The sequence below is a fragment of the Protomyctophum bolini genome (genome assembly GCF_963924005.1).
Source record: "Protomyctophum bolini genome assembly, chromosome: 3".
NCBI lineage: Eukaryota > Metazoa > Chordata > Actinopteri > Myctophiformes > Myctophidae > Protomyctophum > Protomyctophum bolini.
The window spans coordinates 17477135-17549223 of record NC_137864.1 but is presented as its reverse complement, the minus strand read 5'-3'; the positions used below and the strand labels follow the sequence as shown (position 1 = coordinate 17549223).

Sequence of the window (72089 nt, the reverse complement as noted above, 5' to 3'; positions counted from 1 at the left end):
TGTACATTTTTGCCCCCCCCCCCCCCCCCCCCCCCCCCCCCCCACATACACACAGACACCCCCTCACCCCTTGGCTTCCAGCACATCCCTCTTTTAAAAAACGGGAGATTATGCAAATGAGCTCACACCAGTGCATGCGCCCGGCGCGTATAGAGATGTGCATTCAGCGCAGTCTATAGTCGGTCTATGAGAGCGAGCGCGTATGAATGTTTCCACTCATGCTATAGTATGGAGGGAGACTAGAGCTGTGTGAAAGAGAGGGGGGATGGATGGATGGATATGGCCTAAATACTAACGAGGCATCATCCCAGGTGTTGCAGCCGTATCGCATCCAAACCAAGCCAAACTCCCATCAATCAGCAGCTAACACAATGCCCTTTTGTGGAGCGGTTCGTTGGTTCACCATCGCGAGAACACAACGTCCATGTTTCTTAAAACCACTTTTTAAAGCCACGTGTTTCTCAATATCTGGTGCGGGGCCTGTCAGGAGGTCCAAGTGGACCCTGGTTTAACCCATTTAGGCCCGACGTCAAAAAAAAAAAAAATGCCTTCTACATCCTGACAGTTTTGAATATTGAGGTGCTCAATATTTCATGGCAGGAACACCTCAGAAGCAAAGATTTGAGTTAAAAACATTCGCTCTGAAATAATATATATTCAAAGATTTGAGCCACATTTTCAACATTTTTCAAAAAATAAATTTCAATAGCTAAAGTATGACATAATGCTTAAAACACCAAAAGGGGTTCCCGTCCTGAATGGGCTCAAGGCACTGCTTCCCAGACAGTGGGACCACAGAACAATATGTATGGGTCACTGCAGACAGTGGGACCACAGAACAATATGTATGGGTCACTGCAGACAGTGGGACCACAGAACAATATGTATGGGTCACTGCAGACAGTGGGACCACAGAACAATATGTATGGGTCACTCCAGAACAATATGTATGGGTCACTGCAGACAGTGGGACCACAGAACAATATGTATGGGTCACTCCAGACAGTGGGACCACAGACCAATATGTATGGGTCACTGCAGACAGTGGGACCACAGAACAATATGTATGGGTCACTGCAGACAGTGGGACCACAGACCAATATGTATGGGTCACTGCAGACAGTGGGACCACAGACCAATATGTATGGGTCACTGCAGACAGTGGGACCACAGACCAATATGTATGGGTCACTCCAGACCAATATGTATGGGTCACTCCAGACCAATATGTATGGGTCACTCCAGACCAATATGTATGGGTCACTCCAGACCAATATGTATGGGTCACTCCAGACCAATATGTATGGGTCACTCCAGACCAATATGTATGGGTCACCACAGACCAATATGTATGGGTCACTCCAGACCAATATGTATGGGTCACTCCAGACCAATATGTATGGGTCACTCCAGTAAAAATCCCATTTCTTTTACCTACATGAATAAAAATAAGAAAAAAAAAATACATACAAACTAAGTAATTCTTAGTGTTAATATTGTGTTAAATGTATTGTGTTAATTTCCACCGGTTGGTATAAACTGGTTCTTTTTGGTTCTTCTTAGTCCATGAGCCAGAGCTTCAAAATTGGAACGTTAATTATTAATTGAGTGTGCAAAACTACCTACATTAAATTGTTTATAGGATCAATATAAGTAAATAAATATATGATAGCCCTTCCACAGTAGTAGCTTTTTCATATTTAAATTTTTGTGTGCATATTTTCATATATAATGCCTCATTTGCATATTTCTTGGTGATAACAATCTAATAAAAGGTATGGTTTGGCTCTCAAATCATAATTATAATCATCATCATAATCATAATTAATGTTCCAATTTTGGAGATCGATCTGGCTCATGGAATAAGAACCAAAAATAACTGAACTGAGTTATAGACAGATGAGGGTTCATTTGGACGTCCGCTGGACCTTGAGAAACGGTTAAAGTGGTTAATTGGCACAGCACATTTTGTGCTAAGTGGCATGGTTTCTTTGTGGGCAGTTCTGAAGAGGGCAGGTAGCCCAAACATATGGCCCGTTGCTTTGAGGAGCTACAGGCTTCACTTGTCCTTCCTGATGATCTATTCTTCTGTCCCTGCACCTGCTGCCCTGCCCATTCTGGAATGTGCACATGTGTTCTACTTGTTTTGGTTGCTTATACAGCAGTGCTTCTCAAAGCGGAGTCCGGGGACCCCCAGTGGTCCTTGCCCAGTCGGCAAAAACTGGAGTTCTCAACAGGCCAGAAAATTAAGGCCCTACCTGGGCCCTCATCAAACCCCATGTACACTCAAGAGTCTTGAGTGTCTTGAGTCAAGACACTGCCCCCGCTGCCACCCTTATGGAGCTGACCTGTTCTGACATTCCATATGTTGATCTGACCTCATCAAACCCTGCACACTCAAGACACACTCCATATATGGCCAGTACAGAATTCATTCCATGTTGATCTGACCCCCCCATGCCAAAGCACCAGCGCTCGCCCAGCAGTCTGCCGTCAGCTAGGTGGATGCGCTTCTCGCCCTCAGGTGTCTTACTGGTTATTATAATTATTATTATTATTATTCTTGAAAATGTTAGAGAAGCAACGGTTTGAGAAGCAGAAGGGCCCCAGAGTGTAAATTGTCCCGCCCTCCCGTCAACACACATGACTCCAATAACCAACTGCAGCGGCCAATGAGTCAGTACAGTACAGTACAGTACAGTACAGTACAGTACAGTACAGTACAGTACAGTACAGTACAGTACAGTACAGTACAGTACAGTACAGGGACCTCCTGGGGCCCCCCACACGGTAACTCTGTCATTTCTCAACCATTTCTCACACGGGGCGGCTCGCCGGAACCGGCCCGCCCCCCTGGGAGCGTTCCTGGGGGTCTGGATGTTCCGAGGACCCCCACACGGAGTTGCACCACTCACTTCACAGGGGTGTGATTTTTTTTAAATATCTATGACCCTCAAAAAACATGCAGTAATACTGGTCTCTATACTTCCTCCCCCTGTCCAACTGGGCTGCCTGATGGAGGGGAAAGGAACTGGTTGGAATAACGCGTTCCTTCCAATCCACGGCTATACGTTCTACCGGGGAAACTCCCCCTCGTCAGGTGATACGAAGCAGCCTGCTCACTCCCAAGGTTAATTAAATAAGGTTAGGAAGTGAAGACCGTACGGTGGACTCCATGTTGCTCCCTGGTAGGAAAGAAACATGCGCAATTGAGACCAAGGAAGATGTATGCGAAAGTGTTGGCTGCATATAGCCCATTGCGCATGTTTCTTTCCTTCCAGGGAGCAACATGGAGTCCACCGTACGGTCTTCGCTCACTCCACCTGCATTGAAGGAAGTATGAGCTCAGTTCGGGGCTCTCCTCAGGTTGGCAGAGTGAGAGAGTATAGTGCTCAGGATTACAGCCTTCAAGGCAAATTGGCACCGGGTTGAAAAATGTGTTACAAAATCGTGGGATAAAAATGTATTAAAAATGAATAAAAAAAACAGAGAGAGAGAGAGAGAGAGAGAGAGAGAGAGAGAGAGAGAGAGAGAGAGAGAGAGAGCGAGAGAGAGAAGCAGTGGCTTCCAGAAGGTCCTATATCTTCTGAACTCCACGGCTGGCCCGATTCAAAGACATCTCATCTCATCATGACTCATGTGCAGCAGCTGTGGTCTGGTCTGCTTGCTGCGGACCACATGCTGTCCACAGCAACGGCCAAGTGGTTCGACTCGTACTAGCCCACAACCAGATCCACATAGTTCTCACATGAAATCAAACAGCCATGCTTCATACATTAACACACTGCACACATTCCACCTGACCCATGAACCCACAGGAGGAGGAGGAGATATATAGACAACATGAAGCCTTCTCTCTATCTCTCTGATGTGTAATTGTTTGTTGAGAAGAAGCAGAAGAAGAAGAAGCAAAATAAAACATTCAATTTTGTTGTTTATGGGAAAGTTTGAGTGACAAAATCATGAGAGAGTTGCACGTCTCTCCAAGCCTCAAAGTGAATGATGGTTTCAGGTCACCAAGAAGCAGATTTATGAATATATATCTATATATATATAGTTGACCCTCATGTGTGTGCAGCGCTGGCACTGAAGACATTTTTCATATCGTATAAAATGAAACACACACACACACACACACACACACACACACACACACACACACACACACACACACACACACACACACACACACACACACACACACACACACACACACACACACACACACACACACACACACACACACACACACACACACACACGCGCGCGCGCGCGCGCGCGCGCACACACACACACACACACACACACACACACACACAACGTGAGGCTTTGCTTAGTTCCTACATGTATACAGCTCGTGGGTTCGGGGTCGGGCCAGGACACTAGGTTACCACGGGGTTAAATCCTCCCGCACATCATGAGAAAAACAGCAGAAACAGATTTAAGAGAGCAGCGCATGCCAAGAGTGCCATCTGTTTTGGTTACTACACCCCCCCCCCTCCCCCCTCCCCCATTTCTCCTCTCCCCATCCCTCCTCTGCATCTCTACTACCCCCTCTCTGTTGTTCGCATCCCCCCCCCTCACACGTTCGCTCTGAAAGAATATATATTCAAAGATTTACGCCACGTTTTTCACAATTAAAAAGAAATAGCAGATCTACAAGCTTGTAGGTCTGCTATTTCTTCAATAGCTAAAGTATAACATATATGCTGAGAACACCAACAGCTGTTCCCGTCCTGAATGGGTTAACACAATATTTGCCACACACGCGAAGTCTCGGATTCATGCTCGCAACCGCCTTTGCCAACACGAGATCTCTCTGGCTTGTTTAATGTAATTTAATCCAGAATTAATAGTATTTTATTTTACCCTTTTCTTTTTTTGCAGCCATCGTTGGCCTCCGGTAGCTCCCTGGTGTGTACTGTGTAGTCATCGAAACGCACACGATCTATAGCACTTTAGGGCTCAGATAGATATAAAGGACCATGTTTAGAGCTTGATAAAACATTAATTCGAGGTCGCGCTATGAAAAATAATAGTCTGGGCAGCAGATCATGGCCATGAGCGAGAACTGGAGCCCAGAATGGAGGGCAATCACTTCCTTGTCGGCCGGATGAGGGATCTTTGTTGTGTTTGTTTATGTCGCACATTTCACTGGCACTAGCCTCATGTTACCGCCTATCGTAGCGGCATGGAATCATTAAATAGATTTATAGTCATCGTCATTTGAATAGTTTCAGTCATATTTTAGTCACCTGAAATGTTTTAGTCTGGTTGTAGTCGACTATAAATATCATACGATTTTAGTCGACTAAATCCACAGTTGATTTTGTGGACTGAAATGTGTGTTTGGCGCGGGCCTTGAGGGCGTCGTATAGAGCCTGATTTTACACTTGGTTGGTCTTTTGAATTAAATTAAATTTAGTTTTATTAATTATAGTCATCCGAGATATTTTAGTGAAAATAGCAGATCTACAAGCCCTGTGGCGAGGAGAGATAACGATGTCTAATTTATGTTCTCACACGCAACGAAAACAGCTGATCCACATTCAGCACGTTGTCCGTTTTAGGTGCGCTTGTTGTTGGTGGGTTCGTAAACGCACCACCACGTCTGTTTAGGTGCACTTGTTGTTGGTAGGTATTCATAAACACACCACCACATCTGTTTAGGTGCGCTTGTTGTTGGTAGGTATTCGTAAACACACCACCACATCTGTTTAGGTGCGCTTGTTGTTGGTGGGTTCGTAAACGCACCACCAACGTCTGCGATGCGCGTCGAGAGCGTGTAAGATCAGCTATTTTCGGCACGCTCGCATCCGATCTACGAGCTCCCAATCAACAGACGCGGTGCATACTGTACGTAACGAGTAGGGTTAGATTGTCGATCGGCTATTTTCGATCGCGGCGGCTTTATAGGTCCTAAATCTGGCAACCGTCCCAGTGTAATGACACCTCTGTCTCGGTGGTTAACGTTCCCTTTTTGTCTTCACTTGCACGGACGCTCTCTCTTTTTACAGTTTGGTTCCCAGGAAGAGAAAAAGAAAGAGGGGAAAAGAAAACCTACGGAACATTTGCCAACATTTTTAAGAGCTGCAAAAGCGGGATTTTTTCTCCCCCCCTCTCTTCTAAAAGTCTTCCACCTCGCAGGTGTTTCTTTTTAAGGCGTTCTCGACAATGCCAAGCTTGACTTGGCTCATCTTGAATGCTAGGGGCCTCAAGGGGGTAGGGTGTGTGTGTGTGTGTGTGTGTGTTGGGGTGGGAGTGGGGGGGTGGGGGGTCGGGGAGTGCAAGGTTTGAAAAATCGTATTGATTAGTAGCCGTCGCCATTCTTTATCGTTCTTTACTACTCACTCTCTCTCTGTTTCTTTCTCTCCCTCAGTCAGTCCATCTCCTCCAGCAACGTTTCAAGAGAGAAAGCTTAAAGGACCAGCCAAAAATAAAGGAAAAGGAGAGAGAGAGAGAGAGAGAGAGAGAGAGAGAGAGACCTTAAGTAAAACTTAAGCCGTTTGCTCTGCTCTATAGCTTTCACAGGAAGTGACGGTGATTGATGTGGAACAGAACAAAGCTTGCTTTAATTGTGTTATTGTAACGATTCTAAGGCTAGTGCAGGTGTGTTCACAATGTGTGTGTGTGTGTGTGTGTGTGTGTGTGTGTGTGTGTGTGTGTGTGTACGCGCACGCACGCGTGTGGGTGGATAGCCTGAACTAAGAACATTTACTTAAGTACTGTACTTAAGTACAATTTGGAGGAATTTGTACTTTACTTGAGTAATTCCAATGTGCTTCTACTCCACTATACATCTCAGAGGCAAATATCGTATTTTTACTATTTTTATGTTTTTATGTATTTGCACATATACATTAACCACTTCAGGCCTATTCAAACTTTGGCTTTTTTTAAATAGCCGATCTACAAGCTCACAGCGTGTCGCATTGTGAGCTTGTACTTTTACTTTAAGTATATTTTGATGGTAATACTTTTGAACAGAGTATTTCTGCATTGAAGTATTGATACTTTTTAAGTAAAACAACTTGACAACTTTTTTCCACCACTGACAATCATGCAGGCAGTGTGTTAGCCTGAGGCTACGATGCTAATTATCAGTGTCTTATTTCCTTTAAAACCTGTCTGTATAGGCTAAACACCGGCTCCTTAGGTTACATCTGATTTATGGCGTGCGTTTTTGGGGAATAAATTATAGGAGATGATAAGATAATATGTAAACCATATCCCTGGAGGAAAATCAAGGTCAACTGTTCAGGGCGTTTATGTGGCGTGTGTCAGAACCAGGGGTCATCGCCATGTTTGGCTTGTGGTGGACATTTCTTTGCCAAAGAAAAGTTATGTTTCTTTGCCACGGACATACAAAATGAGCGGACAATAATATTACCAGAAACAGATAAAGACATAGCTCAGAGTGAACCATGACAGGTCTGTAACTCTGAGAGTGTACTCTGAGAGTGTACAAATGTTTGTTCCCTCTCAGAGTTAATGGGAGGCAAGGTGGTCATTGTTGATAGATAAATCACAGACAGGGTGATTAACCACCGACGCGGAGCCATTCATTATCCCGCATATTACACGGCTACTTAATACATACATTAATAAATTGACCCAAAGGTGACAGCAAAACAAATATTTCATTGCTTACGGTAATGAAAGTATTCCAAAGTTGGCTCCGCAGAGCGCAACGAGTTGCCTCGGAAACAAGGAAGTCAGTGTTGAACAAGTGGAAAACATTTTCCGGTACTGCATCGTCTATTTTTCGCTTCAAATGTTTTCATAAACATTCTTGAACAGCGGTCTGTTATAGAGCGGAGCAGTCATTCATTATCCAAAAATAACACACCGATGAATTTGGCGACTGACCAATCAGAATCAAGCATTCAACCAAACCGTGTAATAACAAGAAATGACACACTGCTGAATTCAGCGATTGACCAATCATGATCAAGCATTCAACCAAGCGGTGTAATAAAGCCAAAATAGGTGTCATGCACAAGCTGGAGACTTGACATTCAGTCATTGTGTTGTAGAACATTATAATGCTCTGCCCAGCTCCCAGCTCCACCACACTGGGAAAGTACTAAGTACTCAATTGTTTTACTTAGTAAAATTAACAATACTGCAATGTAGAACTACTCCGTTACAATGTAGAACTACTCCGTTACAATGTAGAACTACTCCGTTACAAGTGAAAGTCCTGCATTTGAAAAGGTACTTGAGTAAAAGTACAAAACTATGGTATAAAAATGTACTTAAAGTACCAAAAGCAGAAAGTAGGCCTACTCATTATGCAGAATGTCCCATTTCAAGTTTTCGAATACTAGGCAACAAAGTCTTATGCACACCTGATATGCTCTGAGACTTATGCTCTGAGTCTTATGCATACCTGATATGCTCTGAGACGAGTGCGTAGGCAGGGCTGATATGCTCTGAGACGGGTGCGTAGGCAGGGCTGATATGCTCTGAGACGGGTGCGTAGGCAGGGCTGATATGCTCTGAGACGGGTGCGTAGGCAGGGCTGATATGCTCTGAGACGGGTGCGTAGGCAGGGCTGATATGCTCTGAGACGGGTGCGTATAGGCAGGGCTTCTGGAAAACAATGCACAAATGCACAAAGCAGTGTTTTTTTCATCGACATACAGTACTTAAGTACAGTACTTAGGCCCCATTTAGACTGCAGTCACATCAAGTCAAATCAGATTCAAATCTGAATTTTTTTTCTCAAATGGCCTGACCATTCAAACTTTTTGCAAGTGACCAGATGCGATATGTGTTCAGACTGGCAGCCAAATCTAGCCTGAATCAGATCTGAGCCACATCCAGACTGGAATATGACTTGTTTAAATAAGTAAACGCAAACAAGTCACAAGGAATCTGATTTAGATCATGTTGTTGCATTCAGGGCTGAGACAGATCTCCTGAAATCACATTTGAATCAGAATGTGGCTCAAGTCACATTGGGAAAATGTGACTTGTATCTTGTATCATAATGTGACCCGTCTGCATTTAGACTTTTTAACCAAATCAGATTCCAATCCGGATGTGGCACAGATCTGGTTGAGGCTAGATTTGGCTGCCAGTGTACTAGTGGGGCCAGTTAGGCATACTGTATATTTCATGTTTAGAGGAAATGTATATGTTGCTTTAAATTATTATTGTTATATCACTTACTGTTACTGTGTTAACTTATTATTCATGTCATGTGTGAGTGGATAGGACACGAATGGAAACAAGGCCGCAAGGTCTTTCTTTGGTGAGATCCTTTTTTGGACAAAGATGCCTGACTGTACATACTTCCCACCACTGCTGTCCAGTTCATCTCTAACCACCACCTAGCCTAGCCTTCCTCACGTGCAGAAAATCAGGGAGAGAAATCAGTGACATCTCATTTTCGTGTGCATGCTCGTGTTCGCGTCTGACTACTATTCTATGGATAATTGATGCAATCCCAGCCAAACCTGGGGCTTCATTATAGCATGGTGACAGATTGCTGCTCCACAGAGCCACCATGTGGCGGCTCTGTGTACAGCAGCAGCTATAGAGCAGCACCAGGAGCATGATGTCTGTCTCTGCTTCTGCTGCTATAGAATCCTGAATTACACCCAATGATGTTTTTGTGGACAGGCGGACACAAGGAGGTTCTGATTGTGGAGGTGGGCTGTACATGTCTCTGATTTGTGCATGGACCATGCAGGCATTTCAAGAATAACATAGAATCAGCTTTCACATCACAGTTTCACAAGAAAAAAAAGTGGGTGAAATTATTTTTGGTGCATAGTTCCCATTGTGTTATTTTTTTCCCAAGAAAACAAATTGAGGGAAGAAGAGAGAGGGGGTTGGGGGTTTCGGGGTAGGTGATCAAGGCAGGAAAGAATAAAGTTTGGGCTCTTTTACCACAAAAAGTATAGGCCTACATGGGTTTCAGATTTAGAAGCTTGTTTCACAAACGGCACAACCGTAGGGCCTCTCTTAGCTTATTTACAGGCTGTAGACGTACAACCGAGGGATGTACATAAACTGAGTGACCACGAGAGGCCTAACGACATAGCTGGCATGTGACAAAGAGCAAAGCCAAACACTGCTCTGTTTGGGCTGTTCCAGGCAGTCACTGCCTGGAACAGCCCAAACGAATACTGGAGAACTCGGGTCGCCGACTCTTCTTCATCTTTGCCGAGATTTCTTCCCCTTTCGCCGACTCTTCGTCACTTTCCGGTCCGAGTTCTGTCTGAGAACTCGGACGGAAAGTGACGAAGAGTCGCCGAAACGGGAAGAAATCTCGGCACTGGAGCGCGCATCTAGCTACTGCATGATGATCATGCACGCTGATCAGACAGCAGATCAATAAAAGCATGCAAAAGCATTCAGCTTTCACAAGTGTGCCCATATAGAGAAGGAAAATAATTAAGAATTCGGTGGCATTTCTCTCAGTCCCTGTCGCAGGGTAAACAAAACGTCATATAGCACATGGCTAATTGTACCGTGCCAGGGAGGAGGAGGAGGCGGAGCGGCTGTAACTTTCTCCAGGCCAATAATGGATTTAATCATTCCAAATAGGTCTCCATTCATTGCTACGGTCGACATGCTCGTCTCACTGTCACTCGCTTTTAGTTTTGACTAACGCAGGAGTTGGATAGTTGAGATTGTAGAGCTTGTAGATCTGTCTGTTTTTGCAGCTCCGGTGTCAGGGTAACAATAAGAAAAAATTATAGGCAGAGATGAAGTGAAGTTGAACAGCCAAGCAGCAGCAAGCTACGCTACGCTAAGCTAACATCACCACCACCATGGCTGGTGTTGTGTTAGCTTAGCAGCTAAGCCTTAGCTTCTTGCAATGCTATAGCGTTCTCACTGCGGTCTCACGGTGCAGGCACTGTGGGCTGCTGCTTGGAGAGGAGAGGCTACAGGCGGCTCAGCGGCTGCTATGACCAAATTGATTGTGTGCAACATGACAACTGTTTTAAAGTATTGTACAGTGACAACTATTGAAACTTTATTGTAAACAAACACTGCGGTCCACCCAGCTCCACCCCCCTGGCTACAGCAGGCAGCCAGCAGTGAGCCTGAGCACCGCGTCGAGCGTTGTTTCTTTCCTGAAAATGATCATTATCATCGCTCCCGTTGACTTTCATTCCCGTCCCGTCCCGATCACTTGATTAATAATTTTTTTTGGTTGTGTTGCTTTAGCATCGTTAGCACAGTAGCTAGCAGTAGCTAACATTCAGAAACTTGCAGCTGCAGCTGCTGAAAGTGCCCCGAAACGTGGAGAATATTCGGCAGAATCTGAAGAAGAGTCGTCGCGCGGCGAATCTTCTTAAGAGTCTGCCGAATATTCTCCACGGTTTGCCGACTTGTCTTGAGAAGTCGGCAAAAAGGGTAAATCCGCCGAGTGTTCTTGTTACCTCCATGAGTATCCCTTATAGTGTACATTTGTTCCCTGCTAAATTAATTGTCATTTCTGGATTAAAATAAAGAAATGAGAATTAAAGTGTGAGTGTGTGTACGTGCGTGCGGTGGGGTGTTGTACAAATTTTGCACATGAAATCAAAAGTTCACCTGAGAAAAGCGCCAGACAGACAGACAGACAGACAGACAGACTCAATCATGCACCTGCTGTAGGGACAGAGACACAGACAGGATGAGCTGGGAGGAGAGAGAGAGAGAGAGAGAGAGAGAAAGAGAGAGATAGGGATGAAAAGATAGAGCAAGGAAAAAGCTACCATCTGTTTTTCCTCCTTTTCTTTTTTTCCAGGAACGAGGACGATAGAAACTGTGTGAGTGGCAGCGACAGAGACCAGCAGGGGACACCACACACACACACACACACACAGACACACACACACACACACACACACAAACACACACACACACACACAGAGGTATGGGATGAGCAAACTGAACGAGTGCATAGGGAAAAAGATTTGGAAGATGTCGTTGGGATGGCGAGGAGGTGGAAGAAAGACACGGGAGAGCACAGAGAGAGAGAGAGAGAGAGAGAGAGAGAGAGAGAGAGAGAGAGAGAGAGAGACATGTCACACACAGAGAAAGGACACAGGAGGAGGGAGCAGCAGTTTTGTTGCCGTGTCTTCTTATTATAAGTGACTTTGGGCTCCTTTTTCTCTAAAGTTGCTTGTAAATATTGGCAGCGACGGCGCCAGACAATTGTGACTGACTGGGGAGGACTGTCAGATTTGTGTTGTTAAAATGTTTCAAAAACATTCATACATTAGTCACTTTTTCCAAGATGTTTGTTAATTTTTTTTGTAATCTTTTTTGAAAATAGCAGATCTACAAGCTCAGATCGTCTATTTTCAAATAGCCTATAGTAGTCGCTTATTTTGGGCTTGTTTTGCTGATTTCTCTCACACAATGTGGCGACACTGGGGAGCGTAGTGAGGGGGGGGGGGGGGTGTTGGGGGGTCTGGCAGTAGTGTGAACACACTGGGCACGCTCACATCAGAAGGGGACATGACTCAACATGCAGGCTCAGTCCAGCTGGGTCAACGCTTTGCACTGCCATGTTCTCTTGGCTTGGCGCAGGCAACACACACACACACACACACACACACACACACACACACACACACACACACACACACACACAGTGGAAAGAGTATAATCACATGTTTTCTTGGGTAAAAGTATAGGCCTACTGCAATGTAGAATATATTATTGAAGTGAAAGTCTGGAATAAAAAAATGCAGTACAAAAGGATAGTTTCCATGCACATGCATCGCATTGTGTATTATTTTTAAATGGCCGAAATGTATGTTCTGTAATAAGAATAAAAATCTACAAAGTAACTATAGTAACTAAAGATTTCAAATAAATGTATAGTGGATTAAAAGTACAATTTCTCTCTCTCTCTCTCTCTCTCTCACACAAAATGCCATGGTTCTGGCGCTGGCTGGCCGGCCGGCCGAGCGTTGGGCGCTGGACTAATGGAAACGCCAAACTCGTTACTCTAACGCTGGGTGACAAGGGCACCTTGGGCTGCAGATGTTCCTGTCCATGACAGATGGAGCCTGGCACTGCCAGGGGACGGTGGGCCGCGCCCGCGCCAGCTCCATGCCACCTGCACCCCTTCCTCTGTCTGTCTGTACCCCCCTTCCCCGGCGCACACACACACACACACACACACACACACACACACACACACACACACCCCCCACTTGGTCCATCTCCCTTGTACCCTCCCCTCATCTTCCTCCCTCCCTCCCTGTCTGTCTGTCTGTCTCTCTGTCTGTCTGTCTCTCTGTCATTGTGACTGTCTGTCTTGCTCCATCTCTTTTTCTCTCGCTCTTCTCTCCGACTTGAAAGACTTGAAGAGTGTGCAAGAAAAAAGAATAGCGATATATCAAAATTGAATTGTAGTAGTATAGTTCTGAATCTTTTTGTCATGTCAGAAAGACTGAATGACGTACGTTATCTGGCTGCATTGAAGTGTTATGATTTTTAACATGTCATGGTTTATATAGTTAATACATTTTTTTAAATGTTCTAGTATATAAAAAGCATAGTAACTTGGGGGGGGGGGGGGGGGGAGACAAAATCGCAATAAATCGTAATATGTAATTGTCACAATATAATTAAGAACAGCAATATAAATATAAATCCACCCCACAATAGGACTAGGTGGTTCAGATGGCTGGGGTTTTTTGCACACACAACCTATCTATCTATCTATCTATAATGACAAAACAGGTTGAGTGAATGAAGTCAGTATTGGTATCCTGTGTCATTAAACTGTAAACTCCTGTGTTTATGTGACTCAAAGAGGGTACCAATGGATCCCACGCTGGGCCAGACCTGCGCTGTAGACTAGAGTCCATTTCTGGGTTTTGGCGGAAGTACCACTCAAGGAAATGACATTGACACGTTACAAATCCGTTTACATTCGCCGCGTATGAAACAAGTGTTGTGATGGGTGGAAAAATATCGTATCCGGGGGAAGTACATCTGACGGATGTTCCGGCCCGATTTAGCCGACCGAGGCTAAATGGAACCAAAAGGACCTGTGTGTTCAATGGTCACTTTCCATTAGTCGGGACGAGGAAATCAGCCCAAAAGTCATTTGTTGACTTGTCGTGAGAGATACTCATCATATAGCGCTCTGAGAAGTGTGGTGATGAATTGAGTCAGCACACTGAATGTAATAACATAACGCACTGTAATTTCCCTCCTTTAATAGAAGCTAGGTTCCAGGATGGGTCTATATTGGATGCTAGAGAGATGAGTAATGATATCATTTATCTTCATGGAGTGGCTGACAGCCTTCTGGAGGTGATGCACTGGCACGGCCAACGCAGCCAGTCCACCAGGATCATTTGCTTCACGGTGCTGTCGGGCGCCAGATTACCAAAGTTTACTCAGCTTTTGGTTCCAGACTTCCAGTAAGGCAAGGCAAGGCAAGGCAAGGCAAGGCAAGGCAAGGCAAGGCAAGGCAAAGCAAGGCAAGGCAAGGCAAGGCAACTAAATTCATACAGCACTTTTCATACACAGTCCTACTATTTGTCACATACTGTAGCCTACATTGCTGAATGTGAAATTTGTTCTCCGCGTTTGAACCATCTCTTGGAGCGGTGAGCCGCAGCCGTGCCGCACTCAGGGATCATTTGTAGTTGATCTGACCCTCCCAATCCAACCCTTGATTTCTGAGTGCTATTAAAGCAGGGAGGCATTGCGGGTCCCATTTTTACAGTCTATGGTTTGGTATGACCCGGCCAGGGATCGAACACCGACCTCCCAGTTTCAGGGCGGATACTCTAACCACAAGGTCACTGAGCTGGTAACCAAGGCATGCAACTCAAAGTTCTTTACAGAATAAAAACAAATAGGTCTACAATCAGAGTGCAACAGTAAGTTGGTAAATGGTGCATTTATCCAAAGCACTCTACATAGAATGTGCATTACATTCACCCATTCATACACCGATGGTGGAGGAAACCATAGATGCAAGGCACCAACCTGCAGAATCTTGCTAAAGGACACCCTTGGACACTAACTCTGGGGGATCTAACTGGGAACATTGCGGTTCTCATCCGGCCGCTCTACCGGTCACTGAGCCACTGCCAACAGTGCACTTCTTTAACACATTTAGACCTGAGCCTGACTCTCCAAAAAGCCTTCTACACAGTCATTCTCAAACCTTTTCTTTGCTACTTTCTCTCTCCATTCACTCTGATTGAATGGTGAAACACGTCTAAAAATCTAACACAATAAACACATATACAAATTATATAGTCTAAAACTGGAACAAATTAAGTCTCCTGGTGAGTCATGACAAGAACATTTCATTCTGTGGCAAGAATTATTTGAAAACCGCAAAAAAAGGTACATTTATTAAATAACATAGCCCATGATTTTATTTTATTTTTTCCATAGAATCAAATGTTTTGTGGTCATGATTCACCAGGAGCCTGAATGGCTTGGTTCCAGGCTTAAAATAATTAATATAAATATTATCAGAAATCTCTATGTGAAAAATGAATGGGCTTTCGATCTGTCCACCACATTGGTTCCCAACATGGGGTCCGGGGACGCCAAGGGGTCCTTGAGGGAGTGTCAGGGGGTCCCCAGCTAAATGATAGTTTGTAACCAAATGGACCCTTATGGGTCTGTAACTCTGAGTGTACACATTTGGTTCCATTTGCACACTCTCAGAGTTAAATTAACTTTGATTTTACAATATACATTGGGGTACCAGAGATAGAAATGCCATTAAATAGGGGACCATAGCCTAATTCAGGTCAAACCGGGCCATTAATAAAAATGGTTGAGAATCACTGCTAGAGCTGCAAAAATCTTCTCTTATGGGGGTCATTGGCATATCTTTTCAAATGGGGGTTTGCGGGGCTAATGAGTAGGCTATCATTTATTGGGGGTCCTTGACATGAAAAAGTTTGGGAACCACTGCCCTAAAAGCCTAGCCTAGGTCCCCTCCTTTTCCCCCTCTACACTAGCCCTGAAACGATTCATGACTCTCGTATGAATACGAGAGTCATGAATCATGGCTACCTCTACACCAAATATCTTGGCTGAAAATAGCCAATCTACAAGATCACAATGCACAAGGATTGTAGATTGGCTATTTTCACTGAATGTGGTGAGATTAAAGCTTGTTAAAAATGTTGACATTTGTTAGAACTTTGTGTTGATGAGCTAATAGCTTACCTGTGCATGCTGTTGTTGATACTCTTCATGTGTTGCAGGAAAGACGTAAGAGCTCAAAACGTAAACAAAACAAAATCCTCACCAACCCTCACAGCTCTAGCCTGGGTAAACCGAATGAAATGTTGTCCAGCAGGGGGAGTGGGTTTACCCAGGCTATCACAGCTCACCAAACGTTCCACATCCATGTAAGGTTACCTAAAATGAGACCACTTCCTTTCAAAGTGGACCCTTCAAAATAAAATACAAAAAAAAAACTTTACTCTAAAGGAAATGTACATTAAAATTTACAATTTACAATTTAGGCATTTAGCAGACGCTCTTAATCCAGAGCGACTTACATTAAGCAAGAACAAAAGCATGGGAATACATCACATAAAGACATTTATCAAGAAACATGCGTAGCTAAGAAAGTAACAGTGGAATATCTATAATGAAACTATACATATAAGCTATACATCTATACTACTATGCTACACATATGTACTATGACGTGCTATGACTACTAGAATTGCTATCTAAGGGGGTGGGGTAAGTGCTATGGGCCTATAGATATATAGATAAGCCTATAGAAAGATTAACATGACACATTCAATAATTAAATTATGATAGGCTGTACAAAAATTAGATAATTATAATAAATAATAATAAAGATAATTACTGTAGGCCTATCGATTCCAAAATAATATCCAAAGTAAACGTGAAAAATAATAAAAGAATTGAACAAAAACAAAAAAGACTGTCTCCAACAATATTTTGTTTTAATTTTAGTTTTGTTCTCTGGGAGTGAGGACTGTATACAGCAATTGATTTTTCTCTCCAGGCATTCACACACACACACACACACACACACACACACACACACACACACACACACACACACACACACACACACACAATATCCTATCCATCCCAGTTGGGGCATAAGGCCGCATATCATATACACTGCCACTGAATCCTGTCTCGTGCTTTGGGCTAGCAGCTGCGCTCAAGGACTATAAATGAGGACAGGAAGCGGAGACGGTGGACTCCATGTTGCTCCCTGGAAGGAAAGAAACATGTTTGCACATGCACATGTTTCTTTCCTTCCAGGGAGCAACATGGAGTCCACCGTACGGTCTTGGGCCTCTTGGCTTCCTAATTACCTTATTTAATTAACCTTGGCTGCGCTTCGTCCTAGGAAAGACCTGCACCTCCTTCAGCTCCATCATCACTGTCCTTCGCCAGGTGTTCAGGTGTCTTTTATCTTCTTTTATATACCATGTAAAAGGCCTATTCTGCCCTACAAAGCCAAACGGACATATATTTTATGTAAAAGGCCGCAGCCTATTCTGCCCTACAAAGCCAAACGGACATATATTTTATATCTTCTTTTATATACCATGTAAAAGGCCCCGGCCTATTCTGCCCTACAAAGCCAAACGGCCATATATTTTTGGACACGCAGAGTAATTTGTGTATCCCAATTAAAGGTCAAATCAACCTTCGAGATTTTGGGGGATAAACAATAAAAAAAGAGCATATTTACGGCCTGGGCCGTGGCTCAGCGGTCCAGGTACCTTGGCCGGTAGCCCAAGCCTGGCAGTGTGCCGCAGGTTCGACTCCCGATCCCTACGGCCTTCACTGCATGTCACCCCCCATCTCTCTCCCCCATTTCCTGTCAGCCTACTGTCTGTCCCTTTATAAAAAATAAATAAAATAAAGGCGAAAGCCACACAAAAAAAAAAAAATAGCATATTTACAATTAGTGTAATATCGCTTATTTGCCGATGTCTCATTTGGCTGACCAGTTGAAACATTTCTAAACCCAATATCGGCAACTAAATCTATAAATAAACCCCCCGTATACTTATAGGCTACATACTGCACTTTGGCATTTTAGGGCAGTATCGGTAGGGTAGAAAACATGGCAGATCCATGAATAATCTCCAAACCAAATAACCAAAACATTTAGAGAGAGAGAGAGAGAGAGAGAGAGAGAGAGAGAGAGAGAGAGAGAGAGACAGAGAGAGAGACAGAGACAGAGACAGAGACAGACAGGTTGGGAGGGGGGGGGGGGGGAACCATGCAGGGAGCTTGTATCAAAGCCCGGACGGTTTTCTCACAGACAACGTGATAGGTTTGGTTTCTGGAAACGCGGACGGGTCGCCATGCCAGCTACAGATCCTAACACATCGTCTGCCTGCCTGGGATTTCAAGTGCAAACCAGGGTTTCATATGTTCTCATTTCCATGTGTGTCCATAAATCTGATGCAGAGGACCAGCTAGCCAAGGCTTGGCCCAGTGTGCTATCTCCCTTTCTGCCTGTGCTGCATTGGTAAAACTAACTATACGGCTTTTTACTTTACAGAAATCAGAAATAATTGGCATTGAAATAATGCTTACACAACGAATGTAAAAGTACTGTCTGTGTGTGTGTGTGTGTGTGTGTGTGTGTGTGTGTGTGTGTGTGTGTGTGTGTGTGTGTGCGTGCGTGCGTGTGTGCGTGCGTGCGTCATGCGTGGGCACGCTCGAGTGTGTAGATTCTGTCTTTCAATTGTATAGGCTGAATACATGTTTTATTGATAATCAAAACCTGGAAATTAACTAAATTGTACTGAAGTAAAAAGTTCAATATTTGCACCCTGATATGTAGTGGAGTAGAAGTGTAAAGTATGACAAAATGCAAATACTCAAGTAAAGTAAAAGTACCTTAAAATTGTACTTATAAGTATACACTACACTTCAGTAAATGCACTCCTGGATGGATGGGAGGAGGATGGGTGGGAGCTGGGCTCGGCGCTGGTGGGTGTGTGGAATGTGAAGATTTGAAGTATTGAGTGTGAGGAATGCGTGTTTTGACATCGAAACTCGCTTTAAGTACTGTGAGAAGAAGGCGAAAAAATGTGCAAACATCATAATCGATGTTTCATGGGAGCCTGTATGTCTGTACAGTAAGTCGTATAAAAAAACCTGACTTTATACATCGTTGTACGTTATGGTGTCGCTCACACGGAAATAGTCGATCTGCGAGCTCAGTGGTTCTCCAACTGTGCATGGGTCAAGATTCCCAAGGGGAGTCCTCCACTCCCCACATGATTTGAAGGTCGGGGAGGGGGGTAGGATCAGTTAAAGTGAGAATTTAAGGACTTTAAGACCTTTTTGATAACTCCAAAAAGAAAAGAAAATAGATTACATGAAAAAAAGACCATTACGGCTTTCAATGAACTATAGGCTACTATAAAAACTGGTCATACATTAGCCAAATTGTTAAATTTTATAAGAAAGAAGCACATAGATTATCTACAAGCTCACAACACCTATAAAATAAGGTGCTGTGAGCTTGTAGATATTCTATTTTCACAATATTTATTGGAATAAACTCTCAGTACACCTTAGACAGGCAGCCTCTGTAGCCTCTTGCTTTTAGTTGAGCTTTTAAAATCCTTGTTGTTATTCATGTCCTCACTGTATTGCCCTATTCACTGCTACTATTTTAATGTTTTATGCCTTTGATTTCCTTTTTTTCTCTATTGCTTTGTAAAAGTAAAATAACGTTATATTATTACAAGTGCTTGCCGGACCCCAGTTCAAATATGATTATTTCGGGGGGGTTGTGGTCTGAAAAGGTTGTGAACCACCATACAAGCTACTAGGTCAGCTATGTTTTCATAAAGTACGCATTAACATTCCAATGTAGACACTGCGGTTGAAGATATTTACAATACTTCAGAACCATTACCTTCTCTGCTAGCCCCCCACCCCCCCATCTCCAAATTTGCCCTCTCCTCGTCCAAGAAACATGCGTGGCTTGTCACTTTCCAACTCCCTCCAGAGTAGAGGAAGGGCCCCTAACAAAACAAAACAATTATGGGTCCCCTAGCTCGTTAGGTCCTGGCGTGCATTCCTTCCGCTCCCTCCGCTGCTGGTAGCGGTCGTACTGGCCCGTCTTTTCGTGACAATGAGTCCAGCTGTGAGGGTTTCTTAAGTGTTTCTGGAGTGGAGCGTTTAGCTTTGCCTTCAGGCCACATGTTATGTTAGAGCAGAGAGAAGCAGAGGCACAGGGTGGCAGTGGCGTGCCGGGCAAACCGTGCGTGCACTCGTGCACACGCATGCACATAGACGCACACACACACACACACACGCACGATCTCTGTGAGTCACAATGCATAGCTTGTAGATCAGCTGTTTTCAGTGTGCGACACTGGCACACATGACTAATTGCGACCCAGGTCGCATTTATTATGAAAACGGTCACTTCCCGTCAGTCAGTCACCTATTATCTCCATAGATGGTCTTGTGACATGACCTGACATCATCAGAGATCCCTAATGTCAAAGTAAATGCGACCTGCTGTCGCAATTAAGCCCATATATGGAGATCCCTGATGTCATCAATATTTGCCAGCAACTCTACATCTGACCTCAAACCCTTAGATCTTGATGGATATACTGTATGTCAGAAGTTAACCTGTTCTGACATTCCATATGTTGATCCTTCCCCATCCATCCCTCCTCTTCGATGTCTCCCTTTTGACTGATACCTGTCCATTCAAACTCTAGACGGGCCTGCCCCAAAGTTATTAGTGCAACCGCACCCAGCGAAAAGTAGAGTTCTCAACAGGCCCGAAAATGTAGGCCCGGCCCTACCTTGGGGCCCTCATCAAACCCTGTACACTCAAGACATGCTCCTTATCTGGCGAGTACAGATACAGTTGATCTGACCACCCATGCCAAAGCGCCAGCGCTCACCTTCTGCCGTCAACAAGGCGGATGCGTGTACACAACCTAGGTCGCTTCTCGCCCTTAGGTGTCTTACTGGTAATAAAGCAGCATGAATCAAACCTCTTAATGTCTAATCTGAACTTTTTCCTAATTGTGAACCTGAACCTCTATACCTCTCCAAATCTTTAACCATAAAAACACAACGTTTTACAAAGTCTGTTTCTAAAGATTTACTACAGCTTATACTTACTTTGGCCATTAGTACACACACACACACACACACACACACACACACACACACACACACACACACACACACACACACACACACACACACACACACACACACACACACACACACACACACACAGAAGCACATGTGATTACATGTGACATGTATGTGTCACGGTTTGGGTACAGATGAAAGAGTGTGTGTGTGTGTGTGTGTGTGTGTGTGTGTGTGTGTGTGTGGGGGGGGGGGGCGGGGGGGGTGGGAGGGTCTGGCAGTGGGCGGGAGACCTGGTTCCACCATGCCAGGTCTTAATTACTCTAATTGGAGTCATTAGCTAAGTGAGCATGAGAGACATCACCTGTATCTCATGAGCACCTGCTCGAGATACATCCATTCTATCAGCATCACACTCTGCTGGGAGAGGGTTTGGTTTACTGACAGACAGCCCCACGCCACGGCTAACCACATCCTGACACACATACTAATCTATTTGACATACTGTGTGCAATATAACTCACACATGCGTGCATGCACGCACGCATGGCACGCACACACAATATGGGCCTTATGTTGCTTTGATATATATATAAAAAATAAACCATGATAGCAAAGCAACGACAGATTAAGTCATTCAGTCAGACGTCCCAGACCAAAACACAATTAAAAGCACTTATTGGTGAGTCAAATGGAAGCAACGCTTAATGGAACCAACCCCAATGATCAGTGGAAGTTCACAGAGCACTCCATCCAACATTAGTAGCCTGGAATCCTTTTCCTGGAGGTTCAACACAGTCACTCTTAGCACTGAACCCAATGATGTAGACTGTAAGAACAAAATGGCTACTCAATTATTCCCCAGTCTTTCAAGCCAGTGGTTCGCAACCTTGTCTGGGTCAGACTCCCCACCTGCACAGGTGGCATTTTCAAGATCAATCAATCGATTGTGCTCTGGCTTGGATCAATGCAACTGTTTAAGTTCATGCTTGTTTTATATATATTAATTATTAACGTTATATCATTAGTGTTTTGCACATTTTTTGAGGGCCCACTGAGTCCCACCAGGCCACAAGTTGGGAATCACTTCTAGATAATAAATTCGACAATAATTCCTTCCAATAAATTAAATAGATGATGAATGCATGGTAAAAGTTAAATAAAACCTCTCTAAACCTTGATTAAAAAAATAGTATCGCTTGAACACCTTCCCCTTCCAACCCCCCCTCCCCTTCGAGACCTTAGGTGTCTCCCCAGGACCCAAACTAGTGAAAATAGCAGGTCTACAAGCTCACATAGTGCGGCACGAAGTGTAAAAAACTGGTCCACGACCCAACCTTGGGTCCCGATCCAGTGTTTGGGAACCAGTGCTATAGTCTAGACCTCAACTTAAGACATGGTATCGCTTTGAACACCTTCCCTCTCTCTCCTCCTCACCACCAATGACACCCCCCACCCAACAGTTAAAAGGCCTACACACACACACACACACACACACACACACACACACACACACACACACACACACACACACACAGAGTGAAAGAGAGCAGGCATCTCATTGTGTGCGTCTTAAAGCTGCTAACTAGGCCACTTAGTAGCCCATGACGCTGAGCTGCTCCCCCCCGAGGCACACGGACTTGGCAGCGGTCCCTGACTGTCCCTCATCTCCCCTCCCCCTCCCCCTCCTCCTCCTCGCCATGGGAACGGGGGCATCCTTAACGACACAGGAGGAGTGCTCCACCGCATCCCACAATGCCACGAGGGGCTGACATCTGTCATCTCGCTTAAGTGGCGCGCTCTCTTGTAGTGTGCCGCCATGTTTGTTCAGTCAGTCGCCATGCATGATGCACCATGGGGTGGATAAAGTACTCACATTGTTGTACTTAAGTAAAAGTATACCAACACTGCAATGATAGGCTACAGAAGTACTCTGTTACAAGTGAAAGGCCGGAATTCAAAAATGTTCTTGAGTAAAATAAGTGCAAATGTATTGGTGTCAAAATGTAACAAAAGTATCAAAATGAGAAAGTACAAGTGCAGTATGTTCCATTTCAAGTTTTAAAATGTATATGAGAACATGAAAATAGCAGATCTACAAGCTTGTAGATCTGCTATTTTCAAATGGCCGAAATGTAAATAGGGCTGAAGTGGGTAATGTACGTATTGTAATAATAATCAAAATCTAAGTTTTCAAATAAATGTAGTGGAGTAAAAGTACAATATTTGAAAAGGGTATATTTTAAGACAAAGAAGACGTCCCTCACACAGTCAGACACTTCATCAGGACAAGGAGAAGACGTCCCTCACACAGTCAGACACTTCATCAGGACAGAAGACGTCCCTCACACAGTCAGACACTTCATCAGGACAGAAGACGTCCCTCACACAGTCAGACACTTCATCAGGACAGAAGACGTCCCTCACACAGTCAGACAGACACACACAGTCAGACACTTCATCAGGACAGAAGACGTCCCTCACACAGTCAGACAGACACACACAGTCAGACACTTCATCAGGACAGAAGACGTCCCTCACACAGTCAGACACTTCATCAGGACAGAAGACGTCCCTCACACAGTCAGACACTTCATCAGGACAGAAGACGTCCCTCACACAGTCAGACACTTCATCAGGACAGAAGACGTCCCTCACACAGTCAGACACTTCATCAGGACAGAAGACGTCCCTCACACAGTCAGACAGACACACACAGTCAGACACTTCATCAGGACAGAAGACGTCCCTCACACAGTCAGACACACACAGTCAGACACTTCATCAGGACAGAAGACGTCCCTCACACAGTCAGACACTTCATCAGGACAGACAATTGTCTGTCCTGATGAAGTGACGAATTGTACGTAAGTACAGTACTTGAGTAAACGTACTTAGTTGCTCTACAGTACTGTCCGTCAGTACAAACCATATCATATCCTCCTCCTCTCCGTATCAAACCATGCTGCCTCATATCCTCCTCCTCTCCGTATCAAACCATGCTGCCTCATATCCTCCTCCTCTCCGTATCAGCATTCTTCAGACCAAAGACCATGAAACAGTATGGATGTTTGGGATGAATGGCAAAGACAGATAGTCACTTCATTCTCCTCCCCATTACCAGAACACACATGCACACACACACACACACACACACACACACACACACACACACACGCACACACACACACACACACACGCGCGCGCGCGCACGTCGCACACGCATGTCGCACACACACACACACACACACACACACACACACACACACACACACACACACACACACACACACACACGTTATAAGCTTTAAATCGTAGGTTTAAAATAGGGATGATGCGGTCGATGTGGATGAATGGCAAAGACAGATAGTCACTTAATTCTCCTCGCCATTACCAGAACACACACACACACACACACACACACGCACACGGACACTGAATTGTACTTAAGCACAGTAAATGTAGGCCTAGTTAACTGTCCGGCACTGCCTTGCAGAGAATGATGGCTGCATGTGCGTACAAGGCGGCAGGCCTCTGTTGGCCTCCCAACCTCGCCATCAGCTGCATATTCACAAAAACAAGTGCCTCATTATAGACTGTCCCCCCTAGCTCTGCACCGTTAAGACCTGGTCAAATATTTGTCCCATCAATCCGGGATAGAGATATAGCCGTCAACACTGAGGATGCTAATCACATGCTAATGGGATCGGGGGCTACTCAATGCAACCCCCGCTGCGCAACCAACACTTTCGCTTAAAAAAAAAAAGGGCCCCGTGAATGCAAATGGTATGTCTAAGCAACCATCTTGACAGTGTGCCAAAGCAACGTAAAGAGCCTTCTTCTTTATGCTCCTCTGGGAATGTATGTAGGGATGAGTTCACTTTACTAAGACCCAGGTGCCAGGAAATAAATGAAGAATAGCTTTTATAGGCCCTAACTGACAAAAAAGGAGAAAGCAAAGAAGGAAAAAAAAAGCACATACATTCACACGTAACCATTATTCAGTGGAGTATGTCTGCAGTGAATGATGCTCAAATTCCCACAACTCTCTCTGAAAAGAGACCGAGCATGAGAAAATAGGTGGTTCCTATACATAATTTACATAATGCTAAAACAATTAAGTTAGCTTTTTACTGCTAAAGCACCCGTAGTCAATAGCTCATTTAGTGCGGTGCTTTTATGTAAGTATAGGACGGTTACAATGCACAGTGATATTTCCACTGCGTGGCACACCATTGTACTACGAAGCATATAACTGAGCATTAGTGGTGGAGCGGTTCTCTGATGAAGGCCTTATTTATTTCACACACACAGATAGATAGGATATAGCCAAGCTGTGCTCATAACAACAATGTCATACTATAGGGCAGCATTATCAGAGAGTTGTCACAACAAACCTTTAGACAGGCATTAGCTTATGAAGATGTTTTCTTCTTGCCACCTTGTCTGATGGTGTGTGTAGCCTTGACCGTGACGTCTCTCCACCATTCTGTATCTACAGTCTACACAGCACTTGTTTTCCTTGCCCTGTAACCTAGTACTTTACAATGATATCTGTAGTGTAGACACTAGACAGTGGTGGAAAAAGTGCTCAAACGCTTACTCAGTTCTTACTTAAGTGAAAGTATCAATACTGCAATATAGAAATACTGAGGATAAGTAACAAAAGTATTGGCATCATAATGTACTTAAAGTACCAAAAGTAAAAGTACAAGCTCACAATGGATCGCATCGCGACGTGTTTTCAAATGACCATTTTCAAATGGTCAGAAATCTATATAGGGCTGAAGTGGGTAATGCATGTTTTGTAATGATAATCAAAATCTACAAAGTAACAAAAGTTTTCAAATAATTGTTTTTTTGCCTCTGAGATGTAGTGGAGTAGAAGTAAAAGTATTGTAAATACTAAAGTAGAAATACCTTAAAATGGTACTTAAGTACAGTCCTTAAGTAAATGTACTTGACTGTACTTACTTTACACAACTGAATATAATAAGCATGCATTCTATATACATCTACGTCTATTAACTGTTTCTTAGACAGTTTGTCTTTGGACCACTAGTCGCCATCCAATCCTATCCTTACGACTGTGACCAAAACATCAGATCTACAAGCTCACATCGTGTCACATCCACGGCACGTTGTGAGTTTGTAGCTCTTTTCAGTGTTCGACACGGTCATACGACAGACAGAGCATTAGTGGTGGAGCAGTTGAAGGCCTTGTTTATAGACGGATAGACAGATAGGATGAAGCTGTACTCATAACAACAACTAGACTAAAGGATGAATGACCTTTATCAGTCAGTGGAGAAGGTACTGTATAAGGCCTTCGCTAACAGTGAATAAAGAAACCATTTTATTCCACAAAGAGAGGCTGAACACTAACTAACTTTTTGCCCATCTATCTTTAGCACCAATGTTTTCACTAAAATCCTAGTATTTTGATTCTTCACACGGTAATCGGAATGCTCGCCCTCAATTTGTTCCTCTGACCATACGGCGAGAGACTCGCTGGTTACACAGTTCTTTTTTACTGAGAATGAAGTTAGGAAAAAGTTTAGGTAAAAATAATACTATAGCAAGGGGGGCTGAGCTGTGGGGGGGCACACATGCGTTTCTTTCTAGCACCCATTTTAACCGTTTTAGGTGTCCCATTTGTGCCTGTATTATGGAGATCTTTGTATGTGTCTGCTTGTGTCTGAAGAGTGTGCGAGACATGGCCAAAGTATTTTCGGGTGTCCCCATGCAGACCAAAGAGTTGAGCTGCGCTACAAGACTGGCCCTGACTGTATAGTGACCTTTGAACCATGAGAAGAATCCCATGATGTTGGGTGCGTTCGGAAATGCGCACAGGGAGCGCACTCGCCTATTAGTTTGCATTGCACAGTGCGCTCAGTGCGCTATTTCCGAAGTGAGGCTAAATGTCATCAAATGGTGGTCCGTGGCTCAAAGGCCAAATGAAAAAATGGGCCTTCATATGAAAAAGGTTGAAAACCACTGAATTAGAGTGCTAAGAAAAGTATGTGATAAAACTATAGGTAAGAAGAATTAGGCTACACATCAAATCTGGGATTTACTGTATGTTATACTGTGGCATCCATTTACAAGTAAACAGTATACCGCTCAGGTGCCCGCTGGCCTAGTGGTCCAGTAAACAGCATACCACTCAGGTGCCCGCTAGCCTAGTGGTCCAGTAAACAGTAAACAGCATACCACTCAGGTGCCCGCTGGCCTAGTGGTCCAGTAAACAGCATACCACTCGGGTGCCCGCTAGCCTAGTGGTCCAGTAAACAGTAAACAGCATACCACTCAGGTGCCCGCTAGCCTAGTGGTCCAGTAAACAGTAAACAGTATAGGCAACCACTCAGGTGCCCGCTAGCCTAGTGGTCCAGTAAACAGTATACCACTCAGGTGCCCGCTAGCCTAGTGGTCCAGTAAACAGTAAACGGCATAGCGCCCAGGTGCCCACTGGCGCATGCCACATATAGGCCTGACAGTGTGTTGCATGTTCGAGTCCCGTTCATGACGACCGTTGCTGTATGTCTCTCCCTCTCTCTCCATCTTTCCTGAAAATCTTTCCTAAAAATCAGTATACCGCTAATTAGGATTTGTCTCAACAGCAGTGGTGGAATTTTTACACTCACACAAGTAAAAGTCCGGAATTCAAAATGTACTTGAGTAAAAGACAAACATACAATTTCTTTTGCATCAAAATGGAGTTAATGTACCAAAAGTAAAAAGTATTCAATTTGTGTCTCATTTCAAATTACAAAAGGTCATTGATTTACATGCTGAGTCATTAACCTATATGCTATATTTGAATTACAATCCTGAATAATTCTTTGCCATTTTTTAATTGCAATCCTGAAAAGTAACACTTTTATTAAATTTCAAATGCATTTAGTTATAGTTGTTAACTTTATGAACTAAATACAAATATGTTGGACATAAAAAAGACAATAACATTTTAATACTAGAAATCAATAATATATCAATGTTAAGGATATTAACCTTGCAGGGCCGCAATACGGGATGGTGGGGGGCCGCATGTGGCCCCCGGGCCGCCAGTTGCCCATATGCATGGTTTAATCATTTGCATTGGTAGACATTTCATGGAGCTTCAGGGTGTTGTTTGCTGTCTGCAGTAGCGGATGTTCTTATCCGGATAAACATGCCAAGTTCAAGGTTAAAGAGCAACGAACACTTTGTCAACAACCATCGCCGGAATACTACATGGTTGAACAATTCTAGCAGCGGTCCTCAACCAGTGGTCCAGGGATCACCGGTGCTCCTTGAGGAGGTTCCAGGTGGTCCCCAGGGATCACCGGTGCTCCTTGAGGAGGTTCCAGGTGGTCCCCAGGGATCAGCGGTGGTCCTTGAGGAGGTTCCAGGTGGTCCCCAGGGATCACCGCTGGTCCTTGAGGAGGTTCCAGGTGGTCCCCAGGGATCACCGGTGGTCCTTGAGGAGGTTCCAGGTGGTCCCCAGGGATCACCGCTGGTCCTTGAGGAGGGTCCAGGTGGTCCCCAGGGATCAGCGGTGGTCCTTGAGGAGGTTCCAGGTGGTCCCCAGGGATCAGCGGTGGTCCTTGAGGAGGTTCCAGGTGGTCCCCAGGGATCAGCGGTGGTCCTTGAGGAGGGTCCAGGTGGTCCCCAGGGATCAGCGGTGGTCCTTGAGGAGGTTCCAGGTGGTCCCCAGGGATCACCGGTGGTCCTTGAGGAGGTTCCAGGTGGTCCCCAGGGGTCACCGGTGGTCCTGGAGGAGGTTCCAGGTGGTCCCCAGGGATCAGCGGTGGTCCTGGAGGAGGTTCCAGGTGGTCCAGGGATCACCGGTGGTCCTTGAGGAGGTCCAGGTGGTCCCCAGGGATCACCGGTGGTCCTTGAGGAGGTTCCAGGTGGTCCCCAGGGATCACCGCTGGTCCTTGAGGAGGTTCCAGGTGGTCCCCAGTGGTCCTTGAGGAGGTTCCAGGTGGTCCCCAGGGATCAGCGGTGGTCCTTGAGGAGGTTCCAGGTGGTCCCCAGCTCTCAAGACTTTTGTTTGTTGCGTTTAGTTTTTTAGTTAAACTGCATACATCTGCATTACTTAATTTACAATTCTAGCCCTTACCCGTTGTGAGATATTTGCCCCCCTCTTGTGGCCGTGGGGGGGTACTGCGCCCGGTGTGTTTTTAATTCGCTAATAAATCTTGCATCCTTTGGTATTCTTCTCCTGATAAACTACACGGTTTGCACACATCTCACCATGCACAACGGCGACAGGTAGCCTGTCCACACATGGACCGCTACTTTGCATTCATATTCATGTCATATTGACAGTACAATACCCATTTTTGCATTTTTTAATCCACTAATAAATTCATTATAAATCATTAATGTGTCAAATTGGAAAAAGGGCTCCATTAAGACCTCCATATAATTATGGTCCATGCCTGTGTGAAAAGTGGGAGTGATTGGGCCAGCCAATGTTGAGATAAAGCGCTGTCAGGGACATTCAGACAGACAGACATTCAGACATTCGCTGAATTTTAGTATGATGATGATGTCTACACAATTAGAGAATGTAAAATAATTGTTATTTTGATCAACATTTGCCTGTTTTCTCTCCTACTATGCGGTACCACATCAATACAGCATGGAATCTGGGATTTACTGTATGTTATACTGTGGCATCCATTTACAAGTAAACAACATACCGCTCAAGTGCCCGCTGGCCTAGTGGTCCAGTAAACAGCGTGACAGCGTGTCGCGTGTTCGAGTCCCGTTCATGACGACCTTTGCTGCATGTTCTCCCTCGCACTCCATCTTTCCAGTTCGTCACTGTAACTATCAAAGCTCACAATGCCCCACATTGTGAGCTTGTAGATCGACTATTTTCAAGTGGCCAAAACATATATAGGGCTGAAGTGGTTAGTGTACGTTTTGTAATAATAATCCAAATCTAAAGTAACTAACCCACGTTTGTAGCCTAGTGGAGTAAAAGTACAATATTTGGATCTGAGATGTAGAAGAAGTAAAGTAAAAATATTGGAAATTGGAATGACTCAAGCAAAATAAAAATAACTCAAATTTAGCTATTGAAAAATAGCAGATCTACAAGCTCAGCTTGTAGGTCTGCTATTTTTGAAAAATCGTAAAAATGTGGCGCAAATCTTTGAATATATATTCTTTCAAAGTGAATGTTTTTAAATCAGGTCTAAATGGGTTAAAGATACTCTCCACCACTGTAGGCTACACATCAAATCTGGGATGTACTTTATGTTAACATACTGTGTCGACGATGTACAAGTACACAGCATACGTCTAACTAGGGTTTGTCTCTCAACAGTCACCAGGAAGTGCAGAAACAAAGCTACTGTTGGTCTGGCAGTAGTCTCTCCAGTCAGGTCAAAGTCAAGGAAAAGAGGGCGCTGTTTTTCCTTTATTTTTTGACGACAGGTTCTCAGATTGGTCTGGCAGATGGCCTACGTGCAAAAGCGAGGAGGAACCGTGTTGTTGACAGCATTCCATCTTGTTATCTCGTTCCTTATTCCCAAACAATTCAAATGGCCTTTATAAGAACCTTTGCAGACACCCAAAGCTCAGTCATGCAGCTGCTCTAATCGAACAAGGTAAGGTCATTGATTAATTACATGCCGAGTCCTTAACCACAGTCCTCTCTAACATATTTGTTGAGCAAAGTGATTTTAAGGCAACTTTACCTGTACCGTTCTTGTGGTGACTTTGACAGCACATTTTGATTTTGTTTTAGTCACATTTTAGTCAACTTAAATGTTTTAGTGTTAGTCGACTAAATATACAGTCGATTTTGTCGACTAAAATGTATTTTGGCGGGCCTTGATGGCGTCGTAATGGCTTATTGTACACTTGGTTGCATGCTGAAAATAAGCTCACATTAAGCTCACAAAGTGAGCTTGTAGATCTGCTATTTTCAGCATGCAACCATGCATGAAATTACTTTTAGTTCTACTGGATCTTTTCTCCACTAGAGACCGTAACAACCATAACATTTTAGTCTCGTTTTTATTTATTATTAGTTTCTTTTCCTTTTTTTTGTCAGTAAAAAAAGGCAGTCGGACATTTTTCGTCATACATTTAGTCGACGTGATCGACACTGCTACTGTTCAGAGAGCCTAAATTGAACCGTCACAGACAGAACTTTAGTTTTTCCATCTAAAGGTTGGACACAACATGCTAATGGTATGAACTGTTGTCATTCTTTCCCTCTCCTCAGTCAGTCGCAGTCATGTTCTTCTGGAGTGTCCTGTTTGGCGTTTTCCTGGCCGTGCACCATGTCTCAGGTACTGTACTGTCAGCAACACCAGTATATCTCTGCTGTCGGGGAGAAACCACCTAACTCCAAAAAGTTAATTTTTCAGGAATTGAAAAATAAAAAATAAATCAGGAAAAGGAAGAAAACTGTATATTTTGAAGACAAAGCAATACTGCCTCATCAAAGCTGGTGCAGCCCGTGACTTATCGTCAATTACTTGCATGAGAGGAAGAAAGGTGGTGGAGTTAGTTGCTTTAGCAGACAGTTTGAGGGTCCAATGCTTTTTACTACTTTCCATTGGTTCAGTATTGTTTTAACCAACCTAAGGACGTAAAGGGTGTTCAATAGCACTGATGTAAAAAAGAAAATCTAAAACCTCAAAAATGGAGTTAGGTGGATTCCTCCCGACAGCAATGATTATATACATGTCTCAGGTATACTGTCAGCTACATTAGTACTGTATATCTACTCATTTGTAAATAATAATAATAATAATACAAGCATAAAATTACTTGTCTTTTAGTTCTACTGGATCTCTTTTAGTAGGCTACCTCTCAGACATTACATTTCTTGGATGAAATTGTCAATATAATTAGTCTTAAGCCCAAACCACACCAAAAGGGTCGGGTCAGGACAAACTGTTTTTTTTAAGGTAAAACACACCAATGCAACTAATTGAGTTGCATTGGTGTGGTTGACCTTAAAAACCGTTTTGTCCCGACCCGGTGTAGTTTACTTTGGACTTTAGTTTTAGTCATCATTACTTAGTTTTTAAATCCGTTTTTATTTAGTTTTTGTCTGTGGAAAAAAAAAGAAAAAAAAGTAGTTGACGATCATTTTGCGTCATAGTTTTGATAAAATCACTGGGTGTGGGAAAACGAGGCAGCACTGCAGTCACAATGTTTTTCTCTCTGTGCAGGATTCAAAAGCTGTGCAGAACTGAAAGGTTTCACGGGCATCGATGAAGGTGAGGTGATTCATTCAGGACAGCAGCTTCACTGCTGTCTTTATAACTTTATACTTGTGTTTTTGTTCCTAGTTGTGTCGATTTTCCAGTGGTGAAAAAAGTACTCAAATGTTTTACTTAAGTAAAAGTATCAATACTGAAGTACCCTGTTAGGCCTCACTCACACCATTCGATCTACATCTAGCATACAACATTGATGCATGCTAGATGTAAGCAAGATGTAAGTGTCATGGCCGCCTCAATGCATTTCCAATGGAAGTCACATGGTTTGATACAACATTTTGGACTACAAGCTGTTGTATGGCTTTCGGCTGTGTTTCGACTGCCCTCCTCCCCCTCATACAACACAAATGTTGTGTCAAACCATGTGACTCCCATTTGAAAGGCATTGCGAGCTTGCATCAGCTATACATCTGAAGGGATATTTCACTTAAAAAGTTTGGTCATTTCATCGTCTACTCAGGCTTATGTGAACACCCCGGAAAGTTTTTTAAGTTTCTTGCTTCAGTATTTGGATATTTGATGTTCATTTTAGCTGCCCAGCCCCCTTCCTATCGATTTCAACCATGATAGTTTCATCGAAAACACAGTCATTTTTTCTGGTGTCCTAATACGTGACAGGGCCTTGGTTTTTCTACTGGTTTAATTTATGAGTAATACTGTTTTTGGAAAAGAATAAGGAGCAGGAGGAGGCAGTAATTGAAAAAAAAAAACATTCAAATAAAAATAGAGTTTACAATGGGTTTGTATAGGAATATCAAATATCTAAATACTGAATCAAGCAACTTTAAAACTGTCTGTGGTATTCACATAAGCCTGAGTAGACGATGAAATGACCAAACATTTGAAAAGTGGGGCACAGTGGCACAGTTGGTAGTGCTGTCGCCTCACAGCTAGAAGGTCCTGGGTTCGATTCCCGCTGGGGACACTGTGGGCACTGGCGGCGTGTTCCCTCCTCCGCGTCATCAGTGCCCATACCCGAGGCGGGGGTTGGCGATAGGGCCTTTCTGTGTGGAGTTTGCATGTTCTCCCCGTATCCCCTAGGGTAGATACCCTCACAAAAACATGCCGTAATCCTGGTCTCTAAAACTACCTCTCCCTGGCCAGCCGGGGCGCCTGATGGAGGGGAAAGGAACTGGTCGGAATAACGTGTCCCTTCCACGCGCTACGTCCGGCTGGGGAAATTCCCCTCTGTCAGGTGAAAAGAAGCAGCTTGGACTCCTCATGCATAGAAGGAGGCATGAGGTCAGTCCGCTGCCCCCCCAGGTTGGCAGAGGAAGTGTAGCGCCCAGGATTACATTAGATAATTGGCACTGGGTGATAAGAAAAACTGGGTTACAAAATCGTGGGATAAAGATTTAGAGAAAAAAAAAAAAAAACATTTGAAAAGTGAAATATAAATAATATAAAGTACTGTAACTGTATACATAAGTAAATGTACTTGATTTTCATTCATGTTTCTGCCTCTTGGAACTCTTCAGACGGCATCTATCACCTCGTCTCCAGCGAAGGCTACGAATACCAGGCTTTCTGTGACATGACGACTGATGGCGGCGGCTGGACGATGGTGGCGAGCATTCACGAGAACAACATCAAAGGCAGATGCACGGTGGACGACGTGTGGTCCTCGCAGCAGGGCAAACTGCAGGTCAACGGCGACGGCACCTGGCGCAACAGGGTCATATTTGGAACGGTAGAGGGCGCCACCTCTGGGGATTACAAGGTAGGTTGCTGCTCTTTGACTGGTCTTCAAAGGTGTTAGTATTTATCAGAGTAATCTAGTAAGAGAGTGGCAACAAGCGTTGACTCCCATTGTAACAATGGAATGCGGAAGTGCTCATTCTAACTCAATGGGATAGTTCCAATGTTTGGAACTATAGCCCATAGCACCAAGTAAAAGTATGGAATTCAAAATGTACTTGAGTGAAAGTCTCTATCTTGTAAACAGAAAACACATTTTCAAGTCAGGATAGCAATTTGTGCTTAAACAAGTGAAATTGGAAGTAATGAGTCTGACACAAAGAAATGAGCAGACAAATTTGGAACACTATAAATTTTAAGCTGTTCAAACCGCAAAAAACTTTTTTAACATTTAAGCTTTTAATAAAAGATTATCACATTATCTGACAAAAGAAAAGAAAAAAGGAGATAAGACTACCAGCTCATGTACTTGTAGTCTATCCAGAGCACATGCAGCTTGAGTACTCGCAAGCACTTGGTGCACTTTCATTCATATGTTGGCATTTCATGGAAAATTGTTGGAAAGTGTTTAAATAAATGTAAATATTGTTATAATAACATTATTATTATAATTATTATTGTTATATGTTTGTCTTTGACAGAACCCCGGCTACTTTGATATCGATATATACGATATAGCGCTGTGGCATGTTCCCAACATCGTCCGTGTGAATGACTGGAAGCACGACGCTCTCTTACGATACCGCACCACCGATGGCTATTTTGGCGGAGGAATGAACCTGTACAAACTGTTTAAGGTAAGATCAGTTGAAGTGACTGCTGTCGGCGGGATTCATAATCACGCGTCTTGGATGCATCCATTGATTAGAGAGAACACTAACGAGCATAGTTTTGACAATTTTATGGCCTAATCAATCAACTCAGTGCACTCAATCAACAGTGTTGTTTTCGTCGACTAAAACCATGACGAAAAATGTTCGTCGACTACTGTACCTTTTTTCACTGACGAAAACTACATGGAAACTAAATGAAATCTAAGCTATGATGACTCAAACTAAGACTAAATATGTTGACAATCTTGTCAACAGATTAGAGTAAAATGTTAGGAAGGAACTAGTGGACAAGAGATCCAGTACAAGTCATTTTACAATTGGTTGCATGCTTAAAATAGCCGATCTACAAGCTCACAATGCTGCGACACGTTGTAGATCGGCTATTTTCAGCAAGTGTAAAAACAGTCATTACGACGGCATCAAGGCCCGCCAAAATACATTTTAGTCGACTAAAATGTATTTTGGCTAAAATCTTATGACATTTAGTTGACTAAAACTAGACTAAAATTAAGACCTATATATGACAAATATGACAAAAATTGCTGCCAAAAACAACACTGGTGCACAACCAAGTTCAAAGGGATCTATGAAGAGCTCCGGCTGATGGTTTGACCGAGCACTAAGCCTTGTTTTATACTTCATTGTTCGAACAGCTTTATTTGTTGTTGTTAAAAGGAGTAATCCACACCAAAACACATGTACCCTGAATCAGCCTATAATCCTGTCCCAACATACTGTACATGTTGGCCTTGAATGGTTTCATAGATGCCCCCTGTTCTTCATTGTCCTCACCCCTCCCTGTTCTTCATTGTCCTCACCCCTCCCTGTGGCTCCCCCTGTTCTTCATTGTCCTCACCCCTCCCTGTGGCTCCCCCTGTTCTTCATTGTCCTCACCCCTCCCTGTGGCTCCCCCTGTTCTTCATTGTCCTCACCCCTCCCTGTGGCTCCCCCTGTTCTTCATTGTCCTCACCCCTCCCTGTGGCTGCCCCCTGTTCTTCATTGTCCTCACCCCTCCCTGTGGCTCCCCCTGTTCTTCATTGTCCTCACCCCTCCCTGTGGCTCCCCCTGTTCTTCATTGTCCTCACCCCTCCCTGTGGCTCCCCCTGTTCTTCATTGTCCTCACCCCTCCCTGTGGCTGCCCCCTGTTCTTCATTGTCCTCACCCCTCCCTGTGGCTCCCCCTGTTCTTCATTGTCCTCACCCCTCCCTGTGGCTCCCCCTGTTCTTCATTGTCCTCACCCCTCCCTGTGGCTCCCCCTGTTCTTCATTGTCCTCACCCCTCCCTGTGGCTCCCCCTGTTCTTCATTGTCCTCACCCCTCCCTGTGGCTGCCCCCTGTTCTTCATTGTCCTCACCCCTCCCTGTGGCTCCCCCTGTTCTTCATTGTCCTCACCCCTCCCTGTGGCTCCCCCTGTTCTTCATTGTCCTCACCCCTCCCTGTGGCTCCCACAGTAAAATGCAGCTAGAATGGAAGAAAGCTAGTTTTAGTATAGCTTTTTCCCCCCCACAAATCGTTTATAAATGGTGTACTCACACATGCACTGTGTGCCTGAAAATGAAGGCCTGGCCCTGGGTTCTGTATGAAATTTTAAGAACAGGGGGCACCTATGAAACAATTCAAGGCCAACATGTATGTTGGGACAGGATTACAGGCTGATTCAGGGTACATGTGTTTTGGTGTGGATTTCTCATTTAGTTTATTCTCATGTCATTGTCAGTGTATATGTCGTGTTCATGTGAATAGAGAGAGTACATCAAAATATACAAATGCTAAAACAGACTTATTCTATCTTTTAAAAAAATCACATTTCCTAGCAAAATCCTATGGAAAGAAATCCGAACGACCTAACAGGATGCAGGAGGGGAACGCAGTTACCTGTTCAATATGACGAGGGGGACAATGAACGCGTAAGAAGGTTACATGGATCCCTTGTACAAGGTAAGACTTCATTAAAGGCCTCATATCATGTTGTAGTCTGTAGGAGACTGATGAGTGATGGCATGCACCTGATGCATGCAGGCTAAGGCCTTGTACACACATCAGACGAACATGGTCTGTTCCGTCCGTGTGTCATGGCCGCCTCAATGCTTTTCCAATGGAAGTCACGTGGTTTGACCAAACACTTGTGTTTGATGGGGGGGGGGCAATCAAACACAAGTGTTTGGTCAAACCACGTGACTTCCATTGGGAAAGCATTGAGGCGGCCACGAAACAGGCGGCCACGACAGGCCTAACTCAGACCAAAGAACATTTTCGATGCCTGTCTGGTCAATAGAGTACCAAAGTCCTGACGTCACTCGCTCATCCCCGGGTTTGCGGAAGTAAAGTAAAGTAAATATTTGACACGATTTCTTTTTACGTCTGGGAATTCAGTAACCTGACGCTGCCAGATGAGGGCGGTATTGCGGAAACATATTCCCCAACACAACACTCATCTGGGATCTCTGACAGAGTTGAGCCCTGAGTCAGATCTGCTTCGCACCGAACCAATCAGCGTGAGCTAAAGGCGGGATGCGGATGTGACGGTATATAGACACGTCGATATGATTGGTTGTGTTTGCACGCCCACACGGTGATAGACAGACGCTCCCATCCAATCATCTACCATGTATCTTGAAAAAAAGGAACAGCCCCGTCATCGAATTTGCTTCCGCGATCCCAGATCCAAATAAGCTGTGAAACAAATTTGTGTAGCAAGCTTTTTGGATCTGGCAGCGTCAGGTTAGGAATTCAGAAGGTAGGATGAAAATTACATCAGACATCGGCGCTCTATAGGGCATATAGTGGCGGCCATTTTGTGGTTCCACAAATCCATTCCTTTCCTCTCCCGCTCTCATGCAAGTAATTGACAATATATAACAACACCAACTTTGATGAGGCAGTATTTTCAAAATATAAGGTTTTCTTAATTTCGTGAGAACATTATATTTTTGCATTTCCTGAAAAATGAACATTTTGGAGTTAGGTGGTTTCTCCCTGACAAGTGACAGCAGAGATATCTAATATATTACATCTGTACTACAATATTACTACTATAATGCCACCATCCAGAAGAAACCTTGTATACCGGTATCCATATTTCATCTCTTTAATAAATGAATCTTATTCTTCATCATTATGACCATGTACAGGTAGCACAAAAGTAATGAAAATAGCTGATTTCTAAGCTCACGTTGCATTGCAATGTGACCCGTGAAAATGTTTGCCAAAAATTCTTAATACGAGCTTTGAGCTTGTGACTAAAATGTAGTCAAAAAAATAAAAATAAAAATACAGTTTTACACAGTTTGCCACAACGATAATATGTTTTAAAAATGGTCTTCTTCTCCTTCAGCCGAGATTGATACTGGCTATGTGACCCTAAGACCTTGGAATAGGAATGGCGTTCCCTTTGCCATATGCCCTGGAGTTAAAATCAAAGATTCGTCTTCTGCATGCTCTTTTCAACATGTGAGTACTCTCCCTCTTTACCAGTGGTGGAAAGTAACTAAGTACATTTACTCAAGTACTCTACTAGAGTATAATTTTGAGGTATATTGAGGTACTTTACTTGAGTGTTTCCAATTTCCACTACATCTCGGAGCCAAAATTTGTACTTGTAGATCGGCTATTTTCAATAGATTTTCTACACATTTTGAACTTGTGAAATGGGACATTCTGCAATATGAATACTTTTAGTACATTTTGATGCCGATACTTTTGTACTTCTACTCAAGTACATTTTCAATTCCGTACTTTTACTTGTAACGAAGTAGTTCTAAATTGCAGTATTGGTAATTTTCCACCACTACTCTTTACTATGACAAAAAAACAACATACATGGCTGCCATAAGCAAATCAACATTCAACTCCACCGAGATGCACTATATATATATACTGTAGTAATCACATTCGCTTAACGCCATGATGGTTGGTTTTCCATGATGTCCAAATTTGTTGTGCCATTTCTTACAAACTGGTTGCTCTGCATTTTGTACATATCGATACCTCCACATTTTCAATTATTATTTATGCTTTGTGCCTTGCGTATAGCAGAATTAACTTTGGTTATTAGGTCCCCATCCAGCATTGCTTGGAACATATCATTTAGTGTCATTATTAATAATCACATAGTTCATTCTTCCATTCCATTCTTAAAGATGGAAAATATACCATTTTAAATGTACCTGCTTTATCGCAATGTTTACGAACATTACGAATGTTCGAATAATTGTGTGTGTGTGTGCGTGTGCGCTCGTGCGTGCACATATGTGCTTGTAATTTCATTTCATAGTATTGCATTGGCGGAGGAGGATTCCAGGGCTCTGACTATGCGAGAGTGTGTGGTGACTTCAATAACTTTGACGGGAAAGGCGAAGGGACGCCGGCAGGTTGGGTTGCATCCAGTACACTCACCGAGTCCTCCATCATAATCTTCTATCGCTGAGCGCCCCCTAGTGGTCATGTTCCTCACAGTGTAAAGCGACACTATGGCTTTACAAATATATATATATATACACATGGTAATTCATCTTTGAGGTCGGCTGATCATCTATAGACACCACTGGTTCCCAAACGTTTTAGCTCAAGAACAAAACAACAAAATTAGACGTTTGCCCGGGACCCCGACTAGTGAAAATAGTAGATCTACAAGCTCACATCCCGTCGCTTCGCGGCGCCTTGTGAGCTAGTAGATCGGCTACTTTCACTAGTCCTTAAGCATTTGTTTTCTCATTTATGAAATTTCTTAGCTTAGCTTAGTGATTAGACTCACGTTTTTCCTGCCTAGGGCCTTAAGTCTTAGTTGATCTGGGCCTCTTGATGTGTATTGTTGCTGTAACTGGCTTGTCTGTTGGTCTTTCATTTGTGCAATGTTGTCTTGTCTTCTTTCCATTTTGCACCTTTCCCTCTCTCTCTCTAACCCCCCCCCCCCCCCCCTGGCCTCTGCACTCACTATGTGAATAAGTAAGAGCATGTACATGTATAGCATCGGTGGCTCTTTAACACTCACTCCCCATATGAAAGAATAGCTTTCCAGTGGTGGAAAAGCTTGTTCACCAGTCTGTTCTGCTTTTAAACCAAGAGGATATGTTCTATTGTTCTTGTTCCTGTCTGCTTCTGTGATTTGTGTCCTGTAATGTATTGTGCATGTCTTGTGACTTGTCTGTATCTTTACTTGAATGGTGACATCATGGACGCTAAACAAATTTCAATGAAAGCTGACAATAAAGTTGTATCGTATCGTAAAAAGTACTCACATTTTTTATTTACGTAAAAGTATCAATATAATTCTAAATTGATTTGAGTAAAATTGCAAAATAATTGGTATGAAAGTGTACTTAAAAGTACCAAAAGTTTTCAAATGAAAATCTTTTGAAAATAGCCGATCTTTGAAAATAGCCGATCTTGTAGAGCGGCTATTTTCAAATGGCCGAAACATGTCTGAAACGTATAGGGCTGAAGTGGTTAATGTATATATGTTGTGTAGTCAAAATCTAAAAAGCAGCTATAGTAACTAAAAAGGTGTCAAATAATTGTAATGGAGTAAAAGTATAATATTTGCCTCTGAGATGTAGTGGAATGGAAGTAAAGGTACTGAAAATTGATAATACTAGTAAAGTAAAAATGCCTCAAAATTGAGTGCATATACTTAGCTACTTTCCAGCACTGTAAATAAGAACATGTCCATATGTGGCTATTCCAGAGTACATGACACCTTTACGATGTGGCAGTCTATTTATTTATCCATGTATGTCGAGAGTTCAGTGTGGAGCATAAATATGGTTTCATGGCAAGCAGCTAGGCCATTAGAGTTTCACTTCAAATGGCCCAATGGTAGTGCTAAAAGAAACAAGGTGCCCAACATATTACATGTTGTGTTTGTAACATATACGAGTCCCCATATTGAGTATTCATAGTTATTGTTCTTTCCTCTCTACTCTTATGATTATTTTTGTATCTGCAATTCATGGGAGCTTGTAGGCTACAGAGAATAATGTCTCACAATGTCTTTAACCTGTGGTTTGACAATGAAGGAGTTGGAGCTGAAAGGGCAGGCAGCAGATTATTTTACATGTTTTCTTGTTTACAGTAGGCTACCTCACTGCAGTGTTTCTACGGTATGTTACAGTTTTACTGCTGTTCACTGCAGTTTCTAACTGAATCACTTATCAATAATGTCACACCTCAGCTTTCATCATCCACTATCTAGTATCTACAGAGTCATGGCAGGTTCATTACAAATAAACGCTCGACTATTGTGAAATTAAACAATAAAAGCGACAAATCAGTGGTATAATAAGTTGTAGCCTTAGTATTGTATTTTAATTTACAAGAAGAATAATTTAGTGTTTCATAGAGTTGTTGTCTGCCTATACAATTTACTGTACAACTCAGTTTGTTCTGATCCAGAGCCACGTACAAAGGTCAGAGTAGCCATGAACCTTATAGTCAACCAACAGCAGGATAAGTGGTTAGTGCTAAAGCAACCTATGTGCTACTACAAGGTAACAAGATTTACAAGTACATCTGGGAATGATCTATTCTATATAATATACGTACTATAGCACCAGCGAAGCAAGGAATGGTCTTTCAACACCCCCCCCCCCCCCTAGACACACACAGTCTACTGTAAACTACAGCAATATAATATTGCCTTATTTGGTCATCGTTTGTTTGTTCCATTTTGTGTCTGCATGTGTTGCTGTGGTCTATGCTTGGAGTGTTTTCTTATTTTATTTTAAGGTTTTGAAATAATTGAAAACAAAATATAGTAAACAAAAAGCAGACCCGTCTGCAGTGAGTGGTACTGTACTGTACTGTACTGTACTGTACTAGCCCTCCTCCCTGGTCTGTGTGTTAGGCTGTGCAACAGTGATACTTGGTGGTGAACAAACGCTATAATGCTTTATATTGTGTGCTCGGACACAGGGACACACACACACAGCTGTCTATAGGAGTGGTTGCAGCACTCAAAAAAATGAAGGGACCCATACAAACGGGTCCACTGCCCACAAATGGGTGTTTGGGTTTATGGGAGTCAGGTGACCCATCGACGGACGCATGTAAGGAGTCAGGTGACCCATCAACAGGCACATGTAAGGAGTCAGGTGACCAATCAATAGGCACATGTAAGGAGTCAGGTGACCCATCAACAGGCAGATGTAAGGAGTCAGGTGACCCATCAACAGGCACATGTAAGGAGTCAGGTGACCCATCAACAGGCAGATGTAAGGAGTCAGGTGACCCATCAACAGGCAGATGTAAGGAGTCAGGTGACCCATCAACAGGCAGATGTAAGGAGTCAGGTGACCCATCAACAGGCAGATGTAAGGAGTCAGGTGACCCATCAACAGGCACATGTAAGGAGTCAGGTGACCCATCAACAGGCAGATGTAAGGAGTCAGGTGACCCATCAACAGGCACATGTAAGGAGTCAGGTGACCAATCAATAGGCAGATGTAAGGAGTCAGGTGACCCATCAATAGGCACATGTAAGGAGTCAGGTGACCAATCAATAGGCAGATGTAAGGAGTCAGGTGACCAATCAATAGGCAGATGTAAGGAGTCAGGTGACCCATCAACAGGCACATGTAAGGAGTCAGGTGACCAATCAACAGGCACATGTAAGGGGTCAGGTGACCAATCAATAGACACATGTAAGGAGTCAGGTGACCCATCGATGGCACATGTAAGGAGTCAGGTGACCCATCAATAGGCACATGTAAGTGCTTGGCTCACCAGACTCCGGCCTTGTGATTCTGACCAGCCCATCACTTTATTTTGTTTACGACTTGTTAGGTCTGTTTTGCTTCATTTATACTCCTACCCTATCCAAGAATAAAAACAATCTAACCCGTTTATCTGGATTTAAAATAAAATCTAATGCATTTTGAGACCTGACTTTGTCCTGTTATGTTATAGCCTTTGGTTGTTCGAGCCAGGTTTCGTGGCCGTAACACGCACACACGACTTTACAATACAATGTTAATATAACCTGTTGAAATGAATGCCAAGAAATTCATAGCTTTGCAATATTTATTCTCATATTTCAACAGATACAATACAAATAATTTACAAGGTAAAATGACACCGCAATGATGAAAAAGTCAAATAAAAGCAAATAGATATGTTTTTAAAGACAACCAGAATATAGGGCTGAACGGCCGATCAGCCCAAGCGCTACAATCATGTTCACCATGTATTTGTTATAGTTGGTGCTGTGCACTCTGCCATTCACTTGACTTAGAATGATTTTTAGTACCCTACAGCACCCACGAGGGGGCAGCATCGTACAATCAAATGAAATGGGTTTTCCGTTCTACATTGGGTGAACTGATATTCAATGCAACAGATTACACACAATTCAGCCATTTACAAACCATACAGTCAGGGGAACCAAATGGATATGGAACGTTATGACATTTCTGCAAATCTTCAGAATGTCTACGGAACAGCCAGAACCAATATAAACGGTGAACACTGAAGATTGCTTTGAAACACATAACAAAACATTACATAATAAGGCTGAGTGCATTCCAAATATTAGACTTTTTGGCAATTTGAGCTGACTTTGGCGAGTGTGTGTGACGTCTGTGTTTAACTACATAGTGCTATATACACAGGCCAGGGTGCCTAGGGATCTATACATGGCCCCATCTTTTTTTTCTGCTTTACACCAAAGCCAATTTACAATCCAAGGTCGACTCGTAGACGAGCTATTTTCACGAAATGTTCGCCGATGTTTGCTGAATGTTCGTCCATTACATTACATGCCCATTACAAGGATGCGCCGCCAGGGTTCATATGGTTAATTAAGCCACTATGTGATGTTTAATCACTTAAACCCCAGCATCCATATTGTGGGGAAAGCTTTTAATATAGCTTAAAATAGCCGATTAGCAAGTCCATCGGCTAGTTTCAGCGAAAGCTTTCCCCCCACAATGACTCAAAGCCTAGCATAGAGCCCTGAGGGACTCGTGCTCAACCATATGGGGTTTAAGTGGTTAAAGGGATATTTCACTTTCACATAGTTTTTTGGGGTATTTTTATAGTCTACTCTGGCTTTTGTGAACAACCCATCCCAGACATTTTTTAGTTGCTCTAATACTGATTCAGTATTTAGATATTCAAATATGAAAAACGTTTATCTAAAAAAACATGACCCCCTCATGTACTAGGGCCCAATACCAAGGGTGTGTGTTTTCGATGAATCTACCGCGGTCATAATGGAGTATGAAGTTACAATGGGTTTGTGTAGGAAGGGGGTGGGTCTGATAAAATGAATATCTCACATCTAAATCCTGAATGTATAGCAACAAAAGAAACCGGCCGGGGTGTTCACAAAAGCCTGAGTAGATGATAAATTGATCCAAACCTTTTTGTTTTTCAAAGTGAAATATCCCATTAAGCCCTTTCAGCGATCAACAGGCACAGCCACCCTGGCTCATCGTAGGGAGCGCGTCCTTTAGGCTGCCTCCCTTGTGATTGGCTGAGGCCGAGGAGGGACTGGCCTCGCCGTTGACGCTGTCGTTCATCCTCTCACAGATGACGTCCACGAGCCTGTCGAACACCTGCTTCACGTTGATGTTGTCCTTCGCACTGGCCTCGAAGAACTGGAAGCCTACGCGAGGAGAAAGACACAGAGAACAGAGACAGAAGAACTGAACAGAGACAGAAGAACTGGAAGCCTACGTGAGGAGAAAGACACAGAGAACAGAGACAGAAGAACTGAACAGAGACAGAAGAACTGGAAGCCTGCGTGAGGAGAAAGACACAGAGAACAGAGACAGAAGAACTGAACAGAGACAGAAGAACTGGAAGCCTGCGTGAGGAGAAAGACACAGAGAACAGAGACAGAAGAACTGAACAGAGACAGAAGAACTGGAAGCCTGCGTGAGGAGAAAGACACAGAGACGGAAGAACTGAACAGAGACAGAAGAACTGGAAGCCTGCGTGAGGAGAAAGACACAGAGACGGAAGAACTGAACAGAGACAGAAGAACTGGAAGCCTGCGTGAGGAGAAAGACACAGAGACAGAAGAACTGAACAGAGACAGAAGAACTGGAAGCCTGCGTGAGGAGAAAGACACAGAGACAGAAGAACTGAACAGAGACAGAAGAACTGGAAGCCTGCGTGAGGAGAAAGACACAGAGAACAGAGGAACAGAAACAGAAAGAATCCATGTATTGTAGCACTAAATAACCCATTAAAGCTTGATGTTGCAATAATAATAATATTTTTTATATAGCAGAGTTACAAAGTGCTGAACAACAGTTAAAATGACATCATAGCATCATAGCAGCGTAAAATATACAAATAATTATGGAAATAATGTACTGAACAAGGACTTTCGTCCAAGGAATAAACACACACTTTAGCAAACTAAGAAATTGCCCTACAACAAACGCATGCCCACAACTGTGGGCATGTACAAGACTTACCGCATTTTTCTCACACAAATTCAAAACATTTGGGACATCAATGCAAAACATGTAGGCCATATAAGTTCATTAACCCATTCAGGGTAACCCATTGTGTTTTAAGCATGATGTTATACTTTAGCTATTGAAAAATAGCAGATCTACAAGCTCATAGCGCAGCACAGTGCCGTGCTACGAGCGTGTAGATCTGCTATTTTAGAAAAATAGGGCGCAGATCTTGTGTGGGTTATGAATGATGGTTTTAGGTTGCCAAGCAACACATACAACAGGAAATTAGCCGGAAGTGACATTTTCGCGTGCCGTCCGTCCACCTTCACGTTATCAGATCCAGAAACATGCATTTATCTGGGATCGTTTTCCCAGACCGCGCAGGTCCCTCCCTGGTAAAACCAGCTTCATTCAACGGCCCGCAGCCAAAGAATCGATGATCGCAGCCACAAAATCTCTTTTCACGGTGAAATAAAAGACGATCGATCGTCTGTCACAGCACACAACGTGTTCCTACATTCGATTCACGTCTCGGGGTCCCGGTGGACCTTCAAAATAAGGGTTTCACTGGAATATAACACTGGTGGTTTTTGGAAGAATTAATGAATACTGAACGTGTTAAATGCCATTTATTGTTTTTGTATACTGTACATAACAAATTATTGCAAAAAAGAAAAGTGTGTACCCTCCCTCGTCGTTCTGAAAGGGGGCGGGACTGTGACGCTTTGTTGGAATATGTCATGGCCCACCCAACATGCCGCTATATATAGTATATGGAGTGGAATACGTCATGGCCCACCCAACATGCCGCTATATATAGTATATGGAGTGGAATATGTCATGGCCCACCCAACATGTCCCTAAATATATAGTATATGGAGTGGAATACGTCATGGCCCACCCAACATGTCCCTATATATAGTATATGGAGTGGAATACGTCATGGCCCACCCAACATGTCCCTAAATATATAGTATATGGAGTGGAATACGTCATGGCCCACCCAACATGTCCCTAAATATATAGTATATGGAGTGGAATACGTCATGGCCCACCCAACATGCCACTATATATAGTATATGGAGTGGAATACGTCATGGCCCACCCAACATGCCACTATATATAGTATATGGAGTGGAATACGTCATGGCCCACCCAACATGCCACTATATAGTATATGGAGTGGAATACGTCATGGCCCACCCAACATGCCGCTATATATAGTATATGGAGTGGAATACGTCATGGCCCACCCAACATGCCGCTATATATAGTATATGGAGTGGAATACGTCATGGCCCACCCAACATGCCGCTATATATAGTATATGGAGTGGAATACGTCATGGCCCACCCAACATGCCACTATATATAGTATATATATGGAGTGGAATACGTCATGGCCCACCCAACATGTCACTATATATAGTATATGGAGTGGAATACGTCATGGCCCACCCAACATGCCGCTATATATAGTATATGGAGTGGAATACGTCATGGCCCACCCAACATGCCCCTATATATAGTATATATATGGAGTGGAATACGTCATGGCCCACCCAACATGCCACTATATATAGTATATATATGGAGTGGAATACGTCATGGCCCACCCAACATGCCACTATATATAGTATATATATGGAGTGGAATACGTCATGGCCCACCCAACATGCCACTATATATAGTATATGGAGTGGAATACGTCATGGCCCACCCAACATGCCACTATATATAGTATATGGAGTGGAATACGTCATGGGCCACCCAACATGTCCCTAAATATATAGTATATGGAGTGGAATACGTCATGGCCCACCCAACATGCCCCTAAATATATATAGTATATGGAGTGGAATACGTCATGGCCCACCCAACATGCCGCTATATATAGTATATGGAGTGGAATACGTCATGGCCCACCCAACATGCCGCTATATATAGTATATGGAGTGGAATACGTCATGGCCCACCCAACATGCCACTATATATAGTATATGGAGTGGAATACGTCATGGCCCACCCAACATGTCCCTAAATATATAGTATATGGAGTGGAATACGTCATGGCCCACCCAACATGTCCCTAAATATATAGTATATGGAGTGGAATACGTCATGGCCCACCCAACATGCCACTATATATAGTATATGGAGTGGAATACGTCATGGCCCACCCAACATGCCACTATATATAGTATATATATGGAGTGGAATACGTCATGGCCCACCCAACATGCCGCTATATATAGTATATGGAGTGGAATACGTCATGGCCCACCCAACATGCCACTATATATAGTATATGGAGTGGAATACGTCATGGCCCACCCAACATGCCGCTATATATAGTATATGGAGTGGAATACGTCATGGGCCCACCCAACATGCCCCTATATATAGTATATGGAGTGGAATACGTCATGGCCCACCCAACATGCCACTATATATATATAGTATATGGAGTGGAATACGTCATGGCCCACCCAACATGTCACTATATATAGTATATGGAGTGGAATACGTCATGGCCCACCCAACATGCCACTATATATAGTATATGGAGTGGAATACGTCATGGCCCACCCAACATGCCCCTATATATAGTATATATATGGAGTGGAATACGTCATGGCCCACCCAACATGCCGCTATATATAGTATATGGAGTGGAATACGTCATGGCCCACCCAACATGCCCCTAAATATATAGTATATGGAGTGGAATACGTCATGGCCCACCCAACATGCCCCTAAATATATAGTATATGGAGTGGAATACGTCATGGGCCCACCCAACATGCCCCTAAATATATAGTATATGGAATGGAATACGTCATGGCCCACCCAACATGCCACTATATATATAGTATATGGAAATGCAAGATTGCCAGACTACATGAGGTTGTGTGTAACTGTGCAGTGTATGAAAATATATGATTTATGAAAGGTCTACTGCAGTGGTTCTCAAACAGTGGTTCATGGGGTCCCCAGCTAAATGGAGAGTTGGTATCCACATGGACCCTTAAAGATCTCTAACTATTGATAGTGCAAAAATAGTGCAAAAATGAAACCAAATGGGTCCATTTGGTTTCATTTTACACTCTCAAGAGTTAAATAACATCTGCATTACGCCCCTGTTACGTGTTGTCTCGATGCCATATGTAATCCATCTGAAGAAAGCGAAGACTATACAGAGAGTTTGTCCAACTCTGTCTATATAAGGCTCTGTACCAACCTAGCTCTGAGGCCAGTCTACAGTGATATGTACCAACCTAGCTCTGAGGCCAGTCTACAGTGATAACATGTACTAACCTAGCTCTGAGGCCAGTCTACAGTGATAACATGCACCAACCTAGCTCTGAGGCCAGTCTACAGTGATAACATGTACCAATCAGCTCTGAGGCCAGTCTACAGTGATAACATGTACCAACCTAGCTCTGAGGCCAGTCTACAGTGATATTATGTACCAACCTAGCTCTGAGGCCAGTCTACAGTGATATTATGTACCAACCTAGCTCTGAGGCCAGTCTACAGTCATATGTACCAACCTAGCTCTGAGGCCAGTCTACAGTGATATGTACCAACCTAGCTCTGAGGCCAGTCTACAGTGATATGTACCAACCTAGCTCTGAGGCCAGTCTACAGTGATATGTACCAACCTAGCTCTGAGGCCAGTCTACAGTGATATGTACCAACCTAGCTCTGAGGCCAGTCTACAGTGATATGTACCAACCTAGCTCTGAGGCCAGTCTACAGTGATATGTACCAACCAGCTCTGAGGCCAGTCTACAGTGATATGTACCAACCTAGCTCTGAGGCCAGTCTACAGTGATAACATGTACCAACCTAGCTCTGAGGCCAGTCTACAGTGATATGTACCAACCTAGCTCTGAGGCCAGTCTACAGTGATATGTACCAACCTAGCTCTGAGGCCAGTCTACAGTGATATGTACCAACCAGCTCTGAGGCCAGTCTACAGTGATAACATGTACCAACCTAGCTCTGATGCCAGTCTACAGTGATATGTACCAACCTAGCTGAGGCCAGTCTACAGTGATATGTACCAACCTAGCTCTGAGGCCAGTCTACGTGCGTCCTCAGTGGGGACCTGTCTGTCCTCCTCCAGGTCCAGCTTGTTCCCCACCAGCACCACCTGAGCGTTGTCCCACGAGTAGGTCTTGATCTGCGTCGCCCTGAGAAATCAAATGTAGAACGGAATTAATAGAACGACAACAGCAACTTCAACTAGTGTGTTCTGCTCGCTGGAGCGAGCCCACAAATAGTCAATAAAGTCTTTCATTCCATGGTAATTTTTTAACCACTTCAACCTGGCATTCCTATTTTGGAGCTCATCATAGGAAGAATAACTTAGTTATATTTGTATAGCACCTTTTAAGAAACCTGAGTGCTTGTCAGGAAGGGGGTTGGTTTTTGGGGAATGAAAAATTACCTCAAGTATACAGATATACAATTACAATTAGTGTAATATCACTTATATGCTGATGTCTCATTTGGCTGACCAGTTGAAACAATTTGAAACCCATTTTATCAGTGATTTTTTCCCCTGCCCGTAGTTACTGCACTTTGGCTTTGTAGGGCTAGAAGGCATTTTGGAGAAGCAGGCCTTTAATGTGCTCAAATATTCTTTGGTGTGAGAGGCTAGATCTCATCAAGGTCTGTGGCTCAAATGGCGAATAAATAATGGGCCTTGAAATGAAAAGGGTTGAAAACCACTATGCTAAAACAGGCCAGATTTGACCTACCAGTCCTGCACAGAATAGAAGGTCTCTTGGCTGGTGATGTCGTACATGAGCAGGAACCCCATGGCTCCTCTGTAGTAGGCTGTGGTGATGGTCCTGTAACGCTCCTGGCCTGCCGTGTCCTGGAAACACACCAATGGACAGACACGTCAAAGCTGTAGCCTCCTAATATAACACCTGTGATTCAAACTTGGGTCTTCCGAGTTTTGTGTGAATGTCTAATATCTTGGCCTACCACTAGGCCAAAGGGATATCCCTGACAGTTTTCTTTTTTTTATTGTATTGAAATGTACTTGATAAAGTACCAAAAGTAGAAATTATTAGTACAGTTAAAAAAAATTAATTGGACGTACTTCCGTCCTTTTTGATATTGGACGTCCGACGTCCGTCAATCCGCACGCACGCACACACACACTCCATTAAGGGTCAATGTTTTACAGACTTGTCCAAGTGTCCGAAAAAGGGCGTGGGAGAAGCACTTATTGTAGGGCTTGTGGGGCCCTACCCCTGGAGTCTTATTAGTAGTAAAAGTATACAATTTACCTCTGAGATGTAGTGGAGTGTTTTTATCCAATGGAAATATCCTAAAAAAACGGGGTTGTATTATAATCAGGGACTAGACTATTTGACATTCAATTATATTTTTCCAGGAATGAGTCTTGAAAAATGGGGGTCATCTTATAATCAGTCGTCTTATATTCGGGACAATAATACAGTAAGCATTGGAGAGAACATCTTGATCTCTCGTTCGTGAGATTACCAGATATGAAAGCTTTCATATCTTGTAATCGCGCACGCACACCTCTATTAATGACCTTGCTACAACAGCTCAACAGAACGGAATGCACACAAGATAAGTGTGCTGCAAAACCAACTGCCCTTGGTGCGTTTGAAAATACCAGCAAAGCCAGGTGCAATGATTTTTATACAATGATTTTTATACTTGACATGTTCTACATGTGCTTAAGCACAAATAACATACAAAGATCAGAAGCATAATAATTTTTATTACCAAGTATGTTTGCAAGTATGTGTGTAGGCGAGAAAGGTGAAGTACACAATGACAGTAATAAGAAAGTCCAAAAATCTAATAGACTTTATGCATATGGAAGGCAACATAGGTAAATAAATGAAAAACACCTAGTAATTACTTTTTGCACAGACTCCTCATTGCACAATTATTGAGTCACGCCTCCATATATGGCCGTCTCCATAACATGAAGATGACGACACTGACCTCATCTAACCCTGGATAACCATACATGGAGATATGTATAACAATACATGGAGCCGACCAGCAACTCTACATTTGACCTCAAACCCTTAGATCTCCATATATGGAGCTGAGTGCTGACCTGTTCTGACAATCCATGTGTTGATTCTCCCCCACCCGTCCTTCCTCTTCGATGTCTCCCTTTTGACTGATTCAAACTCTAGAAGGGCCCGCCCCAAAGTTAGTGCAGCGTCGCCCGGCAGCCGGTGAAACAGGCCCGGCCCTACCTGGTCCCTCATCAAACCCTGTACACTGCCCCCGCTGCCACCCTTAGATCTCCATATATGGAGCTGACCTGTACTGACATTCCATATGTTGATCTGACCGCATCAAACCCTGTACACTCACGACACGCTCCATAATCCATATATGGCCAGACCTCATCAAACCTGTGTACACTCAAAACACTGCCTCCGCTGCCACCCTTAGATCTCCATATATGGAGCCGACATGTTCTGACATTCCATATGTTGATCTGACATCGTCAAACCCTGTACACTCAAGACACTCTCAAAGATGAGAGTTCACTGTGAAAGAAAATTATATTCAAAGATTTGCACACGTTTTCACGATATAAAAAACAAATAGCAGATCTACAATGTCTGCAATTTTTCCAATAGCTAAAGATTAAAATAATGGTTAAAGACAAGTGGTTAAAAGCTACGGTGACACAGATGCGTTCCAGCCAGGTGGTCTGGGTTACGTTACGATAATTGAGCAATGCATGCAGACAGATTCACCAAATCACTACTTGGTGAATAATAAGTCCTGAAGAGGAAAAGGGGGAGGGGAGGGGCTGGGGCAGCACAAGAAACCAATTCACAAGCCAGTCAATAGGTGTCAACTAAGAAACCTGCAGAGCGCAGATACCGACGAAGACACACAACATGCGTATTAGCAAATCCTCCTGGAGACAAAGGCCAGATTCTACCCCCCCCCCCCCCGGCCCAGCGCATACATACACGGTGTAGTAGCAAGGTACGTTGGTGGCCATGGAAACAGTTCTGATCTGGATTTAGACTCCAATATATCAGCGAGAAAAGGGCAGATGTTTATCAAAGCATGCGAATATCATTATTCCCCCTTTCACCATCACTAGTTTGTAATTAGTATTCGGTTGCCCAATCTGTGGTCAGAGTTCATTCTGACGACAGTGCCGCTGAATCAATAATAATAATAATCTTAGTAAATGTTGAAAATGTTCTTTGTATGTTGTTTAAAGTTTAATATTTAGCAATCATTTAATTAAAACTCGCGAATAATGTTTTCATCAGATAGCAGATCAGACTGTGAATATAATGTGATTGATTCGATTGATTGAACACTTTGTAGAATAAGCACAGTTCGATACAAAGTCAGTTAAGAATCAAGATACCCAGAAAAGGTACTAAAGGTTTGTTTACATAGGGGTCCTCCATTTTCAATTCATCAGGACATTTTAAAGACATACAAATATACAGTACTACTATGCAAAAAAAACCATAAATGGTTGGAAATCAAAAGAAAAAAGATGTACAGTAGAGGGGAGGGGTGTGCTAGTCCTGTTAAACCAAACAGGATGGGAACCGCTTTTGGTGTTTTAAGCTTTATGTTATACTAGCTATTGAAAAATAGCAGATCTACACGCATCATAGCGCAGCACCAAGTGCCGCGCTACAAGCTTCTAGATCTGCCATTTTTGAATAATCTTGAAAATGTGGTGCAAATTTTTTATATATATATTCTTTCAGAGCAAACATTTTTAACGCAAAACTTTGCTTCTGGGAGGTCCCTGGGACAACATATTTTCAGATGGGGGTCCACTAGGGGTGCAACGGTTTTCAACCGAAAACCGAACCGTTCGGTTCCACATACACGGTTCAATGCGCTCTAATGAACCGCGCTATTTCGGTTTGCATTAATTAATTTATTACAGCTGCGAAGAATGTATTTCTCGGTCACACACTGGCCTACTTAGAAGTCTAGCACTCTATCGGTCACACACCGTCCTACTAAGAAGTCTAGCACTCTTTCGGTCACAGAAGTGTAGCACTCTGTCGGCCCACCCCCTACACACACACACACACACACACACAGAGAGAGAGAGACGGCATGATGAGGAGAATCCAGCACTCGTCTTTAAACGTCGTTCTTGGAATAATTATTGATCGTCATACACAGAGACACACACAGCGGAGTAACCTCGCGCCAACAGGCTTCTAAGCACGGTCGTTGTAAGTTTGTTCAGATCTGATTCTGCATCTGCACTCGCTGTTTGAGTGCTAATTAAGAGGGAGAGTGAGAGCAAAAACAACCCGCAGCAGGACGATCATTCCGTCAGAAAAGTACCAACAAAATACTCCCATGTCCAATCCATGACTGTAGATAGAAGCCCTTCTTCTAATAATATAAGCATAATATCCTTAAATCCTCACTTATTAGCCTTATTGTAAACTTTTGTAGGCTATTTTTCTGAGACACGACCATAGAGTATTAAAAACGCATTCACTGTGAATGACTCCCCTCCCAGGAGACACTCTCCTCTCCTCTTTCCTGCATGTGCTTAATGCCCCGTGTGAGCGCATAGGTGCATTTATTTCCCCTTGAAAATAATGATGAGGCACATTAAAATAGCAATATTAGGTTTTTTCCCCCCTTTAAAATAATGAAAAGGCAGAAATGCCTAATAAAATAATATATGCTAAAAAAAGAGAAGAAAAGAAAATGCTATAAATAAACTTTTTTGAGTGGTGCAAGCCACTGCCTGGCTGGCTGGCTGGGTATGAGCATGAAAACAGCGTGGTTGTTTTTCACCACCTGTGCACAACCTAACACACACGCACATTATTAACTGTATATATGATGATTTCGTGTGTGCCAGTACAGTGACACTAGTACAGTACAGTACAGTAGAGGGTACAGTAGGGCGCGTTCCTGGGGATCACTTCACAAGGGGGTATTTTTTTTTACTGTACCGGAACCGAACCGAAACCGTGGCCCCCATACCGAGGTTCGAACCGAACCGTGGTCTAACTGAACCGTTGCACCCCTAGGGCTGTATTTTGCGTGTCTTAAGTACCAGGTCTTATTCCCTAACTTGAGTAAACTAAAGACCTGGAGGCGTGGTCAATGCTCTTTGGCCACTCAGAATAGCCAAATGGCATTGATCACGCCTCCAGGTCTTTAGTTTACTCAAGTTAGGGAATAAGACCTGGTACTTAAGACACGCAAAATACAGCCCCTAGGGTCCACAGCCAAATACAGATAATTCTGGGGGTCCTTGACATGAAAAAGCTGAGCACCACTGACATAGAAACAGCGGTTTTTCCAAAAACTGTTTTGTAATTTAGAACAAGAGGCCATTTTCTTTAATCGGCTTCAGGCCTAAATGCGTTAATGTCAAAAGAAGAGACACAGGACATCATTTCCTGTGTCTCTGCACCATAAACGGATTCAGCAGCTCAACCTCATCATGCATCTTTCATGAAACCAGAGGCGTCCGATCGATGCTCAACATCAACTGTCATTAACTCTGGGGTGTCAAAATGGAGTGCGCACACGCACACGCACACACACACGCTGCAGCAGAGGAGAAGCATGTAGATTGTAGAAAAGGTTTTCCCTCATCATAGGATGTCTTATTGTCTTCTAGGGAGGAGTTTCCCATGAGCCTCTGCTTCATGGCACTGTCTGGGACAGTTTGGAAGTTCCAGTTAGGCCTGGCTGTCACAATTATTACTTAATCGCCAAAGTCCCAATTATTTGAGATAAATGCAATAATTTTTGCATAGTTTTTTTTTGCATAATTTTAGATAATCGCAATTATTTTTGCATAATCACTCGAACGAAAATCCTCAGTGATGTATCCCAAGGTCATCAGGGTTTCAGGTCTTTCAACATCATACCCCTCACTCAGGTGACCCAGCCGGTGTGATCAAGTCCAGATTTACATCCCAGTAGCTACCCTCGATCAGTCCCATTAGGGAAAGACCAGGGCCACACAATCAGTTGCTCCGGAACAACTCTGCCGGCCTGCCGGGACTGGGAGGTAGATCAATCTGGCGAGTGGAGGGACTGGGCTCTGTGGGTTGACTCCTGTCCGGGCCCCTCGTACGTCTCACCAGGTCCACTCCTGCTCTCTCCCATCACCAGACACTTCATTCAGGAGTGGTGGATTATTGAGCCGCAATGGTTCTGCGGGCTACACCTGGAGTGCGTGTGTGTGTGTGTGTGTGTGTGTGTGTGTGTGTGTCATCCCTCACCCAGATCTGTAGCTTTACTCTCTTGTCGTTCCTGTAGATGGTCTTAACTTTGAAATCGATGCCCACGGTGCTGACGAAGGCTGAAGTGAAGGAGTCGTCCGCGTAGCGGAACAGAAAAGAGGTCTTTCCCACGCTGCTGTTACCAATGATCAGCAGCTTAAACATGTAGTCAAAGTTCTGGTCAGCCGCATCCTTCTGGGACTGAGTCTGGCCTGCTGCTGCCGGTTCACTGGCTAATGCCATCTTGGAAGGAGCTGGCAAAAGAACAAAGAAATGGCATGGTGGGTGGGTGTACCAACTGATGACTCATTTCCCAGTACCTGAACTGATCTTTTTTTTTACAGGAAACTCCTGGTTCATGTCTCAGCTTTTGTAAGGGGGGGGGGGGGGGGTCTCCAAGGAAAGAATGAAGGTAAATGGGAACCACTGGATTATAGCCAAGATGACAAATCATCGTAGCCGGCAATAAGATGCAAAAACAATGAAATATTTAGGCCTCGATCTTGTGTGACATGAATAATAAATAAGCCTCAGAAAGCTCCATTTGGCTCTGCTTGGCTATTGATTAATTCCAGGATATGACCAGCTCAATTAAGACTGGGAGTACTGTACTGTAGTAGGTGACAAGGTGCATGCTACAGCATATGAAAAGGGGCTATTGGGTAATATCTATCAACTACTACTAATACTATATGTCAATGAAACATATATACACTGTGCTTTAATGGAAAATAATATTCTAAATAATACAGCAGGAGTGTGGTGATGTAAGGGGTGGGCTAAGCAAAGTTCCTTATGGATGCAAAGATACAAAGCCACGACTGTAGCTTTGTACTGTAATTCTCTCTAGACGCCTTTTTCACCCTGTTCTGGCCGTTTCCATCGTTTCCAATGCATATAAATAATGCCTAGGTCCAAAAAGGCACTACGCCGACACACATCACTACAGACACACTTCAACGACCGTGAGCAACAGATACAAAGCAACAAATAATATGCTGTGATCTTTGCATCTTTGCATATGCTTCGAGGGCGGATGCAAAAACTACACAGCGTATTTGTAGCTTCGTATCTTTGCATCTGAAGTTGAAATCTGCTCAATTTTTGTTGCCTTGTAGCTGTTGTAGCTTTTGCAGCAGCTACAAACGTCGGATGTATCTTTGCATCTTCATGGTGCTGGCGTCCATTAATGAAAATGAATGATAGACTGTATCTTTGCATCTGCCCGTGTGAACGCAGTAGACTTCAGCAGTACACAACCGCTGAGGGGATGCGGGTGGCAGTAAATGGTTTCCCAATCCTATGAATGATCGGTTTCTTAATCCATCTCATTCATGTGCAATTAATCAAAGTCATGAAGAGCACGTTCCTATTCTAACCAGTCAATTTCGTCTCATCTCTCTATTGTCGTCTCTAGTCTACATCTCTCACATGGCCTTAAACATTTACAATCAGTACATATGGGACCTCTGTCACCTCTCTAGTGGTAATCGCATCCAGTACAGTCTGATCTCCTTCCTGTATATTTGGCCATCTATGAAACTGACACTCACAACAGTACCTAGAAGAGTCCAGATACTAGACTATCTATCTCCATCCTACAATCCATCTTCCTTGACGTCTTATTTATCCACCTATTCATCTTCCTAGCCATCCGTCCCTGGTCTTTCCTATCACTCTTCTTTTGGCCCCAGGCCTGATGAAGTGAGCGACACACACGCACCTTACTCTAAGGCACGCGCACACACACACACACACACACACACACACACACACACACACACACACACACACACACACACACACACACACACACACACACACACACACACACACACACACACACACACACACACACACACACACACACACACACACACACACACACACACACACACACACACACACACACACACACACACACTTTCTTCCCTGATTGCAGCAGTTCAAGCACTAAACCTTCTAGGGTCATAAAGAATGCTCCACACACAGTACACACTCAGCAAGAATCTACTGTACAGTAATGTGCACTGCAGTTCACACACAAACACACACATGAAGTCTTGAGCAGCAATGAAAGATGCAGATTTGTGAATGCTTTCAGAAATACACACAGATGGAGAATACATTATACTAGGGCCTACATGCCCAATAAGTGCTTTTGAGGCATAGGCCTATCCAATTTGTAGACAGCAAACTTTTTTTTAATCATATCATATATAAGCAGCACACCCCCATATTCTTGCTGGAGAGTAGAAGATAATTATATTCGTGATCAGATTCATTTTAAACAAACGCTATTGTCTTGAGGCAAATGGTTTAAATCAGTGGATCTCAACCAGTGGTCCGGGTTCCACCAAAGGTCCTTGAGGGGGTTCCAGGTGGTCCCCAGCTACTGAATGATGGAGAGTTGGTATTACCACATGAACCCTTTGGGACCATCTTTCTTCTTCAACTCTCCAGAGTGTAAAGTAAAATGAATCCAAATGGACCCTATAGATCTTTAACTCTTTTCTTGAGTGTAAAATGAAACCAAATGGACCCTTAATTGGCCTTATTAGATCTGTAACTCCTGTGAGAGTACTGTATAATGAAACCAAATGGACCCTTTACAGCCACAGGTCCATTTGGAAAGATAATTCTTATTTTGATCAAAGATGTCCTGTTTAAATCTCTCCTATGGTACCACATCAATACAGCATGGAATTGTGGACAAAATATTTTGGGTCTGAGAGGCTAAATAAATCTCATCAAGGTGGTACGTACGTACTGCCGTGGCTCAAATACCGAAAAAAAGAAGAATGTGCCTTGATATGAAAAAGGTTCAAAACTACTGGTTTAAATGGAGAAAGGTGTGTGTGTGTGCTGTCAACTTGTGCTAGGAGGGGCTCGCCTCAGTCAATTGACTATTGCATGTTAAAATACCTTGTTCATAACATAGACCTCGCTATATTGCTCATAAGATCGGCTCCTTTAGTTATAGAAAGTGTCTGGCTTAATTCTACACAACATTCAATCCAAACACAAGTGGTCGAAATGCTTCACTCGGTAAAGAAGTTGTCAAAACGCACGAGTCTACGCCGGGCAATGAGCCTTGTCATCAGCGACAGCTCCACCATATGGCACCGAAAACACAAACACAACGACCATTTATGACCACAAACTCACAAAGAAGTTGTTTTATTTAATTACTTTACCTCAGATATCGCCTGCGTGCTTCCGTATTCAGTATTACAACACAAGTCCCGATCCGTGTGCTTCAGAGAATCAATCGAATTCCTCTCTGTTGCACCCTCCTTCCTTCCTTCCCCGGCTGTGATCTCAAGCGTCTGAATCTGGAGGAAACATGTATGCCAGACAGCATGTGTGCCACTTTTACCGTGAGCGTAGTAGGCATACCCTAGCCCAGTGGTTCTCAAAGTGGGGTCCGGCGTCCGGGGACACCCCAGGGGTCCTTGGGAGAGTTCCAGGGGTCCCTTGCTAAATGATAGTTTGGAAAGGAACCAAATGGACCCTTGTGGGTAACTGAGCTTTGAGTGTAAAATGGAACCACATTTGGTTCCATTTGTACACTCAAGAGTTGAATTAACATTGATTTTACAATATAAATTGGGGTCCCATGCAGATAGAAATGCCATTAAATGAGGATCCATACTCTGTTAGCCTAATGCATGTGAAACTGCATATCTTTTAAAATGGGGGTCCACTGCCCTAGCCAAGTTGTGTGGCCAACCCATACACTGTGCTCTACAAACAAGCACACAAGACACAAAAGCAACACGACTTCAAATAATCAATCATGTTATACTGTCCTATATTAACACAACACACAAATCTTATAACACATTTCGGCTTCCTTATGTAGGCTAGTACAATGGCAACCTTGTGTTCATTTTAACCATAGTAAATCATGTTGGAACAGGAGGTGAAATGCAAGCACTGCACAATTAATGTGCACATCTCCTCCAAGCCAGTGAGACTCAGCAGGCCTGCTGCCAAAGTGCATAAAACGTTCAGTCCCTGAGTCTATCACATTTGCATCACTGGGTAATTATGACTACTGTATTCTCCTCCATTAAACAAAATGAACAGACAATTTATGCAGCTTTAGCTTACACATTCAGTACACAGTACACAGTACCATCCACATATTGGCAGTTTATTAAAAAAACAATACAAAAAATTAGCTGTAATCAAAATATCAAATCAAGCCAGATGCCAGTATGCAACACTACCAGAAGGTACATTTAACACAAACACTTCAACAGCAAGCTGAAGAAAGGTTATCACAGAACAAATATGCATATTCACAACTGATTAATTTGTCTCATTTCTTTTTACTGTTCAGTAGGCAAAAGTACAGGCGATCCAAATCCCCAACGAGAACAATTAACTCAATCCAAAACGTTTATAGAAATAACTGACGACTTTGTATTCTAGAACGTTATTAATGTATTAATCTGTCTATTCGTGTAATTTTTCCCCAAACTAGTAATAATAACGGATCTACAAGCTCACAACACGTTGCTTTGCGACCCTGTAATACTGTTTTTTTTGGTTGTTTTTATAATGTTTTGAAATAACAATAATTAAAAACAAAATGTAGGAAACAAAATAAAAATAAATCAAGGGACCCATAAACATGTGTCTGTGACCCACGAATGGGTCCCAACCCAGTTGTTTGGGAACCTCTGTTCTAGACGCTCATGCATGGCGGGCGGGTTAGCGGGGGGGCACACGGTGTTTGGCCGGGTCGCTGGAATCCCAGAGCTTCTGGAACTCCTGCACGAACGGTCGGACCAGGTCGGGTTCCTCGGTGACCAGAATGTTCTCCTTGTTGCTCTGCACGGCCTGCAGGGTCCAGTTGAGTGAGCCCGTGATGAGGCGTCGCCCGTCCACCACCGCAAACTTGTGGTGCATGTGCACGGCGTCGTAGTCCACTCGCACACAGATCCCTGGCAAGAAGGCGACAATGATCCAGTAAGTATTGTTATGGTGTCATTAGAGATGAATCTACAGTATATACGTCTCTGTACATCTGTACGTGTGTATGTCTGAAATGCACGTAACTCGAGAACCGTTCGCCCCCACCGACTTCAAATTCGACACACACGTTCCACAACCCCACAGGGAGTGCAGTGTTCCACAACCCCACAGGGAGTGCAGTGTTCCACAACCCCACAGGGAGTGCAGTGTTCCACAACCCCACAGGGAGTGCAGTGTTCCACAACCCCACAGGGAGTGCAGTGTTCCACACCCCCACAGGGAGTGCAGTGCCCGGTGTCAAGTCGGTCGGATCCACCACGGTTGTCCAGAACAAGAGGCCTCTGCAGGTGCTCTGGACAGGCTCTGGATGCCCAGGCTCCATATATGGAGCTGGCCTGTTCTGACATCACAACACTCGCATAACTACATATATAGCAATAATGGGACACAGAGAGACAGATACAGATATCTCCATATATGGGCATAAAAGGGACACAGACAGATGGGTGGAACGGGTACTCTGACACAGGTACAACGGGTATTGCATAGCTGGGTGTGGCATGGATCTCCAACTTCCATCGTTACCGACTCTGTGCTCTACAGCCGGGCACCAGTCTAGTATGAATTAACCACATGAAATGAACCCTAGCGTCCTTTATTCTGGACATGTCATCATCATCATAACCGGCAATAATTCGGCAAAAATTGTTTAACCTTCGGTGGAAATACTACAAGCTCACAATGCGTCGCAACGTGACATATTTGGTAATAGAGGGGAAAAAGGACCATCATCTAAAATAAATTTATCATCTGGTACAGTACATGCACACAGTGCATGACAATTGACAACTAAACGTTGGTCCACAAAAGATGTTATATTTTTGATGAGACTAGTAAAGTTGATGTTCAGCTAACCTTGCATTTATTTTCTTTCTACTGAAACTCAGTTAGAGCTGACAGTGATTACTAAGCAGAAAATATTTTAAAGGCTTGGGTCCAAGCCAAACCTTTGAGTTTGAGCCAATGGTCTATAAAGTGTGTGCGTGCGTGTGTGCGTGCGTGCGTGTGTACATACTGTATATATAAATAAATTAGTTGATATTTCTGCATGGCATTTGCAAAGATATTATAAGAGAGAAGGTAATAATTTTGGCTTGCATCAAACTGATTCTTAGGGGGTTGCACAGTCACACAACTTCGTAATGTAATTTTCTTTCCCGTTGCCAATTTCTGAAGCAACAATATGGCTGTAATAATTAACTTAAAAGCAGAAAGGCAGTTGGAAGAGAAAAACACAGAGGAAGCGGATAAACTGAGCAAGACAGACACATTTGCCTCAGAGTAGGATTAAACTGACTCATAGCAAGCTTGTAGAGGCAACTTTCCATGGACCAGTTCTCATCATTTTCCCCCTTAATCATCAGTCAGGTCTCAGGAGGAAGACATTCTGATGACACTATTTGAATACAGAACGAGCACCTTTTGATGAGACATGTACGTGGATATGACGTATTTAGTCGACGAATTTAGTCATAGTTTTCATACAGTAGCTTAGATTTTATTTCAATTTAGTCATTGTAAAAAGGTATTCGAACATTTGCTGCATAGTTTTAGTCAACACTGACCACCATACGACAAAGTATAAATCAGGCTTAAGAAGAAGACCAGAGTCTTCCCCTGCATTTCATTTTTAGGTGGAATTGGTACCAAAAAAAAAAGAAAAATCCTAACTCTATAAAAGTTGCACAGCTCATGTGTCAAGTATTGGGTCTGAAAGCATGAAATTTCAACTTTCAAGCACAATGTGAGATGTTGGGACACATAACCCACTCGCTGTCACTAAGCCATATACAAAATAGCCCAATGTACAAGCTCACAACACGTAGCGATGTGACGAGTTATGAGCTTGTAGATCTGACGGTGACCTGTTAACTATTTTAGACATTTTGATAAAAGTTGCATTTTTTAAATAGGGATGCATTTTTTAAATAGGGATGCCAGGTTGACAGTTGGTTAAAACAATGAACCGGGTTGCAATTAGACCTCCACTTCTTGAGTCAAGAATTGTGTTTTGTGATGTGATGATCAAGACAATCATAATAAAATAACCCCCCATTGGAGGCTTGTGCTTACCTGCCTTACGGAGTACGCCTATCTGGGAGCCAGTCATCTTGGTGAATGGCTGATCTGTCAGGACACGAATGGTCAGGCCCCTTTTATGCAGCGTTAGTACCGCCCGACTCAGGTCCATGTTGGAAAACGAAAACACGCACAAGTCGAGCGTGGAGGAGGCCGACAGAAGGTGACGAAGAAGACGAGAGAATGAAGTCTCCACGTCATGAGACAAGGGACAAGAACAGCGACTGTGGACAGAGAGGGGACAGAGAGTACAGCCCAATTTATCGTCAAAAAACTGGTTTGTGACTCTCGACAGAGTATAAATCAGGCTTAACCCAGCCTGATCTAAATCAGTAGTTCTCACACTTTCAAGATCTTTCAACAATATCTGCTATTTTGGAATAGCCAACGCAAAAAATAAAATAGAAAAGACATATTTTCTCGGTTTGAATGTGTTAATATGGCTAGTTAGTGGCATCGCATAGTGATGATAAGTGATATACAGTGTAGCCCATGAGCCATATGCATAGTTCTCTTGGTTAGATTAGGCTCACTGACTTATTGTTGAATAGCTGATTATCATGAACTATTCTAGTAAAAATCGTATGTGGCTGTTGTACAAGGTACTGTAGAACCAATGGCATACACCTGTCAGGTTTAAAACCAATAGAAGGTTTCTGGACTAAATAAGGCTAACAATACTTGTTTCAACCCATCAGTTTGATTTTCTTTCCCGCTAGAAAATAGAAAATCTGAGTGCAGGTTCCCCCAACCTTTACGTTTTGGATACGATGTGCAGAAAAAGGTCTGGGCCGGTGCCGGTACGGTCCGGTTGTGTGGAACCTCATCTCGGAGCCATAATAGCAGGGGAGAGGTTCCATAATGGAGCCAAGTTTCCCCATGCACACTACAGAAAGATACCATGATGGTACACTTACTACTGTGCATGGGGCATGAGGAGGTGCTCCATACAGGCAGGCTCACTGGGGAAGAAGAGGACCTCGTTCAAGGGTCTTGCAGGCCGGAGGCGGCGTTGGAGCCAACCCAGAAGCTCTCCACTGAGACCGAGAGCGATGGCTCCCAGGCCCAACACCTTCACTGTCTGGAGCAGAGACATCTGACTGAGAGAGCACACACACAGGTACAACAACATGGGTCAGTGGTTCTAAAAGTGGGGTCCCAGGCACCACCAAAGGGGTCAAAGGGGGTCCACTCACCACAGTAAAAGGAAAAGGAGGAACAATTTAACAACACTATATTTTCAGATGTTTGAAAATAGCCTATGTGCACACAGAACTGTTACGAGATTGTAGATACTCTTATTTTCAGTGGTGGACGATGGATCATGGTCAGTATCATTGCCAGAATCATAGAGTATCTGTCAGTATCACAGTATCAGTAGGCCTATCATGGCCGGAATCATGTCAGTATCATATCATGGCCAGTATAATGCCCAGAATCATCTCAGTATCATGGCCAGTATAATGTCAGTATAATGCCCAGAATCAGGTCAGTATGGCCAGTATAATGTCAGTATAATGCCCAAAATCAGGTCAGTATCATGGTCAGTATCAGCGTTTTGCCTGTTCTATCATCTCTCCTAATCCTATGGTACTCACATCAAACTGTAGCCTGGAATTGTGGACAAAATCTTACAAAATATTTTGTCTTGCGTCTGAAAGGCCAAATCTCATCAAATGGTGGTCCGCGTTGGCCTGGTTCAATGCCAAATAAATAATGGACCTCGATATGAAAAAGGTTGAAAACCTAAACCACTGACTGGTTTAAAGTTAAACCACAAGTCCACAACCCTTCAGAGACTGTTCAGAGACCCTCCCCCCGGCTTGAACATGAAGAGTTTGAGGAAGAAATTAGGACGATTAAACATTTGCTTACCACCAACCGCCTGTATCAAAAGCATCGGGGTTTTTTTTGTAAATAAGTGAATAAAACAACATACCTGAGCTGTTGTCGCCACCACGTGGAGACATGCTGCTGTTTGACACACACCAGGCAGACTTTCACTGGGTGTTGCCAGATTGTGTGAGAGAAATAAGCAACCACGTCTATGAAAACAAGCCCCAAAGAAGCGACTACTGGTCTGCGATTTTTTTTTAAAGAAGAAAAGGAAAACATCTTGGAAAAAAGTGATTAATTTTGATAAAAAAATAAAATAAAAACACAAATCCCTGGCAAAACATATGTTTAGATGCAGGGTCCAATTTCTTTGATGAATTGAACAATGCGGACCCTGTTGTAAACAAGTGTAATGCTTAATTGGGTCGTCCACTCACAGTTGACAGTCTCTGTATTGAGTTGGTGCTTAAAATGTACTGTAATTCTACAAACTGTTAATAAATATTTCAATCCATCAATCAATCCTCCTTGGACAAATGCTGCAAGGCATTATTCTGATTCTGTGCGTCCTTCAACCATAACATGAAAATGTGTTAAGAATCACACAAGCCCAAAGAAACTACACTTTTAGAAACAAGCCCAGAAAAAACAAGCAACCCGCAAGCGCAAGTACCTTAGCAACTTTACAGAAAAAGAAGCCCAAACTCGGTTATGATTATGAAAAGCAGACATGGCAACACTGCAGACTTTCCTCAAGACAGACAAAATACTTCGTCGCGTGAGGGTGTCGCGCGTCGAAACTAGCAGATCTACAAGCTCACAACGGGTATCTTGACTTATACTCTAAGGTCGCTATGCGACGCGTGTGAGCTTGTAGATCTGCTAGTTTGCATGGTTTTGCCTGCATGTGTGCAAAAGAAAGCCTCGTTTCCGTTTCCTTTCCCTGCTCTTTTTTGGTCATATCCGGTTTAGAGCCCGCCTACTAACCACGTCAATCAACTTGACAGACGTTTCCCCAGAACCAATAGACTGCGGAGAACGGCGTCCTGTCGTCCAATCACGTCGTGCACATTATAACGGGATTTGGATTTGACAGAATCCACTTCCTCCAGTGTTGCCATGTCTGGCTTGTTTTCCCTGTAAGGTTGCTTATAAATATTGGTAGTTGCGGGTTCCGTGGGGGGGGGGGGGGGGGGGGGGGGGGGCTTGTTTCTAAAGTGTAGTCTACTATTTAGGCTTGTTTCCTAAATGTTCTTTTAAACTATAGTGATTGTCACACATCTCCATGTGAAGGACCTCCAGATCATAGACTGTAAAAGCTCCAGATTAATGTATTTATTTGTCCAACTAAGGACCATACATTAAAAAATGTGTGTTTCAAAGAATATTCCACATTTTGGCACATTTTTCTCCTTCCATGATTGTTTTGAAAATAGCAGATCTAGCAGATCTGCTATTTTCAAATAGCCTAGTAGTCAAGTCAGGCTTCTTTTGGGCTTGTTTTCATGGACCTGGTTGCTTGATTCTCTCACACAATCTGGCAACACTGGCTTCCTCCCCCTCCTCCTTCTCTAAGTTGCCACAACGTGTGTGTTGGATTCTACAACTGAACTGGAAGGTAAACAAGTTCTAAAACTTTATAACGTTTACACACAGCGGCCATTACGGTTCTAGCATGGCCGTTTAGAGGCGTCATTTAAACACGCACCACTGGATAGTAGCCCCTTAAACTCCTGGCATGTTGGAAACGGTTGATATTTAGTTGTTTAAATACTCGAAATCAATAAGCTTAGCTAACCCACCTAGCCTGCTTCATATGGATCAGGAGCACATAGAGCTAATGCTTGATGTATAACTCGTCGTACGAAGGTGTCGCACCAAAACATGTGCAGTGGTAGAAAAAGTACTACAAATTCAAAATGTAACTTGAGTAAAATTACTGATACTGACATCAAAATGTACTTAAAGTGCCAAAGGTAAAAGTGCTCATTGTGCAGAATGCCCCATATTTAACGTTTTCAAATGTATAAAAAAATCTTTTGAAAATAGAAGATGATCTACAAGCTCACAATGTGTAGGCTATTTTCAAATGGCCAAATATAGGGCTATAGGGTTGAAGTGGTGAATGTATGTTTTGTAATAATCAAAATCTACAAAGTGACATAGTTTTCAAATGTAGTGGAGTAAAAGTATAATATTTGGATCTGAGAGAAAATAAATAAATGGTACAATACTTAACTCATAACCCGCCACCAAATATATATATATATATATATATATATATATATATATATATCTACAGTCTACACACCCTCCGCCAACCTAGTCCCCATATATGGGGGACATGGGGAGAGCAACAGACTTTCTTCTTTACACCTGACAGGGGGGAGTTTCCCTGGTTGGATGTAGCGCATGGAAAGAAAAGAACACGTTATTCCAACCAGTTCCATTCCCCTCCATCAGGCGCCCCGGCTGGCCAGGGGGAGGCAGTTTAGAGACCAGGATTACTGCATGTTTTTTGTGAGGGTACCTACCCTAGGGGACACGGGGAGAACATGCAAACTCCACACAGAAAGGCCCTTTCACCAACCGGGTATGGGCACTGATGACGCGGAGGAGGAAACACGCCGCCAGCACCCACAGCGTCCCGAGCGGGAATCGAACCCAGGACCTTCTAGCTGTGAGGCGACAGCACTACCAACTGTGCCACCGTGCCCCCGCCACCGTATATCTATTTTGAAATAACTTCCGTTTCCCGTCCCCAAAAATATAAGGACTATTCGCACCTGGCGGTGGACGGCGAGGAAATCACTGCAAAAAGAAAAATCACACCCGTGTGAACTGAGTGGTGCAACTCCCCCACCCTCCCCTCTCTCATTAGGCAACAGTGCAGCACGTGCACGTGCAGCACTATCTGTCTCTTTGTTTCTGGCACAACAGCACCCCTACTGGTACTAATAGTCATACTCGTGCTCATGAACACATACATAGGTGGACAGTGGACACGGACATTGCTGTTCCTTGGAGTGGTTGCACCACTCAAAAATACATACAGTACACATTGTATCAGGTTACACACATTATGTTCTACTCTTGAATAAGTATTATTAATATAACTGTTTGTTTACAAGCATTGTTGTTGTTGTTTGTCAGCTGCACAGTAAACTGTAGAGAGTTTGTCACCATGGGTCGCCGCAAGTCCAAGCGAAAGCCCCCTCCCAAGAAGAAGCTGACGGGGGACTTGGACACCCAGTTCACCTGTCCATTCTGCAACCACGAGAAGTCCTGCGATGTCAAGATGTACGAAACACAGCCACCAACACGGTTACATTATTTACATGTTCATTATGGGGTGGATTTGGGGGGGGGGACCCAAGTTTGTTTCTAATCATGACAGTTTTCTGAAGAACCTATGTTTCTATGTCAGTGGTTCTCAAACATTTTCATGTCAAGGACCCCCAGAAATATATGTAATTGGCCACTGACCCCCATCTGAAAATATGTTGTTTCAGGGACCCTCCCAGAAGCAAAGATTTTAGTTAAAAACGTTCACTCTGAAAGAATATACAGTATATTCAAAGATTTGTGCCACATTTTCATGATTTTTCAAAAATAGCTAAAGTATAACAATGCTTAGAACACCAAAAGAGGTTCCCACTCAGAATGAGTTAAGGACTTAAATACAAAAAAAAGAAACTGCATCAAAAGCAATCCGCATCATCAAAAGCTCAAAGCTTTGTGGGCTTGTGGATTGGCTATTTTTACAGTTCAAATATGATTATGTTTGGGGTGTCCCAGCTTGAAAAGGCTGAGAACCCACTGCATCAATGTATTGCACATAATTTAAAGTTTATATTATTTGTTTGTCTCTTCTGTCAACAGGGAGAGGAGCAGAAACACTGGGATAATATCCTGTACAGTCTGCTTGGAGGAGTTCCAGACACCCATTACCTGTATCCTATTCAAGACGTGAAGACATATTCATGTGCAGATTAGATGTAACGCGATGAATAGAATATCCGACTCACATTTGAACGTCGGCACTGTAGGAGAAAGGCATGGCTGCGGCCTTGGGAGCATCAATAACTTAAGAGACACAACTATACTTTGTATAAGAAGAAGTAGAAAGAACTGATAGTGAAAATATGTGTGCAGTATACATAAAACTTACAAGCAGGTCAAAATGTTCCAGTGTCACTGTCAATATAGCTTTTAAATCTTTTTACTTATTAGAGGTTTGATCTCTACTACACAGATTATGTTTTTGATGTCAGTTCAAGGAATTTCTCTGCTTCTCATAATTACGTTAGTCTGACCATCAGTTCATTTAGTTCAATGTCTTAACAAGCTTTAGATGCCGTCTGGTCGATGTGTGGTGAATGCTAACTCTTTGAACAAACCATCAAAAGAATGTCGATGGTCAACACAGCAAAATCCTGTTTTAATTTATCTCTGAAAGTTGAAAGGGTACATTTCAAACAGTACTGAAAAAGAAAGGACTCCCGCACACTGTCTTCAAATGCAGTGAAAAAAGAACCAGCTAAGTTTCATCGGGTCTAACTTTATCCTTTTGCCTTTGGCCTGATGAAGGCCATATAGGCCTAAACGTTGCTGGTTCCCTAATAAACGTTATTTTTCAGTACGTTGGACACCTAGTTGTCGTCCTCCTACGCACCCGTCACTTGTAAGTGTGCAAAAGCCTTGCTTTTTATTTTATTAACACTTCAAACAGTAACATGAACACACAGGATATTACTGGTACACAGTAACCAGCAAGTATCACTTCTGTTTAACGCATTAAGACTGATTCTCCTTAATCCAGTTGTTCATCAGATCTGTCCGAGGCTGTGGATGTGTACAGTGACTGGATAGATGCCTGTGAATCCGCCAACCAGTAGCCCTTGTTGGGGCTGAGGCCTAGCAACAGAGGTGGCACAGTGGCCAAGCTGGTCGGAGTTAGGGGTGCTGCTTGTGGATCCTAATTGAACTTACGGGTCCAATCGGTTACATTTTGTACTCCCTCAGAGTTACAAATGGCTAAATTTAACTCTGAGGATTTTATAGTGCAGTTTTAAACCGGTTGCTGGATGGTCAGTTGAGATTCAAGTCTAAGCACAAAATGGCACTCCTGCTCAACCTTAGTTGGAATGGTTCTGTCCTCCTTTTGCATAAGGTCATCAGCTCAGACTTTGAGGTACAGCTAAATCCTGAGAGTTTCAAAATGGTCCCGTAACGGTCCATTTTGACACTTTCAGGGTTAAATGGAACGCTCAGGATTTTACTTGTGTACACAATGCTACACATCCCATTCTTCCCTTTAATGTGCCCACAGATATCCAGCAGAGTTGGCCAGGTCACGTGGAAAGAAATCTCGAACTGGCATATGTACCAAATGTCTTTCCACCCTGATGTGAATAATCGTATACTGTAGACTTAAGGTTGCAATTCTTTTCTTGTCCTGCCCGGGATTCAAATCCGGGTCTTCCTCATGAGAGGCAAAATTGAGGCCAAAGAAGTAGTTGATTGTATTAGATTGGGAGAAATAGATCCTCATAATTATGTTTGAGCTATTCCTGCCTGCAAATCATGGGTGACACTGGATCTATACGACCATACTGTATGGGAGACAGTTAAAAGTGAAGAGAGGAAGCAAGCACTCAGTTGAGTAATTCAACGTAATAAAGTCAGGTGCACGGTTCAGGTAGATACAGTCCATAGAAAATAATTCCAGCACTCACTTTGTATCCAAGAAAGGAGTTTTGTTTATTCAACACAAAAACTGCTTGTGACGGAACGTTCCGCCATATAGAATCCAACCGGAAACTGTCATATAAGCTTTATTATCAAACCGCATCGCTGATTATTATTATTTCTTTCTTCAGTGATCCTAGTCCGGTTTCGCGTGTGCACACTGCTGTTCACTTCTTGTATACAGGCTGACTAAAAAGCTGAATAACTCTAAATCTACGGAGCTCTCCATGGTTTTGACAAAGCGCTTTCTAGATCAAGGATGGCTTCATTTTAGTTCGCCAACATTGGCGCTAATTATTTAGCATCTAAAATGGACGCCCAAACCGGACGTGCATCACACTAAAACCAAGTAGATCCAGGTCGGCAGTCAAGCGTTGGCTCTTGCGTCCACCAGGTTGCAGTGAATCGGTTAAGTGTCCCCCAGCAACAAACAGACAGACGTTTTGGCCCGGAGGCCTTCCTCAGCGTAAATTAAATAAATATTTACAGCCTCCGGGCCGAAATGTCAGTTTGCTGCTGGGGTAAACTTAAATAAAGAAGAATCCTATTGGATACAAAGTGAGTTCAGGTATTCTTTCCTATTGACGGAGTTAGAGTGACAGTGCTAGTATAGGCTATAATAGGGAACGAGTGAGTTTACATATCAAGACTTGATTTACCGGTATGTTGTGAATTTTAATAGACATTTGTCTCCGGCCATAATCTCTAGGCAAATATGGCTGCATTATCTAGTAAGAGTGCATGTTCCAACTGGGCTACATAGAATACTTGACCACATTGCAGTGGCAGTGCTTGTATAGTGCCAGAATTTCTACAACCCTTTTTAACCACTTAAACCTTTTCTGGACCAGGGCTCACTTAAAAACTCCTGAAAGCGTCCAGCATTGCCTTCTCAAAGCATATATTTATTTTCTCAAAGCATATATTTATTTTAACTATCAATCAAATTGAAATAGATTTTTTGATGAACACGTTGGGTTCTGCCCTGGATCAACAGAACCGATGTAGTAATTTCCTATTTATCAATATCAGTGATGACAGTACAATTTGTCAAGGTTTTAAAGACAAAATACCACGAAGTCTTTTTAACAATACGTTTCATTAAAAAAAGTTGTCAATTATTTGGTGGCCCAAGGTTGGGGATTATTGTCTACTTTGTTTGCTGGGATCTCGCCAGGGTCTATACTTGATCCTCTCCTTTTCCCCTGCAGACCAAATCTCTTTGCCAAAAACAGACGATCCACAAGCATTGTATGAGCTTTTGAGCATTCTGAGCTCGTAGATCTATTTTGGCCCCAATCTTCGCCTAGTAGCCTATGATGACATGCCCAAAATAGGGCATGGGTACGCAGGGGGGTACATGTGGTGGGATAGCCATGGCTGTATATTATGCAATAATTGTAGACGTCCAGCTATGCAGATGATGCTGTGAGTGACACAGTCCAAGGTTGCAACATCCTGATGTAATGCATTGCAGCTGTATAGCTGACTTGGAACTTTCTCTCTTTAATTCAGGACGGGAACCCCTTTTGGTGTTTTAAGCATTACGTTATACTTTAGCTATCGAACAATAGCAGATCTACAAGCTCATAGCGCGGCACCAAGTGCCACGATACGAGCTTGTAGATGGGGGGGGGGGGGGTCCCTGGAACAACATTTTCAGAAGGGGGTCGGCGGGCAATTCCGTACATTTTTGGGGGTCCTTGACATGAAAATGTTTGAGAACGACTGACATAGAAACATAGATTTTTCAGAAAACTGACAGTTGTAGAATTGTCCTCAGGTCTAAATGGGTTAAAGTGATGCAAAACGATGTCAATCAT

The 72089-nt window shown here is 43.3% G+C and overlaps 3 protein-coding genes across 3 annotated transcripts; 1 reads left to right on the top strand and 2 right to left on the bottom strand.

The window, feature by feature from the left end:
- Positions 1-42887: 42887 nt before the first annotated feature.
- Positions 42888-58830, bottom strand: LOC308313471 (ras-related protein Rab-3D-like). The gene is made up of 5 exons (XM_080760590.1): positions 58752-58830; positions 55555-55808; positions 50044-50162; positions 49349-49473; positions 42888-44467 (listed from the first exon to the last, which is right to left on the bottom strand). The coding sequence occupies exons 2-5, from the start codon at positions 55795-55797 to the stop codon at positions 44268-44270; spliced, it is 687 nt and encodes a 228-aa protein (XP_080616716.1). The 5' UTR covers positions 55798-55808; positions 58752-58830; the 3' UTR covers positions 42888-44267.
- Positions 58831-60276: 1446 nt separating this feature from the next.
- On the bottom strand, positions 60277-64374 carry pld6 (phospholipase D family, member 6; the record flags this gene model as incomplete). Its single annotated transcript, XM_080758931.1, has 4 exons — positions 64278-64374; positions 63600-63775; positions 62674-62903; positions 60277-60509 (listed from the first exon to the last, which is right to left on the bottom strand). The coding sequence occupies exons 2-4, from the start codon at positions 63773-63775 to the stop codon at positions 60277-60279; spliced, it is 639 nt and encodes a 212-aa protein (XP_080615057.1). The 5' UTR covers positions 64278-64374.
- A 1715-nt stretch (positions 64375-66089) lies between these two features.
- LOC308312991 (transcription elongation factor 1 homolog) lies at positions 66090-71888 on the top strand. Its single transcript, XM_080759829.1, has 4 exons — positions 66090-66133; positions 67669-67815; positions 68398-68468; positions 69349-71888. The coding sequence occupies exons 2-4, from the start codon at positions 67700-67702 to the stop codon at positions 69411-69413; spliced, it is 252 nt and encodes an 83-aa protein (XP_080615955.1). The 5' UTR covers positions 66090-66133; positions 67669-67699; the 3' UTR covers positions 69414-71888.
- Positions 71889-72089: the final 201 nt, after the last annotated feature.

Bases quoted from the DNA above. Each gene is read 5' to 3' on its own strand.
- LOC308313471 (XM_080760590.1), bottom strand. From the start codon at position 55,797: ATGGCATTAGCCAGTGAACCGGCAGCAGCAGGCCAGACTCAGTCCCAG. The intron at 50,163-55,554 runs GTGAGGGATGAC...GTGTGTTTCCAG, and splicing joins GAGTAAAGCTACAGATCTGG to GACACGGCAGGCCAGGAGCG. The intron at 44,468-49,348 runs GTTGGTACATAT...CTCCTCGCGTAG, and splicing joins TAGACTGGCCTCAGAGCTAG to GCTTCCAGTTCTTCGAGGCC.
- LOC308312991 (XM_080759829.1), top strand. From the start codon at position 67,700: ATGGGTCGCCGCAAGTCCAAGCGAAAGCCCCCTCCCAAGAAGAAGCTG. The intron at 67,816-68,397 runs GTACGAAACACA...TTCTGTCAACAG, and splicing joins AAGTCCTGCGATGTCAAGAT to GGAGAGGAGCAGAAACACTG. The intron at 68,469-69,348 runs GTATCCTATTCA...GTTGTTCATCAG, and splicing joins GTTCCAGACACCCATTACCT to ATCTGTCCGAGGCTGTGGAT.